The 60,948-nt window shown below is 45.4% G+C and overlaps 1 protein-coding gene across 1 annotated transcript; it reads left to right on the forward strand.

Annotated features, from left to right (window-relative positions):
• Positions 1-1,025: 1,025 nt before the first annotated feature.
• zswim5 (zinc finger, SWIM-type containing 5) lies at positions 1,026-60,632 on the forward strand. The gene is given in 19 exon segments (XM_070973395.1): positions 1,026-1,188; positions 1,190-1,321; positions 1,323-1,475; positions 1,477-1,582; positions 43,798-43,985; positions 44,240-44,408; positions 45,613-45,761; positions 46,646-46,796; positions 48,211-48,387; positions 48,508-48,684; positions 49,579-49,725; positions 49,896-50,033; positions 53,198-53,349; positions 54,309-54,411; positions 54,693-54,828; positions 54,943-55,100; positions 55,213-55,376; positions 56,003-56,084; positions 57,139-60,632. Coding segments are annotated over 19 exon segments (3,480 nt in total). The 5' UTR covers positions 1,026-1,053; the 3' UTR covers positions 58,002-60,632.
• Positions 60,633-60,948: the final 316 nt, after the last annotated feature.

Here is a 60,948-nt window from a genome sequence, read left to right on the forward strand (position 1 = left end):
TCCTTTATAGAGAAATTATAAAGATGCAGGGAAGTGTTCATGTTCATTAGAATTCAGGAGGTTGTAGGTTCTGGAAAAGAAAATCATTTATTCTTGTTTTACTAACTTTTTTTTTTTTTTTTTTTTTTTTTTACATTTATGTTATATTCATTCAAGCATTTTTGATCTGAGTGAATTGACTGAAAACCTCTGCTTCTCCTCTCTGCTGCAGCCTATTCTGATTAGGATCCCGCACGACAAAAAAGACAGACTCGTCATAGCCAACCATGTAACAGCTGTGCTAGATTACTAAATAACACTATTCACTTTCAAAAAATTGGTCACCAATCAGATGTTTAAAGGTGCAATAAAAATACTTGGAAGTATTACAAGTAACATAACCAACATTTAATATTCACCAGTCAAAGATGCGTCATGTTGCACTGTGTGGGAAAAGGTGTAGAAAATAGAAATTCGAGCAGTTTGGTGTGTGCAATAAAACAGTGATGTAACTATCTTCAACATGTTCACATGCAATTAAACAATTTCCCCTCGGGGATTAATAAAGGATTTCTAATTCTGATGCACAGTGTTGTCTCCCGAAAAGCTATTTCAGAATGTTTTTCATAGAAATGCGAATCTGGGCCATGATTGAAGTCTTACGTCAGTCACATCTTAACTGGGACCCTAATGCAACAAAGATGTTGCTAAATCTGTGACCGATGTTCTCGTTTGTGTTCTTGAACTGTCCCCTCCATTCGTAAATAGTGAACTTTACTTTGAAGGTTGTGATCGGAAGTCTTGTTTGAGATCCTGTCTGATTTGACACTGGCTGCTGATTGTGTGTGTGTGGAGAGAGAGAGAGAGAGAGAGAGAGAGAGAGAGAGAGAGAGAGAGAGAGAGAGAGAGAGAGAGAGAGAGAGAGAGAGAGAGTGTGTGTGTGTGTGTGTGTGTGTGTGTGTGTGTGTGTGTGTGTGTGTGTGTGTGTGTGTGTGTGTGTGTGTGTGTACTCGGCTTCCTGCTGCTGCTCGGTGTCCGCACACCGTCCGTCTCGTCAGTGTTGATCGGCTCGCCATGGCGGAAGGACGCAGAGAACAGCCCCATCCTCTTCTCTCCTTACCACCAGCCAGCAAGCGACCCTGCTTGCGCCCTGCTCCCCGAGGTCCTGGCCCAGGGCCCGGCCACGGCAGCGGCTTGACCAGCTCCCGGTTATCGTTCCCCGGAGTCCCTTCTGGACTGCGCCGCGAAGGCAGTAGCGGAAAAGTGGGCCTTCGAGAGAGTAGAGGAGCGCTTCGAGCGGATCCCCGAGCCCGTCCAGCGCCGCATCGTCTACTGGTCCTTCTCCCCGCAACGAAAAGGAGATATGCATGTACTCTTCGTTTCAGTGCCGAGTAGCGGGCGAGGAGGGACCGTCGGCAGCTACCGGTGGGGCTGGGGGTGCTGGGTCCGGAGCTACTACCGCCGGTGGTGGCGGAGGATCTACCGCCGGTACGACCGGCTACCGTGGGGGCAGCCGGAGTCGTGGGAACGGGAGACGGACTGCCTTTCCGCCGGGGTATCAGGCTGCTAGAGACCGGCTGTGTGGAAAACGTTTTACAAGTCGGTAAGTGGAATATTTCCCTGTAACGAGGCAAAGCTTTCCGGCTCAAACGCCGCGGACCGTTTCAAGTGTGAGCTGCTGCTGCTGCTGGAGCTTCACTGTGGATGATTGATGGAAGTTTTCCCTGCTATCGTGGAAAGTATGCAAAGCGTCTCTTTTCGTCGCATTTAGACCCACGCACTGCTGTGTGTGTGTTTTTACTTTGGTTGGCGGCCAGGAGACATTTGTTACCACATTTCGAGCTTTTATCGACCTCTGCGTGAAAAGGGAAGCGGAGATAAGGTCGCCTGCTAGCTTAGCCGAGCCGCCGCTGGTGAAAATTAAAGGCTTCTTCCTATTGTGGCTTTTCGTTACTCTGTCGCTGCGCGCTGGCGACTGCGGCTTTGCCCCGTTTTACCTTCACGTCGAAGCCTTGCCACGCTGCGTGCGGGGCTTTTCGGGCAAGACGAGCCGCGTTTTAGCACTCTCAGCACTTTTCTTCCTCTCCGGGGCTCCTTGTCGACGGCCGTTTCTGACTGGAGCCGTAGCCCCGGCAGAGAGGCAGGGGGAGGCGCGGCGGAGGAGGGTTGACAGACGCGGATACAAAAGGAGCCAGCGTCAGGCGTCCGGGCTTTATTTTTTGTTTGTGCGAATTCCCCGTCGCAAAAAGTCGTTTTTGTCTCAACTCGCCATCGGTTGAGGGTGGCTTAGGCGAGGAACAAAGGCGGTTATTGGGTCTCTTATTATGATTAATCCAACGTTAATCCGAAAAAATCCCCCCACAGTTTTCTGTTTATTTGCCGCTGTGGTCGCACCGGACAAAGAGCGGCAGTCGCCACCAACGTGGAAAATCCACGCTGCGACTGTTTGTGTTGTTTTTACGACTAAAGTTAAGCCTCAAGTAGCTGATTATAACGCCAAAGTGTCTTTATCGCTGCGTTAGGACGCAGCCGCTCACGACACAAAAGGCTTCCAGTTGAAATGATCGATAAGCGTCTCGCGTTTCCAGCGCTGCAGAGGCTGTTTCCAAACAAAGGGCCATTCGCAAAGCTCCATCTCCGCTCGGTCTCATTAGCCTCATACCTCAGCTCCACACAGCCGCGAAATGAGCTCACACATCAGGGGAACTGATGAGACGAAACCGATGGGATAGTCAAAAAGGCAGTTTTTTTATGGTTTCCGGCAGGCTTTTTCTTTTGACCATATGGTGTGAGAGCCACTGGAGCCTTGTCTGGGGTTTCATGTTGCTCCAAGGTATCTTTGGGGGGGGGGGGGGGGGGGGGGGGGGGGGGGGGGGGGGGGGGTCCAAACTGTGGCTGCTGTATCTAATTGCATCTTTAAATGCTCATCGATTCCACTCCGTAACTAAATGAAATTTGAGTCTTATGAATATGAAAGTGATATTCACTCCCAGCGAGATTTGTTGCCCTCTGGCTTGATAAGTTTTGCGAGTCTGAGAGAGAGTTTCTGTGTTAAAACATTACATTGCTCTGCCTTTAGGTTTGTTGATTGCCTCCGGGCTTGACATTTGTGCTGTGTGCAGGCCCTGTTTGGAAACCATCTTTTGAGCGAGGGGCATTTGAGTGGAGTTAAAAGTGACGACCTACTTCGAGCACTTCCTGTCATTACAAACACTTCTCCAACAAAGGTGAAGCCACGTGTTCGGGTGGAACAAGGGATCCTCCTCTTATTTTCTGATTAAAGATGCTCTGTGTCCCAATGGGTATAAACTTCAGGTGACATTTAAACGCTCAAAACAAGCATACACCCGTGAGCAAACACTTCCAGTCTTACCTGCCTCGCCGGCAAATCGTTCCAAATCTCCCCCAAGGTCAGTCATAGGCAGGCAGGCAGGCACATGGTTTTGTCTTTCTGTTAACAAAACAGACGGCGGGCTCAATAGCTGTGTGACATCAAGATAAGATTTGGCTCGTTCTTCACTTTGCAGACCATGGGAACCAGTTACTGTGGAAAGTTTACTGACCAACTTAACAGGAGAACAATTGTTTTTTTGTTTTTTTTTTATCATGGGCTGGATTTAGATAGGTTGGGCAGCTGAGCGCTCGTACACAATGCGCTCATTAAGGATCGTGTTACACACCTGTAAATGACAGTCTTAAGATTGCTTTCACCTGACATGGCATAATGCAGTCGCCGCTTCAAATAGTGGCAGTACTTGTTTTGAAAAAAGCGAGGTGGACGTGCCTCATGTCGCTTTGTAACAGGAACTTGCTGGGGGAGCGATGAGGAGTGAGACGCAGCTGCGTGCTGACACATGCATGTTGGCAGTCATGAGCTGCAGTCTGGAGAGCTGGTGTTAAATTTTTGATCTACATGATGTGCACGGTTGTTTGATTGGGTTTCAAACTACACTGTGACACCAAAACCTTATTGAGTTGAGTTTGCTTGTAGTTTTAGAGAGTCATCACCTTCATTGGTCTCAAGTTGAGGTGGGGTGATGTGACTTAAGGGGGGGGGCTCAACAGCTCTTTTTCACAGACCTCCTAAAGGTTTTAAAGACCACCAGTCCACCAATTTTGGCCGGGTCAGGCACTCCTGTCGTAAGTCAGATATGGCACTGACTGAATTGTGTTGACATGTGAGCCAACAAGAATTACAGCATGCTCGTACCAAGATCAAAGAATGCTGGTGATTGGCTGTCTAACACCACATGTTGCAGTGACATGCGGGATAAACAGGGGCTCACTATTCCTGCTTATCTGCACAGATAACTAAGTCAACATTGGCGCTGCTTGTTAGCGAGCCAGGGGCAGCCAGCCTGCATCTGCTCGCTGGTGAGTCCGTTCACCACATCGGCCACCGCGATGGAAGTCGTGGCGCGTCCTCTGCTCTCCACTGGAGGGGTGGATCACCTGGAGCAGGGGCAGAGAGAATGTTTCTGAGCAAGCACGGTGTTGCTTACAGGCCGACGAGGAGAGAAATCCACCTGAAAAAAAAGTATCCCTGCGGGCGTTTTTGAACGATACCGAGCCCTACGATGAGGAACACTGAAAACTCTGAAGCGATAAGCTCACAAGCTAGGCTATCATGAGATATGCTCTTTTATTCCTCACAGCTATCACAAGGTCAGCAGGAGCTCCTGTGTCTGTTAAGTCATGCTCGTCTTTAGGCTTGTTTATTTTCTCAGAATCTGTGTGCCCGGAGCCAGATTTGGAATTTGCATGTGTTTTTTTTTCAGGTAGTTACGAATGGGATCTGGTGCTGGAGGATGTGCGATGTGCTTCTCTACCGTGCAGGACAAATTCAGAGTATCCATCACGGAAAAGTTTAAGACCAGACTGGGAAAGGGAGTGGAGAGGAGAGGAGGACGGTTTTGTCTGCTGTTTCCATGTTGAAAGAAGCAAAATCTCAATTTATTTGAATTTTCTATCATATTTTATGAACAGGAACAATTAGAATACATGCAAAACTAAACCTTTGCACATATAACAACACCTCTGGCAAGCTGAGTAGTCATGAAATACTTGGGAAAAAAATCGTTTCAGTCCAAAAATGATAACGCTTACCATTAAAGACATCTGTGTATGCATCATCAATTATAATGAGCTCACTGGTGTGTCCCTTAGATGCCCTCCACCCCCGTACATTACGAGTAAAGGCCTTTGTCTGTCAGCCTCTTTTAACGGTAATACTGATGGATTGAAGAGACGTGAGCTCATCAACAACTCATCGGCCCATGTGTTCATAATAATCTATGTCTTGCTCCAAGTCATAATTAGAATAATCAAAGCTAAGCATGCTTGTATTTGTAACCCCCCCCCAACGCACACACACACACACACGCATGTGCACCCAGAAGCCCCCTTACCAGAGCCTTATAAAGTCCTCAGAGAGCGGGAGGAAGGGATATTAGAGGAGGGAGGGAAGGGGGGTTTCTTAAGCTTTGAGTCAAGCTTTGGGATTATTGGGTCATGCTTTGTTACCCAGCTGTAGAAAAACCCCTTGTTCACAGAAAGGGGGTGTGGGGGGTGGGAGGGATCTGTGTGTATATGTGTGTGCACGTACCCGTCTCTGCAACGTTACATAAAGCTGTAATGGGTCCCCGACGCCTTTTGAAGCACCGGTGACTCTGACAAAGCGAGGCAGCGAGGTTGAACAGGATTAAACTGTGTGGGACAGTCAGTCAGGGGGCTGGAAACACTGTGGGGCTTCTTAACTCCAACATTTAAGCTCTCGAGATGCCTAAAAGCTTCTAAAAGTGGTCCTTAAATTAGGTATCAAAGCATCAGAACTTTTGGTCCAGACTGAAATGTGTCTTGGTACTGAAATCTGTCAAAAGTTGGCGTATCAGAGGTCAGTTTCATAGCTTTGGATTTGAATCAGAAATGCTTCAGATTTACACGATCGTATTCAGGCAAACTTCTTGTGCGTCTGTTTGTGTAAGTTTTCAAGCTCTAAGCGTCACTTTTACTCTGGTATCAGCAGTTTCAAGCAATACCCAGCACTGCCTTTAAGTACCATAAAGTGGCGGTTCATGTTCAGTATGTAATTCCAAAGTAGACGAACACAATGTTGTATAGAAACGATGGAAATGATTTCCCTCGTGAATGACTGGGAAACAAGAAGGCAGTAGGAATATGCCAACCCAGTCATTTTGCTGAATGTCTACTAGACTGTGACTAATGATGATTTCATGGTCCATCATTTGTCCATCACATTTTTCATTAATTTCTTAGTCTATAAAATGTCGGGGGGGGTGGAAGTGCTATCTGAAGCTCTCAGACCCAAAGCTGACATATTCACATTGTTTGTCCAGCCAACAGCTGTAACCCCCCAAAAGTGCAGCGATAAATGATAAAACAGAGAAAAGCAGCACATCTTCAAGTTTAAGAGGCTGCAAACACTGAATGTCGGTTTGATATGTTTGATATTTGATATGTATAAACGCTGAATCACGCGGCAAAGATGTCGACGATAAATATTCTTTGTGATTAATCACATTAGCTGCATGTGCTCCATGCTCCCTGCCACGTATTGTATATTTGGACGAACACATAAGAGATTGTTAATGTCGGCAAGGCAGATCGCCTGTGGGGTCATTAAACACACACACACACACACACACACACACACACACACACACACACACACACACACACACACACACACACACACACACACACACACACACACGTTAAAGTGTGTAAAAAAAACAAAACAAAAAACAGTTATTTAGATCTGATTGTTTTTATTTCCTTATATTCTTAATGTGGAGTGCCTATGGAGCTCGTACTTGATATCATTGTATTTACTCCATGTCCGTTCATGTATGATTTTCCTTGTGCTGTGTGTGTGTGTGTGTGTGTGTGTGTGTGTGTGTAGAGGGAGGTGTGGGTGGTTGGTCTTGCCAGTATTTCCTCAGATGTAATTTCCTGGCAGAATGGCCGCGGGATTCCTTGTTGTGGAAAAGCTTGCGAACCTCTGGTGTAAATCCACTCTTTGGTTGCTCAAGAGCGTTGTGATAAAAGACAGAAGGAGGCGGTGAGTTCATCCTCGCTTGCCTCATCTCCCATCTTTCTTCCTGACTCGACTCTCAGGACCGAGTCCACTGACGCAGCTCGGTTTTCATCTTTGCGTCCGTGTGTCTCCATCTCTATCCTGTCTTTAAGTTTCTGTTTTCATTTCTGATTTATTTATCTGCTTCTCGCTGTGTGTAACTCCTCATCTGCTCTCTGTCTTTCATGCTCCTTTGTGCTCGTGCACGCTCTCCCTCTCTGTTTCTGTAACTTACATCAGTAAAAGATGACTCGCGCTTCAATCATATTCTGTCTGTCGGCTCCAGCTTAGTAAAAGGCTCTTAGTCGGCCAAGCTGGGATCTTAAAGTTTTTTTTCTGCACCTCTCTGTCTCCTCCACTGGTCATGTGTGGGGCTGCTGCTGGTTGAGGAAGTGTGAGTGTTTTTGGCAGGGGGGACTGGGAGAAGCTGGAAGGCGTCAGTCATGTCTCTCTGGGTGCACGCCTTTACAGCATGAGGATGTTGGCTCATGTTCTTCTGGCTAACCATTAGTAACTTCAGAGGTCACACCCCCGCGTCACTGAGCTGAGGGTGTGTGTGTTGGAGGGTGTCCTTCGGTCTAATCCATTGGCTGGAAACTTGATGTCTTCTTTGCATGTTCACTCATGTTACTGTTTACAGTTTTATATGTTGTGGTGTTGAAGTTCTGTATGAGACATTTTTATTCAGATTGGATGTTTAGATGGCTCTTCAGATTTCATTTGAAAGCATGAATAAGATAAGATAAGATATACCTTTATTAGTCCCACAGTGGGGAAATTTCAGGTATTACAGCAGCAAAAGTGGATCGCAAACATCGAGGGCATCAGTAAAAAGACATTAAATATCAAACCAAGCAATATAAACAAGGAATTGTCTTTCAAATGATATGAAGTTAGCAATCATTTTGATGATTGGTGGGACGCGGGCTGCACGGTGGCGCAGCAGGTAGTGTGCGTGCCTCACAGCAAGAAGGTCGCAGGTTCGATTCCCGGGTCGGGCCTTTCTGTGCGAAGTTTGCATGTTCTTCCCGTGCATGCGTGGGTTCTCTCCGGGCACAGACCAAAAACATGCTCATTAGGTTAATTGGTGACTTAATTGCCCCTAGGTGTGAGTGTGAATGGTTGTGTGTATGTTGCCAGGGTGTACCCCGCCTCCTGCCCGTTGACAGCCGAGATAGGCTCCGCCCCCCCGCAACCCCGAAAGGGATAAGCGGCATAGAAAATGGATGGATGTTGGTGGGCCCAAACCACCAATTTAAAGATGTCAGCTGGGGCCCTTGGAAATTGGAATGGCTAGTTTTCATATGTTCTTGCCATTTTCCAGGCTAAACAATCAATTGAATTGATAAATTAATCTAATAATTGGCACGTTTGTCGTAGTGAAAATGATTAAGAAAATCAGACGTTGCAGCGTTGATGCTATAGGCTACATATTGTCTGACCGAATATATCGTTTAGAATTTAAAGCTCCACTCAAATATTTTCACACTAACAATGGATCACATGTTTAATGTAAAAGCTGCTGCTCGTAGTGACAAACTCAAAGAATCACCGCTGAGCTCTGCAGAGCTGCTCAGCGTTGTGTAGTGTCCTTCAGCTCATTGCTTTGGTTGGCTTACTGTCCCTGTTCTAGTCTCACCCAGCAGCCTTTTTCGGCTAACACTCCCTCAGGAGTTGGTAGAAAGCAAGAAATGATCATGAATGTTGTACAGACATTTGTCTGTTGGCCAGACCAGTGAGATGTCAGCGTGTCAGTGTTTAATTAATGTTTATTTACATGAATTTCCTAATTTAACTTTGTGTGTTTTCCATCATCTGATCCCGTTCATGTACATCAGTGTAATTTAATGCTTGTGTCTTGTTTTCGTTGTAAAGCCCTTTGTAATTGTGTTTAGAAAAGTGCTTTGTAAAGCTGCTATTATACTTTAAATGCTCATCATCACTGTCATACAAATACATTTTTAACTTGTGAGTGCTTTGACCTTCACTGCTGTAGTAATTGTAGCTTGATGCTGGACGCTTGAACATTAATTTTCAAAAGCACATCTTGTTTTTTTTTCGTTTTCTCCTTAAGTGCTTGTTCTTGTATATCTATTTATCCAAGTATATTCACAGCAAAACCCATTCTGAGCCACAACTTTAGCCACTTAGCGCGCGCACACACACACGCACACAAACACAGGCTCAATCACACAGTCTGTCTTCAGCCCTTCCCCAGCACACAACACAGACAGACAATATTTAATCAGCGTAATTAATTCCATGCCCGCCACACTTGAAAAGAGAAAATCGGTAAAACAAATCGTCCCTGCACTCTTATTAGCTCTCGGAGAGGCTCGTGAAAGATGAGGCCATTAGGAGGATGCTCTGTTGTCGTATTCATCAAAGGGAGAGGCACCTGTACGCACGCGTGTGTGAGAGCGCACAAGGGCTGATTATATAAACTCAGTAATCAGAGGTTGTTGTTTGAGGGCTTCCTCCACCAGACAGCGGGGCGACCATCTGTACGTTACATTTCAGAGACAAAAAGCGCGATGGAAGGGGAAACGGGGAAATGCTAATGCACAGATTGTTCTTTTGTCTCGGCCTGGTCTGTGCGGCGTCTCCTCCATGACTGTCTGCTCGTTGTCAGCAACCGTTAACACGTAGATTCTCGCTATCACCCGCAGGCTGTAAGGATGGCTGCTCTGAAGTCAGTGAAAGCAGTAAAAGCTCTTCGTCAAAACTTTGATATCATCATTGCGCAGCACTTGTGTTGTGGTTTTCTTGTCCCGGCCTCCTCGCTCTCCTTGTCCTTAACAATATGGTGGCTTCATTGGCGCAGAGGGAGTGATCGACTTGAGGGTTCCACAGACCAACAAACCAGTCATCAGCGAAGAGCGGCATGCAGTCAGCGCCGCCACAGACCGTAATGTTTCAGATTTCAGCTGCCAGCTGCAGTTGCGTAAATGCGGAGGTTTGTGGGTATGAAATAATGTGAAGACATGCAGCAGGCCTAATAGCTTCACTTAGCTTCAGAGAAAGCCTGCTGCATGGATCACAACACAGTGCGTGAAACCATCTCTGTCCACATCGGAATCAGATGGAGGACATCTGACACTTTTTTGTGGTGGTGAGAAAGCACTACTTCCAGCCCTTTTAGGCGTGCAGCTGAGGGCAATACCACGAATGCCTCGGCTGAAAAGCTCCTCTGAAAGCGTGCACTTTGTCCCCATTTGACCGATTGTTGGGTTCAGTCTCTCTGTGACGTTTGGTCGGGCTGTAACTTTTTTCTCCAGCTTGTCTTCGAAAGCCTCCGCTGTGCTCCTCTGGAAAGCTTCGAGTTAAATAGCAACACTTCCTCGCAAAAGAAAGCGTCTCCTAGGAAAACAGACATTTGTTTCATTTGTAGAGGAGCAAATGGAAAAGCTTTCATTAACTGGGTATAGATATTATCAGCACCGTCAAATCAAGTCGGTTTTATTTATACAGCCCAATATCACAAATCGCAGTTTGCCTCAGGAGCTTTGCAGTCTGTGCTGCATACTGTGCCACTGAATGACAGGAAAAACTACCTGGATTCTTATTTCGAAGCCCAAAACCTCTAAAATGGAAGTATTACCCTCACACCAGCCCCTTCAGTATTTCCAGCGTTTTTTCTCTGTGTGTTATTTGCTTCGTGTGCTTCCTGTTTAAACCTGGCCTCAGGTGTTTCAGCCACATTTTTGTTGCGATTTCCAGCGATGCCATTTCCACTCCAGACTTGTTTTCAGTGGCAAGCAAAAATGGCATTCTTTGCCTTTGGTACTGTTTGCTCAGCTCTGTCCCTCAACAACAGCCCCCTTCTTACAGCTGTGTAACAGTACTGTGTGTGTGTGTATATCTGCTCTTGTGATGAGATAAAAACACACAGCAAACACGTTTTTACTACCTCTGTCCTGCTTTCATACCTCCCCATCCTGTGTGTTGCTCTGTGTGTTTTCCTCCACCTTCAGTGCTTTTACCTTGTGTAGTGGGTGTGCAATTATCAGCCGAGATCAATGGTGGCCTTGTCCTTTTAGCTTTTGAAGCTGACAGTCTGTCGTATTTTGTCACTGCGCTGTTCCACACCTGTCTTTTATTGGCTTTCTGTTTGTGTTTGTACCATGGTTGTTGTCCACATTTGGCCCCTGTCCACATCTCAGAGAGAGACTGGACTTGAAAGAGGAGGCAGAGGCTTGCAGATTGGACTATTATGTCCTCGTTTGGTTGCAATTGCCTAACAAATGTTGGGGAGAAAGGAGAGAAATGGGGGGAGGGGGGTATTTAAAATTCAAAACAGACTGAACTCTGTCTCATGGTGAGGTTGTTAACTCCATATGCACCAGATTTCTTTGATTTTTTTTTTCATCAAACATAAGCTCATAACTCATCCCACATGATTAAGTGAGGCATGTCCGTAAAAAGTAAAGCGGTGCCCGTGGTGTGGAGCGCGACAGGAGGGGAAATCCTGGATGATTTAAGTGGGGGAGGAAAGAAGTGACAGGTAGCATTGTTAAAAAAAACAAGGTCAGTCTCATGGGGCTATTCCTGTTTGTAGAGGCTGTGATCCTTCCTGTGTTTTGTCACGAGTCACGTGGAGAGTGACGTCCTCTTGGAGAAGCAGCAGTCTTGCCTCAGACTAGAACTTCAAACCTGTCCTCACTCCACTGACCCCAAGATCATTTTCCTTCCTCCTTTTTTTTTACTTTGTGAGGGGAAAGCAGCATTACTCTGTTCATCTCTGTGCTACTATTGATTACTTGATGGTTGGATAGAAGTCATTCAAGCAGAACCCCCTATTCGAGGTGTGTGTGTCTTCTGTCCCCCTTTTTTTATTCGCTGCGAGCGATTCTGAAGGAGCCCTAAACGCTTAAAGGGGTAGTGCAAGTTTTTGACGTATGGCGGGATGACCTGAGGAGCAGGTCTGCAGCTTTTCAGACAGAAACGAACAGCAGCACATGGGGCCAGCGAACAAAAACATTTCAGACCACAACACATTTGTCCATAAATCCATCCAAACCGTCATATCAGATGATGGATCCTAATCCTAATCTAACAGAGTTTGTTAAACATGGCTTTGTATTCAAATAATTGTCATCATGCCGATGGTAGATTAGAAGATTGATTCCACTTTCATGATGTATATTAAATATTATGAAGCCAGCAGCCAGTTAGCTTAGCCTAGCATGAAGCTGGAACTATGGCTCTGTACTAAGCTCTGAATTTTATGATCTGACATGTTGATAAGAGAAATTTGTCCAGAGCTAGCCTAGCTGCTTCCTTAATGCTAAGCTAACCAGCTGCTGACTGTAGCTTCATGTTACCCCACAGACATGAGAGTGGTATCAGCCTTCTCATCAAACTTGTGGCGAGACAGCAAAATGTCAAACTATGAGTGTGTGTGATCTTTACTTACTGAGCAGATGCAGAGACCGAACCATAACATTGAAAAGATCTGGGATTTTCACAACCAGTTGGATCCGATTTGACCTTTTACACTTGCGTGATCATCAACTGTGGGTTTCTGGGTTAGATCTGTGTGGCAGAGTGGAACCAGTTTTGGGGATACTGTGGCCTTGTTCACATTACAGACATACACAGCATAAACACAGAAAAAAGTATTAGGTATGGCGACATAATGGAAAGAAAATGCTTTAAAGAAGTATTGGGTTTATTATTATTCTTTTTTTTTAATTCCCTATCTGTCGTGTTTTGGATGCAGCTCTGCAGCTCTCTCCCCAGAATGCGGCCCTTTGTGTGAGCCGGTCCTGATCGTTTCATGATCTCAGTGCTGATGCGTTCCATCTTTCTTTTGAATGCGGTGAATTTGGTGCTTTATTGTGTTGCCCATCTCCACTTGAAATGGCCAGTCATAGATCACAGACATCAGGCACTGATAGTCATCACTCCTCTTTTGAATACACATACACACAGTTGTGTATTGCAGCGAGTGCCTGTATCCCATGTGCTTTTCCAATCTCAGCAGCACTCAAAGCCCCTCTCAACAACAGTGCTATTACTGCCAACAAGACAGACGAGGGCCCATAGGAGTCCATTGTGTGTGAGACATCCATTATAGTTGGATTAGAAACTATTTCCATACATTTGCTTGACTTTGATCTGAGGAAATTGGAGTCAACAACCATGATGCATGTGTTTTTTTTCTTCCTTTTGCACGTGTGCATCTTATTATTGTCATGGCTCGCAGATGTGCTCTCTCCTTCATATCTCTGTTAAGTCCCCTCAGATGAAATCACTTTCTGTCCAGTGTATTTAACAGTTAATATGTGATTCATCAGCACCTCTTCCAGAGATCTTTTCTGATTGTTAAGGTTTGTCTCCCCCGGTCATCTTGCGCATTTCATTGCCCCCCCCCCAATGTGTGGATAAGGTTTTAAAGGAAGGCACTTAATGCTAAAACTCTGAATAATTATATCACTTAGAGACCAAGTCCCCTATTATGGTGATTCACACTGTCAGTGTGCATTAGCAAATGGGCCAGGGCCTCCTGTGTGGCTGAATTATTCTCAGTGAGTTTGCTGTTTGAATCTGAAATGTGACCAGCACACCACTCTTTAACCCCCTAAAGGTCCTAAAAAATCTTAACTGCTTCCATATTCCTTTGTGCCAGTAGTCAGTCCCACTTAATCAGTCTGTCCCTACAGCTATTTTTATGTACAGCTGCTGCTGTTCTACAAACCTTTGAAATATGGGATAATCAAGTGAAACCCCCTTAAAGAACTGAGGAGTACTGCGTTCAGCTAAACCTGGTTATGTTCATGAAAATGAAAGCACAAATGATCAAAACGCACCAGCTCATATCCAGTCCATCATAATGAAGACCGGTATGTTGGACCAGTTGCTTTCTGCAGAGCCGTGGCACATGGATATTTAAAGGCACAATCCTTAAACCAAATGCGACCGTGCTCGCTGTAGTCATGTGCACACGTGTGGGTTTACTGCTGTTATTTTGGGTACGCTAATGTTCAGTTTTCCTCCAAATAAAGTGCCTCACATAATCTAGCCAAACTGTAAGATTCTTTGCAACCTGTGCAACAAGTTAATGATGAATTTCTTCCTTCGTCTGACTGTTTTTGCACCATTTTCTGTAAATGCAGAACATTACAGATATACAGAAAACATCAGTACCTTTATTACAATTCTGACTAGATGTGTATCCAGCCTTTCCCTTACTGTGACTCACCTATCTGATCTGTAAGAGGTCGAGCTGCTGCGTTGATGGCCTCTTCCTCTATGAAAAAGCAGGACACATACGTAATTTTATCAGGTTGGAGTGCAGGAGTTGCCTCAGCAGCACTTGTTAATTGAACGCTGCATTAAAGTGAATCGCCTTTTTCTCTCTCTCTCCACTCTTTCTATCTGGTCTCTTCTGTACAATATCCTGCAGAATTTTCCACAGTTTCCCTCCTTCTTTCTCTGCTTGTCTGCCCACCTCCCTCTCTGCTTTATCTCCCTGCCTGCTAATAACAGCACTCTGTGTGGGTTTCTTTAGTGCAAGGCCTGCTATGGCCCATTAGGCCGCAGCCTCACCGGCAAATGAATGGCAAGACTGACTGCAGAGAGAGGAGGAGGAGGACAGGAGGCGAGGATGAAAAAGGGCTGAGGCAGGGATGGGATGGGTGGGAAAAGACAGAGGTTGGGGAGAGGGACAGGGACAGAGGAGAGGGAGAAGAGGGTGTGAAGGAAGGAAGGAGGAAGATAAGAGCTGAAAGGCAAATGTAGAAGTACATAACCAACCTGTCACCTCTGGCTCTCCCTTCCCCCTTCACACACACACTCTGCAGTCACAAAAAAGCCAAAGGGGAGGGAGGGACCTCATTAGGCTCTCAGCAGTCCATCACACACAGGGAGAGAGAGAGAGGGAGAGAGACTACTGAGCTCTATGGTGGGGGAGGGGGATGCCCTGAGAAAAGAAGGGAGCAGAGGGAGGAATGAAATTGAATTGATAGAAGCAGTCAAGTGCAGCAACACACACACACAGAAAGGGACACAAGACATGAAGAGGACAGGACAAGCTCCCACCACCCACACGCACGCACACGCACGCACACGCATGCACACACACACACACACACACACACACACACACACACACACACACACACACACACACACACACTCTATGCAACATGATTAATGTGGTCAACAGCCGTGATGATCAGTCTGGTCGAGACCTCTCACCCTTTTACCACACACACACACACACACACACACACACACACACACACACACACACACACACACACACAAATGTTGCCCTCCTCCTCTTGTGTCTCCATGCCCTTCTCTCACCCGTCTGTTCACACACCCTCCTCACCCCTCTTCCCTCTTCGCACCCAAACAAAGATGGAGGAGACAATGTTCCAGCAGATAGAAGCCTGGTATCCATTGCATTCTGTTTCAAAGGCCCTATTATGCATGAAATCAGAAAAACTAAGTGGGCACAGCAGGTGTTGATTGCTCAGGGTTTTGTCTTTTTTTAAATTTTGTGACGGTCACATGAGGAGGAACATGTTTTGTCAGCTGTTGAACTGGTCGAGGGCATAATGAGCTGATTGGGAAAAGCAGCATTTGATCTGAGACGTCTCTCGAGCAGTGAAGCACTGCAGCACGTCCTGTGACCTGCCTGCAAACAGCTTTAAATAATGACTGGCTGGCTTCTGCCTTCTGTCATGAGCTCTGGAACATCGTCCTGGGCCTGAATACTTTATGAAGTTGCACTTAACAGTTCAGAGAGCAACGGGAACATGACGAGTACTTTTGTGTTTTTTTTTCTTTCATAAAAAAAGTATTACATTTTGATATTCTTTGTTCTTTATTTGGATCCCCATTAGCTTCCACAGAGTGGACGATAGTCTTCCTGGGCTCCATACTAAAACAAGACAATTTAAAATCACAGAGAATCAACAAGGCAAGCCAAACATAAAGGTCAGAAAATAAGTGACATGACTCTACATGTGAATTAATAACTAGCAGATACCTACAATAAAAGCTATACATTGTCACAAACACATGGCCCCAAAAAAGTAGTTCTAACCCTTCCAAAGCAGCAATAACAAGATAACATCTATGTAAAATTAGCAGAAGCTCCAAAGAATAGAAAAGTGGGCCAGCTGACCCACAAATGCATTCATGTATTATTGTTAAGAGCACAAGAGTTCTTCATAGAACTTCCTCTAATTGACGGAGCCCCTTGCCAAACATCAGTTCCTGGACTCTGCTTCAGCCTGAGCAGACACATTAGCAGAGAGACAAAATCAGAGCTGTGTACAGCTGTAAATAAATTTCCACAGATACGTAATGAACAAATGGACCCTGGGTAAAAACCCTCCTGCTAATGCAGCTGTTTGAAACATTACCTTTGTAAGATGGCCTCAAGACGCTTGAACCCAAACCACTTAAACTGTCAGTTCAGATGAGGCCAGTAAACTGTCCATCACTGGAAGCACATAATAGGTTACTAAATGTCCACTTTAGGGCTGTGAATTATTTCCTGTTCCTTTGCTGTCTGCTTCAGTGTGTGTGCGTGTGTGTGTGTGTGTGTCCAAGCGTGGGCATATATCAGGGAATACAGGGTTTCTAGTAGTTGTCATGCTGTAATGGGATTAGGTGCCTTACACCATAGGACCATTGTAGTGTGTGTGTGTGTGTGTGTGTGTGTGTGTGTGTGTGTGTGTGTGTGTGTGTGTGTGTGTGTGTGTGTGTGTGTGTGTGTGTGTGTGTGTGTGTGTGTGTGTGTGTGTGTGTGTGTGTGTGTGTGCGCGCGCAAAGGTAGTCCATTGGTGGAGCTTTGTCTCTGGGTGTCTCGCTCTGTCCTGTAAACGTAGGGTGTGTGTGTGTTGCATGTGTTCAGAAGTGCTTGACAGAGCATGAAACTTTTCTGAAATGCAGATTTCTTTGCAGAAATCATTTGTCAAGCATATTTTTTTTGTTGGATTTGGTGCGCTGGAAGGGAGTGTGTAAACTCTGCTGTATGAAAGTTGTGTTTTTCTCTTCATGCTTCCTGTTTTTTTTGGCTTGTTTGTTTTTGGCTTTACTTTGTCCTGACCTTGATGGAGACCGTGTTGAATGCAGAAAAAGATCCAACATCCCGTCTGAAATTCTCCTCCCCTTCGCCTTCCCCCTCTTTAACTCTCTGTGCCTGTCTCTAACGCACACACACGCACACACACACAGACACAAACCATGTATGTTCCATTCTTTTTTGATTTTAAAGTCTAATTTTCACCTAGTTAAATTTTGCCTCAAAAAAGGGAGTTTGTGGCACGCTAAGCACTTTTTCTGCCATGCCAGCAGAAACCGGATCTTTGTGTGTGCGTGCGTGTGTGTGTGTGTGTGTGTGTGTGTGTATACATACTGTGTGTGTATGCGTGTGTAAATCGGCGTTCAAAGTGTTGTGAGTTATCAGTGGGATGAAACAGCATTGCTGTAACAATAGGATTAAAGCTGCGCTTATGAAAGAAGCAATTAAATGCTATCTTATCTCATCTGCTTCCAACACCAAAAAGCACTTTCATATTTTCAAGTTTCTCCTCTTCCTCTTCTCTGGAGGCATCTGCAGGTTCCCAGCAGACTGCTGATTGGTGGACGGCCGAACCGTCCTTTCGTCTGATTGGTTGGTTGAATTTGTCAAAGGTGAACGTGCCACGCAACTTTTTACCCACTTTATTCCTTATTCTGCAGCGCTGCTGAAGATGATTGTGACATTTTCTTAGAAGCGTGTGTGTGTTTTGCAGCGCTTGTGCTTCCTGGTGTTTGTGAAGCTGTCCAATGAGAACAGACTTAAGCACATAGGGACCTGATGTCAGAAAGGGATCCTAAAAGTGACGTGGAGACCTAAAAAAACATCAACTTGATTACTGTTTAACTGTCTTAATGTTACTTGTTTGGTTGGTTGATTGAAAACAGTTTTAAAATAAGTTTTGCTCAGCTGTGTGGTGCTCCTGCTGCTGTCTCAGTGTGTTCTGATGGTGAGGTAGCAAAGGGGCTGAGTTCAGGGCTGCTCAAAGCCACATTACGCAACAATAGACAGACAGTACTCTTCACCATATTCGCTCTTACCTCTCCTCCCCTCTGCCTTTCCCACTTTTGCAATGGAAAAAAGTTGCTAACAGGCATATTCACGGCTATTACCTTTAATCATCTTTCAGCTCTTCATCTAGAGTGGCCGGGTGGAGGGAGGATGAGAGAAAAGCAAAGAGACGTAGCGGTGGGAGGGGGGGTGGCTGTGTGATTGAAGAAGGTTTGTCAGGATAATTCTCTCTGATTGGAGTCTGTGTCTCCTCTCTCTCTTGTCGTGAGCATCAGAGCCTCTACTTAACCTTGACTTGGTCAATTTGTCCTCTCTGTTATCCTCCTCTCCTTCCCTCCTCTCCTGCTTCTGTGCATCGGTTCCTGAGTCCGACATTCGATGGTCTGGTTTGGCGAGGAAGGTGGCATCACCCCCGCTGTGGGCATTTTGGCCACTCTCTGCTCCTTACGGTTTGGATTTAAGATTCAATTTAGGAGCTCAGGTAAGGCAGTGAATCATTTTTAATCAGCGAAATTCATCATAGGGATAATAAAGTGTGTGCAGCAGAGTGTGCTCCATCACACTGAATGTGATGACTGGGCTTACTGGAGAAGCTGCGTGCATCCAGCAGCTGATTGCAGTGTTTTCAGCACAAGCCTCTTTGCAGTTGGAGCGTCTCCCAGGGCCGTGCAGATTGTGTTTCACTGACCTGACCCGGCTGCTCTGCAGCTGATGGGCTTTTGGTGAAAGGGGTGGCTAAATTCAATTTGAATCCAGCTGTTTTAGTCTTTGAATATGGAATTGTTTGAGCTTTTTTTTGGCGTACAAATGTGAGGCTAACTGGGTGTCTCCATTGTTGAGCCTCATTTAGAAGTTATCATGAACCTTTGATTGATAATATTTTGGTGCTCACCAACTCAGGAGGGAAATATTAGGCTCTTCACGAGCAAGTTGCTAACTTTACAGTGGGTTTACAAGAATACTCTGCTGCCGCTGCTGGAAACACACTTTATGACAGCACTGAGACTGAACCAAGACAGTAAAAGTTGTGGGCCAGAAAATGGTGAGTTAAAGATTGCTTGAGAAAAACTCTCTGTGCAGCCGTGGAGCTCGACAGTCGGGCTCTCTCTAATTCTCTCTGGGTTCAGCAATGCCAGCAGCCTCTTTCACATTACTCATAGTCATTTGGTCCATTGTTAATATAAAGATATCATTTAGTGCAGCTTTAATGCAGCGTGGACACTGAAACGAAAGTGCACGTGACAAATTTGGCTATAATGCGAAATTAGACTCAAATTTTCAATCGTTTTGCACAGATGTGTACAGTTTGGTCCACCATTCATAAGTGGGATCCATTACCGTGTGCAGTGGCTGTTCTGAGTGCAGTGAGCAGACGTTCCCTGGCTTTTAGGGTCACGAGACAGAGAGCAGCGGAGGCCCTACAGTTACAGATGCCTGCTCGCATTCACGACTGTTCGCCGCCTCCCCCGTGGCTGCCACACAGTCCAGATATCAGCTCGCACACGCAGCGCACAACATGCACTCAAACACACACCGCTCTGTGGATTTAATACATCCCCGATACTGTTCCCATACACACCACACTGGCAGTATTTAACTCCACACATGCACGCACACACACACTGCATACACTTACTGACCCCGGCCTGCATCCCCAGGGGGGTTGCCATGCTATTTAACCACTGCTTTTGTTGCAGGGGTCTATAGCCGAGCCAGGCACACCTTTTAACTTACAAAGACCATTTCAGTTGGAAGCCAGTGGTTACCGAGGCCTGGGGCCACTGTGTGTGTGTTTCATGGTGGGAAAACTAAAAGACTATGATCGGACCCTCCTCAATTATCCAGTTCCTGCTCTTTTCTTTTTCTTTTCCCCCTCCTTCTCTCCACCTTTCTATTCAACCTAAACTCATTCCAGACAAACGGCCTTTAGCTTTGCCTCTTGCAGCGTCCGGCTCGTCTCCCTCAGAGCTGAGCTTTTACTGTCGCCTGAAGAATTGTGTGAATCAACAAATAAAAATAAAAGCAGCCCACTGTGGTGTTTTGAAATGGGGTCGCTATGCGTGCCAGTTAGGAGAACCTTTGCTAGCTTGACTCGCTGGATTGAATCTCCGAGGTGAAACCGGGCCCTGGTTTCAGTGTGTTGCCAGGTGACAGATTCAGCCGGCTCAGTGGACTGCATGTAACGGTAGATGAGTGGTAAGTAGAAGGCTGAAGAATGCTTTTGATATCAAATACCACAAAGCCAAGAAAGAGTCATTTTTCCAAAAGCCAGGAAAGGCCAGGCTCGCCAGGACCAGTTCCAAATGCTGCCGGCACTCACTGAAAACCTGTTAATTTATTATTATGGAAAGCTCTATTTCCCATGGCAACAGGACACAGAGATTGAATCTCGTACATAATGTAAAATCTTTTGAAATCCGGAGGTGCAGCCCTCCTGGCCACTCGGGTTGAAGACCAGAGGCTGACATCATCACATGTGAGGATCTGAAACTGGTTGAATTTATTTAGAGTCCGATTGCTTAGATATTTGATTGTTCAAGCCTTTTCTGAACTCTTTTATTAAAAAAAAAAACAAAAGTGCTCTATTAAAGAAATTATAAATTCAATGACTTTACATGCACTTCAGTAATTTGACAGTAATCAGATTAAGGCAACACTCAGGCTGTTATGTAAAGGTCCTGGTCGGATTAGTTTAGCACATGATCAGTATTAATGTAACCTGATTAATGCTTTTTACTTGCCAATTACTAATCACTAATTTATATTATTATAATAGCAATTTTGAGGCATCAAGCAGAATGGCCTTTTTTTTGTTCTTATCAGCATAGTTTGTGGCAGGAGGCAGTTCTGCCTGCCCAACAGCTATCAGCACACAGACTAAATTAGCAACCAGCTAAAGTGGAACATGTAGTGGCTAAAGAGCCAAATGTTTCCTTCAGGAGTTGCTGGAAACAGAGCTAAAAGCAGAGCAAATATTGGACTTTTGCATGTTTTCTACTTATGGAGTGTATCAGTATTTAAAGTGTTTGCGCAAAAGCTGAAAATCTGGTTGATGCATAGACTAAAAAACACATTATGGCGAGTAATCTAGTTGTATCTTTCATGCAAATGTAGCAAAAGTGCATCTACATAAAAGTCACCCAGAATGTTAAACACCATGTAATGGTCATGAATATTTTCTTTCTTCCTTTTGGCTTCTTTCCGTCTTTGTAGTCCCGTCTGTGTCATGGCTGTCTGCTAAGTTAGGGGGGAGTTCCCCCATTCGTCTGTCTCTTCTCCCTCAGGTCCTCGCACTGAAAGGAACTCTTCTTTTGTCATAAATACTTTGTGTGTGTGTGTGTGTGTGTGTGTGTGTGTGTGTGTGTGTGTGTGTGTGTGTGCGTGCGTGCGTGTGCACATGGACGGGTTGCCGTGACATTTCTATTGAGCTCAAAGCAAAGACAGGGAGTGTTTAGGGCACTAGAAGATCTCAGTGTCTGAATGTGTCACTCTTTCACACTCCACACACTCCATGATCCTGCCTCACCCCCGAGCTTGAAAACTTAGAGCCTCTCTTTGTGTTACATCTTGCTGGTCCGTCATTGTACGGGATTTCATTCCTAGCTAATGATCACTGCATTGACTTCCTATCATAGAAACACAGTCAATGGGCTTTTTTCTATAAAAAAATGACAAGATATTTGAGATGCAAACAGGGCTAGGTTTGCACCCACACACACACACACACACACACACACACACACACACACACACACACACACTCAAACAACCCTGACTATGTATTCTCGGCACTGATCAGACGTTTGTTCCCTGTGGGTTTAAAGTGAGACCTGGCTGGTTTGGTGTCAGAGGAAAGGTATTTTCATTCAGGCGGGGGCAGGGGAAGGTGTGGAGTGTTTGCATGAACACACACTCAAGTCTGGTCAGCCGGTTTGTGTGTTAGCGCGCACGTATGCATCTCTTTTTGATCATCAGCACAAGAAAGGAAAAAAATCCATTAACGAGTATTTCTTTTAATATCTGCAGCCTCGTTAAGGGCTTGCTTTCACCAGCCTCATTTTCATTTCCACTCTCTTCTGATTCTTCTTAGTCAACAGCTGATTGGCCCGAAAGTCTGTTGCGTGCACGTTTGCATTCAGTTATGCTGCCTTATGTGTGGGGGTCTCCTACAACCTTCAAATGAATGTGCCAACAGAAAGCCCGTGGTGTCGGTGTGTGTTGCTATTTAGTTGAAGCTCTTACCCGGGCAGACCCATAATGGTGTTTCTAGTTTGTTTCTGTCAAATAAAGTGTTTACATGGTCTTATTTCCTTTTGAAATGAGGAGAGAAAACTACATATGTACATCCAGAGAATTCTCCCAGTGTTTACTGCTAATGTGAGCGAGAGCTGGCCGTGCCTGTGAGCTCGCTGGCCGCCATGCAGGGCCGTCGCCGAGCACTCTGCACTGTCTTTCCAAGCTCTATTCATTAATTCATTTCTTATTGGGACAGAGATAACAGGATTAGTGCTCCAAGCATCCAGGAGTCAGCAGGGAGGGAGGGGGACCCTTTAACCCTCTTCCCTCCTGCAGACAATGGCTGTGTGCGCGCGCGTGTGTGACTGTGTGACTGTGATTGTGTGGGTGTGTGTTTGTGTCCTTGCCAGATGGGACCAGTGCTTCTTCCAACTAAGAAAATCAGCAACTCACACACACACACACACACACACACACACACACACACACACACACACAGAAACACACACGCCACATTCTCGAACTCTCGTCCTCCTTCTGGTTTGTGTCCAATCATCCACTTCTCTCTTTTGTCGACTGGCTTCCAGCAGGGCTGTGTTGACAAAGCCAAATATCAGAGTGTTTTTGACCAAACGCTGTCCTTCATATTGTCGATACTACGATGATATGAATGCATTGCAAGTGCAAATTTTAAGGCGTCTTTGTAATAACCACATTTTACTGCCGTTATCCCATGATCATTCTTATGGGAAGCAAACGTGTCCTAGCGTCTCAGTCATCTTACGATCCTACATGTGGCTCTTTCTTAAAACGCTGTGTCAGAGCAGGTCTCCCCTTTTGATCTTCACTTTGCTCTCCATCGCTCCTCTTTTACAGCAGCGTCTCCTCCCCTTCTTACTCATCCTCCTCCTCTCTCCCACCCACCCTCCCTCTGTTGAGACAGAGGCTATTGCCTCCTCTCACTGTTACTGTGGAGAAACCGGCAGCATGCGTCCCAGGAATGCAAGCAGACACACATTCCCACGCACGCACACACACACTCGCTCTCAACCACCCGGTGCCCTGCCAGCTTTGCGGGTCATTGTATTTGGCACGTGGCCACTATCTCTCCTACTTTGCGCATACATACACACACACACACACAAAACACACACTCGCCCCTTGCCTGACTCCTGGTTTGGCAGACAGCTCCTGCTGAGTAAGGAGGCCCTCGCTCTCTTTCTTTCTTCCTCACTCACTCTCTCTTTTTGTACCTCTAGTTTCTCTCAGACCAGCCTTCTCTCCGTCTGTGTTCCCTTTCTGTCCACACAGTCGTCTCATTTCACCTCTTCCCACATATTTACACGTCCTCAACCTGCAGAGGAGTAAGCAAACCAAAGGCACTCCCATTTTCACCCATTTTCCTGACGCCAGCACCCGTCCTATCAAATCCTTCCAAAGGGTTTACTGTCAGCCGTATTGCAGCATCGCTAAGCCACACCGCATGCTTTTGAATTGACACGTCGTAACTGGATGCGAAGATTTACCTTTGGCCATTAGTCATGTCTTTATTCTCCTGCTGGCTGTAATGTCTCAACAGCAAAGAATTAGAGGTGGGGCATCGGGGATTCATGCAGCTACATTTAGCCTTAAGGTATAGACAATGTTTCACAATGGCGGGTAGTGTATGGCCAGGCTTGTCCAATCCCCCTCATAGTGACTCATTCATTACAGATGTTGGCTGCTGCAAAAACAAGAGAACAACTACATGAACTGGGGTGAAACCTTGAATATACACTGACTGCTTATGCTCAGATTTAGCAACACTTTGGTTACTTACTTACTTACTTCGGTTACTGTGTCACAACTTTGACCATTGTTCGAACTCATGCACGCCAAGCACACTGGCTGTTCATTAAGGGATATGTACATTGAATGACGTCTGAGTCACTGGGACAAGCGTTAAGCTGTTTGCTTACTGTAAACCGTACAATGACTACTGTTCTGTAAGCTATATAGATAATAACAGTATTTAGAGCCTAGTAAAAAAAAAAAAAAAAAAAAAAAAGCGTGGCAGGCGGTGTGTTCTTTACAACCACGATTGAGCTTACACTCGCAGAGAGGTTGGTCCTGGTATGAGAAATATGGTCGAACTCCCTCCAGCTCATTCTTTAGCACATTTGGAGTGTAGGAGGACGAATATTTTAGGGCTCTCCTTCAAGGAACCCTGATGTCTGTCTTTTTTTGCTTTGTATTCCATGATTAGAGGTGATTTTTCCATTGGGACGATGCTAACAATGCCAACTGGTAGCATATAGATGTTATTCTAAATTGCCTAAAGGTGCTTTGGACCTAGACAATCTTCTGTCCTCCCTTATCAAGCCTTGACCTGGACATCTAAAGGTCTGATGTACCTGCAAATCTAATTCTTGTTTATTGAACACTCAGTCAAACCCAGTTGTATGACGCTGAACACCTGATAGTGGTTTTAGTCTTATTTCTAACAGCTCTTACTGTTTCCTTCACAGATACTAGTGGTGACCAGCGGAGATTTAGTCTAGAGATCAGTGGTGTTTGCACTGGTCTGCACGCTCTTCCACCCAAAGCCATAAACATCTGCAATTGCACAAATTACAGCTGGTACCACTGCTGAGGCCGAGCCTGCAGTCGCACTGATTGCCCGTGGCGCCTTGCAGGTGATTGGCATGTGATCTGTGCGGCCATCAGTTTTAATCAGCAGCTGATCACACAACAATCTTCTTTTGTTTAGGAACAATGTCTTTGATAATGCGTTATCTGCTTCTCAGTGGGTGGCAGTTCCAGGAAATATGCAAGACAAACATTGTGCATGTACAGTATGCTGATTAAGCTGTGGCAACCGTGTCTCATTGATTCTTTTCTGGGAGTGCCGTACTGTCATGATGTATGTACCCACATTTCAAAATAAAGATACTGTTATGGACTTGTAACAGTATGGCCTCATGGCCACAGTGGAGTTGCTGATTCCATACTGAAGCCATAACACTGATACACAGCCTGGAGTGAGGAAGCGTAAGAAATGATAATAGCAAGTGAAATTGACGTGTCCTTATAGTTACATACGCATTAGTAAATCCATTTCACAGCAATCACGAGACGAGGATTTGTCAGAAGATGGATTGCGATAATAGAAAGTGTTTGCATTATTGAGTGGTGTTCATCCTTCATTAAGCTGGAACTTGCCTGGCCCTGACTCACAAGTTCAAATTAGTTTTCTGAGCCCATAAACACTTAACTACCCAGCACTACACTTGAGGTAAAAGCCTGTCCCAAATATTGGTCCAGCTCATTCCACAGGCGCCAGCTGAGCCTCGTTCAAGTTCCTCTGTGTTTCTTTTCCCACTCTTGTTTCCAAGATGAAAAGAGGATCCTGTTGTGTTTGTGTGCCGTAGCCTGGCGCTGCCTCTTTTCACTGGGATCTGATGAACAGAACTTGTTTTAAGTGTCTCGCCTCTCCAGAGCTACACTTTCCTTTAAACGTACCTGAGAAGAGAGGGCGAAATGTGCTTGTGTGTATGTGTGTATACATCTGTGTGTCTTTACGTCTGCATGTGTATGTCTGTGTGTTTCATTGTCATACCAAGGACAAGCGGGCTTGTCCCGTGCCAAGTGGTGCCAAGCCAGCTGGCTGTCGCTCATGCTTTTGTTTTGCGCTATGCTCTGTATTCAGCCCACGACACACATTGTTGTGAAGAGCCTTTCGCTCGCTCTCCCTCCCTCGTCCCCTTTTGTGTGTGTCTGTGTGTGTTTGTCTTTATGGCACTGACCTTGATGTGGGGAGAAAACTAGTAACATGAGTGGGCCAATAGAGAGAATTAGAAATTAAATGCTGCTACATGTAAGTATCTACTTAGTATTCACTTTAGTGTGACTTTGGACGTACAGTAACCCTGGTTTTCGTCTGTTGTTACACCAAAGAGGTGAAGGGCCGCAGCTTGGCGTCATACTGAGAACCTGCTCATGACTACTGCTGCCTCACATCTCATGGGGGACTGGAAATATTGTCAAAATGGTCATTTAATACAATTCATACAATTCATCTGTCAAGTTGAAGTTAGTTTATCTCTAAATAAGTTAATGCTACGTTCAGTAGCAACTAATTTTGGTTGGGAAGATCCTGCCTTTTTTTGACTGACTTCCTGACTCATCGGGCTAAATCACAGAAGCTTGGTGAGGTTTGGATTACTTGCAGGGTTGGTCAGTAAACTACTGTTGCTGGTGAGTTAATGCTAACTCAGCCAGCCGTCACTCACAATAGCTGTCTGAGCTTCTTTCTATTTTGTCCGTGCTTGGCCATTTGCTTCCCTTTTTTCTCTCTCAGCTCGCTAACTGAGAGCAAGCGTGGCCACGTGGCTGCTCACAGAACGAGTTCCCAGTTTATTCAGAAGAGGAATTCGTACCATTGACTGCTCTCTCTTAACCGTCTGCTAATCATTCCCCTTTTGTGGAGCAGTTAATATTACAGCAGAGAAGATTATATAAAAGTGGATGATGACGCAGAGCTAATAAGCAATGAGAGCCTCCATCGTTCCTCAAACGTCAGCACGGTCAAGACAGGTTGCTGTTGTTTAGGAGTGCGCATTTGCATATCAAAGTTCACCAAGGCTGAGGGTTTAGATATGTTATTCTCCCACTCATCATGGTGAGTCCACTGGAATTCATTGATTCATTCACCCTTTAAATGGTGGTGGGACCAGGCCCTCAAACTCTGCTGACCTTGAACGAGTCAGGAATCAACCATTGTTGTGTATGACAGAGGGAGTTTATGATCACTTGTCCTTTGTTAAACTGTGTGTGTGTGATAGACAGGTAGATCCTCTTTGTTATGTAACTGTCATATTTTGGAAGCCTTTTCACTGAAAGCTTTGGCAGCTCCACTTCAACATTCGTGCCAGAGAAACACACCGACTTGACTGACTTGAAGTCACTGGCAGATAGTGTCTCAAAAGAAGTTGATTGGCTGGTTCTCCCCTGTGGTGACCCATGAGAGGATGTGTTTTAAGAGTCTATTCATGAATATTCACGAACAGAATCCAACCCCTCAGCCCCCTTCACCCCTCCCCACCTCCTGCTGCCTCATGTGTCCAAAGCTGTTTTAAAATCTACATAATTTGGGTTGAAGTGCCTTTCAAATGGCCTTCCCTGTTCTGACACTTTCCGGAAACAAGGGAGAGACACACTTATTAATCAGGCTCCCATTGTGTGTGTGTGTGTGTGTGTGTGTGTGTGTGTGTGTGTGTGTGTGTGTGTGTGTGTGTGTGTGTGTGTGTGTGTGTGTGTGTGTGTGTGTGTGTGTGTGTGTGTGTGTGTGTGTGTGAGATGGAGACAGACCAGCAGAGATAGGTGGCTGCAGAGGAAAACCCACAGCAGTGAGGAGACACAGAAGAAGAGAAGAAGTTGTGCAGAGTGTGAGAGAGTGAAACAGACAAAATGACATGAGGAGTCATGCTGCATTCACATTGTGGTTTACAAAAGCTAAACTGGTTGGCATGGCGAGATGTTGATCAGCCACAGCGGCAACCATTGTGGTTTTGCAAAACAAGATGTTCAACTATTTGATTTACATGTATGCAGTCACAGGCATTCTCGACCGTGTCTCACTGCTGTTAGAGACAGTTTGAGTGTTTTATCTTCACTGGGAAAGACAGCGAGGCCAACAGGATGCTTAGTGCCACAGATTTCATCCCATCACGTCTTCTGTCACGTCCTTTCTGACAGTCAACCTTGCCAGAGTTTAGCATCATCTTCCAGTTGAAAACCATTAACGCTGCCGTTAAAATTGCCACATACTCAGCACTGGCACAATGTGAATGTGCACCATCTGGCATTAAATGAGTCTTCGCTGTGCACGTTGGGATAGGCTTGCTCTCTCCATGCCAAAATGAAGAATCTTGAGCATATGACTCCCTGTCATGATGTTTCCTTTGTCGTGCCGTTCTCCTGGTCCCCCTCTCCTTGACTGTCAAATTTGTGCTATGGCTGATCACGTCTTGGAGCCTCACCATGCCAAAATTGCATTCACGCCTGGTTTTGATCCTTTTGTTGCAGCCCCAATCAATAGACACGTGTTAATGCCAGAAACAAACAAAAAAGAAAAAGGTCTGGATGGACGTCGTCCAACATTTCCACTGGAAGCCTCCACAGGATCTGAATACACCCTCATCAGACTCCATTCACCGACAGCAGTGACTTAAATGAGGTGTATTGAAGCCAGATAGACATAATGTCCAATTAAATCAAACTTTATTATTGTGTTTTTTCTGTAATCAAGCTTGTATTAACAACATGGAGACTAATGGGCCAGTACGCAAAATTCATATCAACATCAAAAAGCACGTCTAGGTTTCAAGCTTGGGGCTTCACATTTCACTTCAGCCACTTCTTGTTGGGCCATGAAGTTTCTCTTTCTGGGGTTTTCCTCCAGTAGTTAGAATACCTGAATAAGCTTTGCTCAGTAGCAATCAGAATGATATCAAAATAAAACCCTGTGCTCGGTATGTGCTCGAAACAAGCTAGTTCATGTGACGTCCCGTTCCATTGTGTCTGAAAAGTGCTAATAGCTGTTTCAAATGGCCACACCAAAGGCACAGAGGCAATTTTGCTGAAAGAAATCACTGAAGTGTAAAAGAATGTAGGTCTAGGTTGCTTTTCTTTACGTGACGTTTCACAATAGCAGTTTTCAGTGCCAGGGGGGAAAAAACAGGAAGCAGAGAATGATTGACAAGTCTGGGCACTTCATTTTTGTCAAAAAGAGGCTGGTTTGGGGTCAGATCAGCAAATATAGAGATTTTAAGGATTTTAGTTGTATTATGTCTTTGCTGCAAACTGCAAAGAGGTTCATGCTACTTTGAAACAAAGAGAAACTTGTTTGACTATGCTTGGTTCTATAATATCAACATATAAACCTGCATTCATTGATTTTGCATCATATAAAACCAAAACAATGAGCCGAAAGACATTAAAATGCTCTGTAGAGGGCCAGTTGACTGAAAATTCACCATGATGGACCACTGTCATATGACACATTGTTATTTTTTCCATTGCTACGATAAAAATATACATTTCTGCAGCTTTAATTGTCCTGTTACAAAGGTATATATATAAAAAAGGCATTTCAGAGAAGCATGAGTGGGATAATCATTTGGAGGAGCTTTGCGTACAGATGAAAACCCCAGCACACCAGCAGCGCACATGTACTGAATATCCAGTACAGTCACACACATACCCACACACACCCATACTGTAGCCTCAGGGTTGTTGTTACTAGCCCTTCATTGTCCATACAGAGAGGATTGGAAGGCTTACTGTTGGTTCAATCTCAAGCCGTCCATGCACTGTGTGAATCCAGGCTATTGTGATGGGATGTGACGTGCGTGCATGCGTGTGTGCATGCGTGCGTGTGGTGCTGAGCCAGGCCAACGAGTGCAGCCCAATCCCCCCCCTATCTGTCTATATTACCAACTGAGTAAATAAATAAATGACTGAGCTCCTCATCATGAATAAAAATGCATCCAGTAAAAAATGGTTTATTTTAAAGTGCTTTAAAGATGAGAGGGAGAAGAGGAAAAAGAGCAACTGAATGACTGAAAAGACTAAGTGAGAGAATGGTTGGCCTGGTATTGTGTGTCCCCTAGTGTTTGTCATAAAGGTCTCTCTCCCTCTCTCACCCCAGCCGTGTGTGTGTGTGTGTGTGTGTGTGTGTGTGTGTGTGTGTGTGTGTGTGTGTGTGTGTGTGTGTGTGTGTGTGTGTGTGTGTGTGTGTGTGTGTGTGTGTGTGTGTGAGAGAGAGAGAGAGAGAGAGAGAGAGAGAGAGAGAGAGAGAGAGAGAGAGAGAGAGAGAGAGAGAGAGAGAGAGAGAGAGAGAGAGAGAGAGAGAGAGTCTGACTGAATGGATGTCTAGCGATTGGAAACCTTTTCTTTTGTAATCTCAAGTCTGTGCCAGAGAGCATTGTGGAGCATTGTTTACCAGCCTCCCCCCTCCTTTGTTCTGCTTGTGTGTGTGAGCGTGCGCGCGCATGTGCACGCATCATGTGTGTCCTTGTGTGACAGTTGACATTATCAGATGATTGCTCCCACAACTTGTCAGAGACTTGCGTGTGCGTGTTTGCGTGTGCACGCACATGTGCGTCTGTGTGTGGTTGTGTACATGACAGCTGACATTATTGGATCATCACAATTGTGTGTGTGTGTGTGTGTGTGTGTGTGTGTGTGTGTGACAGTTGACATTATTGGATGGCTGTGTGTGTATGTGTGTGTGCACTTGATTATTTTCCATTCAGAGTGGCCTGTGGTTTGACAGGATGCTCTTAATGTGTTTAAATTACAAAGCTGGACTAAACTCTGTCTGTATCCTCACACTGCACCTCAGTGGGTTTTAGTTTGACGGTTAGCTTTGGAAACCTCAGCGGTACTTTTTGATGGCGTGGTTTTTGTTGACTGTCATTGCTCGTTTCTCCCCATTTTCAAAGTGGCAAAACAAGCTGGCTCTCATCATATTTCTACTTAAAAAACACAATATATATATGTGACACTGGCCGAGGATGATTACAGATGAAAACAGCCATAAAGCTGCTTTAAAAAGGACACTTGATGTCAAGGGTTAATCAGTTGTTGAAGAGATCCAAGAGTGAAGTAGAGGATGTTTGTGGACTCCACAGTTCAGACTGAAACCAGCACTGTGTTTTTACAAATGTAAGGGGTTGCGATGGTGAGCTCGTGTTGCTACAGGTAACAGAACAAGAAATGAGAAAATAAAATCCCATCCAGAAGTGCAATTTGAGTTGTGCGTCCGTGAGTTTGAAGGCTTATCAGAAGCTGAAAGGAATCTGCAGCTCTTGAAAGTTTGTCATGTTTTATCCCCCGTAAAACAGAAACATGTCCAAAGAAATTTCTCAGAATCGCGGCCTTGAATGTGTTTGACTGGTCAGCTCAGTGCATTGCCTCAAGACGTCTCATTGAGTCGTGCAACCCTGAAATGCCGGTTTGAACGCGGCCTAACAGTAAATCAAGCTGGTGGTGCAGCCTGACTGCAGTGACAGATGCTCTCATGAGAAATAAATAAATGAACCCCCACTGGAAAATAAAGCTCACTTTGTTAAGCTTGATCCCGGCTTTAGATCGCAGATTCAATGGAGTAGACATGTGGTGTAATGCTGTAGTGGCTTTGTGAACGGAGCTTGTGTCACACTCTGCCTGTTTGGTTACTTTGGTTATGTTGCTTGTTGCAGATATGGCGAGTTCACTTAATGATACCAAGTCTCTGCTCTTCAAGCACACCACACCTCCTCCATCCATCCTCCCCCTCCAGTAGCTGCTCTCCTCCCTCTCCCATGGCTTCCTCCACAAGGCCTCCTGGCTGCGGCCTGCCTGCCAGCCGCCTCTCATCCATTGTGGGCTAACAATGGCAGGCGAGGCCCCAGCCTCGAGGCCTACCGCCTGGGTCTTAAAGGGGGTATTGTGGGTGGGCGGGGCTTGGAGGGGAGGGCTGTGCTTGGTGCTTACCCCTGAAAGGCTGACTCTATGGGGACAGCCAGAAGGGTGGCGGGAGGGGGCAAGAAAAAGCAGGTCACGCCCAGATTAAAATTCAATGTATGCCCCATGTACGACTGTCTGCCTACGTCAGCAAGCTGGCCTTGGTGTGTGTGTGTGTGTGCAGGGAGGCAGGCGAGGGGTGCTTGGACTGGGGGTTTTTAGGGTGCCTTGCTAGCTCGCCAGTTGACATGGTGAGCGAGAGGAAGGGGAGGAAGCTAAAGCTAGAAATTGGAGCGACAGGAATAAAAACACAATAGGGGAGTGAGGAGAAGTGTGTGTGTGTGTGTGTGTGTGTGTGTGTGTGTGTGTGTGTGTGTGTGTGTGTGTGTGTGTGTGTATAGGAAAAAGGAGGAGGTAGTAATCAGAGTGTCTGGCCCTCTTCATTGCTCTGCTTCAGCTGTTTTGAGCTCAACACACCTCCAGGGTGTGTGTGTGTGTGTGTGTGTGTGTGTGTGTGTGTGTGTGTGTGTGTGTGTGTGTGTGTGTGTGTGTGTGTGTGTGTGTGTGTGTGTGTGTGTTGCAGGGGGGCCTTCTTAATGGGGCAGCAGTAGCGTCATAATGCATGCTAGACAAAGCTGATTTGGTGATGCATGCTTCCTTTGTGTTGGTGTTGCATTTAGGGGGGGTCTCTGTAATACACACACATGCACATACACACAATCCAATCCCCCTCTGTTTTGGGCCCCATCCCCATATGGTGGCTTGGCTTGATGAGAGCTTGATGAAGTCAACCAAAAGTCCCCCACCCGTGTGTGTGTGTGTGTGTGTGTGTGTGTGTGTGTGTGTGCGCGTGTGTGTGTTTCTGTGCAAATCTGTGATTGCTTTTCAGCTAATGGATAAATGAGAGTTTCACCCTTGCAGAGCTATTGTGCGTGTGTGTGAGAGAGCGAAGGGGCATGTGTGGATCGTCAGCTTGTATATTGGCTTGCAAGCTGTTTTCATTATATTTCATTATTCATGTTTCATGCATGATTGTGCAAGGAGAGCAGTGATCAGCTCTGTAGGGGTGGAGGCTAATCAGGGGGTGGAAAGGTTTCTAAACTCAGACATGCAGACGGTCCAACAAAACCACAAATGTCACGACCTTTCCAGTAGATGAAATATTTCCCAGAAAGAATAGAAGAAAATTTCAATGGAAGTGGAACCAAGGCATCACATAAAACCTACAGGCAGTGTTTATTTTCAGATTTGCAGGAACCTACAGTGCCAGCAGGGATTGAACCGAGGCCACGTCTGAAATTTCTGCTGCTTTTGTTTAATATGAACCCCGGAGAGACTAGCTGTTACTATGGTAAAGGGGCAGCCAGATTAACCAGTAAACCAGCAGCGTTTATTTTCGCTCCCCTGCGTGTGCCGAGAATCCAAACTGCGATTCACCTTTCACAAATTTTAACATCTAAAATTAACTGTCTGTCTGAGTTGTAAGTCAGAAAGTGTTTCCGCTGCTTTCTTTGGCAGAATGAAGCTGAGGCACACACTGACATCATGAAATATTGTTGACATGCTGTACTGAGGCCACTTTGAACCACTGCAGAACTTCAGAAAGCTCCTTAATTATTCACATTGCGTATTTTTTGCTAATTTTGTGCGCTTGTGCAGCCTGTCTGCCTTCAGAGGCTCTACCAGAGTGTGTCATCTGCCTGACAAGCCTAGGTCAGTATTCACTTACTGGAAAATGTCCCTGAAGTTACTTTTGTTCCCCCTTCAGACGTCGCCGTGGCTGTTTCATCAGATGTTTGCTTTTAGCTGCGCAGTAAACAAAAACTCTGATTAATAAAGCTCAATTTCATTTCAAATGTTCTGCTTTGTGCTCGATTGTGTTTGTGCACAAACTACAAATGCTCGGCTTTGTGCCTCCTTCGTCTGTGTGAGTACACAAATGGCGTCAGAGCGAGCTTTTTCTCTCCTTTATGTTTTTGCTGCTACCTCGCCGTTCCTTGTGTTGTGTCCGCCAACTCAGAATGGAGCCATTTTGTCTCCTTCAGTTCCTGAAATGAAATATAAGCCTCTTAAATGCATACTTATCTTGCCCTGCAGACTGCGCTTGAAGAGCAAACGCGCACATGCCTGCACGCACACGCACACACACACACACACACGCTAACTAAAGAGGCATTGTGATGCCAGCCCTTGTTGTTCCTAAGACGGCGGCTGCATGCATGTGGCAGATGGTTGTTCCTTTGCTTTGCATGCCGCCATATTAAACAAAAACCATGGCTAAGGCCACGGCTGGTTTAGGAAAAGGGCAAAGTGCGAGAGAGACAGAGAAAGAAGAGACAAAAGAGCAGCAGAGGGAGAGACGGAGACAACAGGCCTGGCATACGTAAACACAAGCAGGAAATCCATGTGTGTAAATGTGCATATGTGTGTGCATAACCGCATTAACATTGCATGCATTGCTCGCACAGATGCATACGGACAGACACACACAAATTAACACACAAACATAACCAGAACACACACATATATTCCAGATGAATGGTTTGCCGCAGGGTTGGATCTGTACATGGAGCAGATATCGTGTGTGTGTGTGTGTGTGTGTGTGTGTGTGTGTGGTTTCATGTGTATGGATGGTTATGCTAACTGAGGAAAAAAAATGTTGTTGCATGTGTAAATATGTGTTCATGTCTTTGGTGAGACGATGTATTGGTAATTGGAGGTTAAATCCAGTGGATTGACCTTTTCCAGCTGTCTGCTCCTTTCACATGCCTATGTGTTGGTGTGTGTGCCTTGCTAGTGTATGTGTGTCTGTGTCATATTATGGTTTTGTCTTCTTCAGCGGGGAGGAAAGGTAGTGAGACGCTGACATTTGGGGTAATTTCAGGTTTGTCTCCTGCACTTGTCCCAGTTTTAGTCCCAGTCATGCTTCCAGCTCAGACAGCTCAACACTCCACTGAATCTCCATGAAAGCTTTGCAAAAATATATAATTAAAAAAATACATTCAATGGTAAACAAGAAATCACATCCAGTCTCAGGCTGCCAACAAATGTTCGAGATGATGAGCATACAAAGTCCTGCAGCTTTTAGCTTAATTGTAAGGTTTTAGACAAAAATTATGCCTTTGCTAACATCAAATGTATGTTAACTGCAATGGCAACCGATTCCCATGACATGTCTCTGTCAGCTGGAGACACAGAGACGGAGAGAAATGCAACCAAAGTGAAAAAGAAGAGTTATCAGACGCCTTCACTGGCACGTCCATGTAAAGATCGTTGAACAGGTCAGACATATCATCAAACTGATCATTGCCTGCTGATTGAAGCTAGTTGTGTGTGACGGTGTGAGCAGAGCTGCCTGTGATGTAATTCCTGCATGTGTTAGCATACGTCTGTCAGGTGAACAGGTGGGACATATTAACGAGAACATGTACGTTTTCAAAGAGCCCAGAAGCTAACTGGTTGTCTCATGCTAAGGAAAGCTAGCCTGTGTGACATTTCACACTCTAGATGTGTGTGTGTGTGTGTGTGTGTGTGTGTGTTTGTGAGACAGGCATACATAAGCTGTGTTACTCTTTGTGCTAACATCAGATGTCCCACAGGGCATGTGCAGAAAGTTAAACCTTTCTCAACTAACTACTCTCACGTCACTTGTCGCTGAGTGTCTCCGTGTGAAGCCGCTCTCGCATCTCGTTGCTTCCTGTCTCTTTTGAATACACCATTAATTTGTCTTAGTCTTAGAGGAGGGATGTCAAACCTGGTCCAAGCCGTCTAGCAGACAATTAACATAGGCTTTATCACCTGCAGGGGTTTGACACGGGTCTCTTTCTGAGTATTTGCAGCTTGATAAATTGCTTCTGCGTGTCTCTTTGTCAGTGTGGCCAGACAAGGCTGCAGCACAATAATGCCTCTACACTGCAAACAACAGGCCAGAGCACAAAACACGGCCTTCTTATCTCTAATTTAGCCTTGGGTGAGCAGGGTTTACACACAGTGGAGAAAGGACACCGTCTGTGTATGACACACACATACCAAGGCCCTTTAACTCTGCTTCACTTCAACCCAGCTTCAGCTTTGTGTTCCATATAATGCGCTTCTCATTTTTGTGAGCGAGCGTTTCTGCTCTCTGCGCTCTCAGATTTTCGGTCCTGTATTCGGCCGCAAAGCTGAAAAGCAGCATTTATGGCTTTTCTCGTCACCAAATAACCTTCATTCTAGTGTCGCGCGTGCTCACAATGGCATGAATCAACCAAGTGACTCTCTATTAAGAGCAGAATGTATGCATGTCTTGAATTGGACCACTTTGGCTTTCAGGTTGTGTAGCTTGCTTTCAGATTAGACAGATGAAGTTCTTGATTGAATTTCAGACGGCGTCAGGCAACCGGTGCCGTCCCTTCCTCCATCCGTCCCTCGGTGCTATTCAGAAGCTACAGCTTTTATCTCGTGCACGATGCCTGTATGTGTGTGTGTGCACGTCAAAAACAGGACGTACCAGCCCTTATATGTTCCTCCTCATTCTAATAATTTTGATCGTCTTTGTCCATCTCTTAATCTCTCTTTAGCGAGAATTTTGCTGAACGCAATCTTCCTTTCAGAGTAATCTTCCCTCCCTCTGAATTTCTTCTCTCCGCTTCCTCCATTTTTTTTCTCTTGTTGCCCTTTTCTCAGTCGGGTTGGGAACATGGGGCCAACACGTCAGCCCTTTACTGATTTCCACCCGTGTCAGCTCTGTCAGATCTGCAGTTTTCCCCTTTCTCCTTGTTTTTCACAGTGACACATCAGCTGAAAGGGACTTGATTAAAACCTTTCTCTCCCATCTTTTTCTCTTTCTTCCCCTTTCTCCCCCCTCTCCCCGTCCTCTCCTCCCCCGTCGCAGGAGAATGGGGCAAATCAGGGAATCAATTCAGTGTAATCATGACAAATGAGTCCCGGCGGTTAGCAAGGATTTTTTGTGCGCGTGTGTTCGGAACAGGGCTGCTGGGAAATCACAAATGAATCAATCAGCTGTTATCGCATCAGCAAACACTGCAGGAGGGAGGGATTGAAGGATGGATGGATGAATGATGGATGGATGGATAGATGGATAGGCAGAGGGGAGGAGAAGATTCAGTGTACTCGGTGTGTGTGTGTGTGTGTGTGTGTGTGTGTGTGTGTGTGTGTGTGTGTGTGTGTGTGTGTGTGTGCACGTCTGCTGTGCAGAGATAGATGGCTGATTGAATACAGGGCCATGTGGGTGTCTGTGTGTGTGAATGAGAGCAGGCAGGGGGGTGCTGTGTAAACCTTGGAGCTGTCAGAGCAGATGGGAGATGGGAAGGCCTGCAGGCTGCGAGGGAAGTGTCGGCTGCTGGAGGAGGATGGATCTGCACGAGGCTACTTTTGGAAAGGGGCAGCGAGATAAGAGCAGAAAAAAGGTGGTGGTATGATTTTTTTTTTCCTGACTGGATGTATTTCTGCTGAAGATGCAGATTCTTGATCAAAGTAAATAGTAATGAGTCATTGACGTAGACAGACGAGCATAAAGAGTGAGGAGACTGAGTGTCTGGCTCACTGGGGGGGATGAACATCATACACACTCGTTATACTCCCCCCCCCCCCCCCCCCCCCCCCCCCCCCCCACACACACACACACACACACACACACACACAGGCGCACACACACTGTAATGTTTGTGTTGTACAGGTCAAGGAGGTGAGTGTTTGTATGTATGGAGCTGTAAGCAGCAAATGGACCTCAGCCATCAAATCGCCAAATCATCTTTTTCAATTTGCAATTCATTTATGTTGCTTTACCAAACGGAGGACGTGGTGATGCTGTGTGGGCATCAGAATGAAGGAGTGGCTTTTGGCAAAGTGTGTGTTGTGTAGGTGCAGCTCTGTGCCGAAGGTAGATGAGTGGAATCAAAGATAGTCTCTTCCTCAACTTTAAAATCCACCTTAAGCGGCAGGTTTTGTCTGCCTGTCTGTGAGGCCTGTGGTGAGGCTTTGGTTGAATAAGACTATGGTTTACGTGTGTGTGTATGTGTGTGTGTGTACACGCACACTTTGGCTCACTGCCTGGCTCCATCTCCCCAGCTGATTAGGGGTTAATGGCCTATGAGCGTGGGGAGCTATCTGCGTCCTGATTGGCTGACTGGCCTCTGTGTGGGCGGAGTTGCCATCGAGTGACAGATGGTGTACAAGGAGGGAGGGAGGGCACTGTGTATGTGTGTGTGTGTGTATACATACATATATACATATACATATACATATAATTTATTTATTTATAATTATATGGAGCGAGGGGGTCTGAATGGCGGCTTCTCTGTTGTCATTTCTCATGTTTTTATTGTTTTGTCAGACTTTGTGGTTTTTTCACGCACGTCATTAACTACTGTGCTGCGGGATTTTACCTGCTTACACACACGCATCCATAAATAGCCATTGTACACTGTCAAGTCCTAACCACATGCATTATTATATATTTTGATTGAAATGAAAATAATCCAGATTAAAAACAAATCCACGTGCACAATCTGAATTCTGGTATTTGACAGGAGAGGTGGGGAAAGCATTGTGGTTTGTTTTTTTTCGCCTCTCTCACTGAACAGCATCAGAATGAGGATTATAGCTGGAGTTTGAATGCACACAGCTCTCTGTGCACCTCTAAATGATGTGTAGTGCACACAGTGAACGTGTTGTTGTTAATAACCACAAACACACACACGCACACACTTTCTTCTGCATGAAAGATGTCAGCGGCAGACGGTCTGTGCGTGTGTGTCTGCAGATCTTCAGGGCAGGCGTGCACACCTCATCAGAACAGAGGAAAAGACATGATACACACATAAATGCATACACAAGGCCATGTGATTTTCCCTGAGGATTAGGCCAGATCATCACATGTGGCAGCACTCCCAGTTTACACACATCACACCCCTAATTCACCTTTGTTACTAATTCATCGGTTTTGACAAACACGTCCAATAGCCTGCTATATAGCAGCACAAAGAGCGTGTGTGTGTGTGTGTGTGTGTGTGTGTGTGTGTGTGGCAAACAGGGAGAGATTGGTGATATCTACTGTGAATATCACCGACTAGTTTGTGTTGTTTCGTCACTGTGGCATTAAGAACAAAAGCAGACAGGCTCTGAAAAGGTTGTTTTGTTCACCGTGTTTACGTACGTGTGTGTGTGTGTGTGTGTGTGTGTGTGTGTGTGTGTGTGTGTGTGTGCGTGCGTGTGCGTGTGCGTGCGTGCGTGCAGACTGTCTGATGCAGTGTCTTTTTATCAAGTGTCATTGCATCCCCATCTGCTGAAGACACACTGTCTCCTTCAGCCCTTATACACACACACACACACACACACACACACACACACACACACACACACACACACACACACACACACACACACACAGAGGCACTCTGTATGCAAGTGTGTACAAAGAAGGTACAGTTCTACTCTGAGCCTTTGAGTGTTGAATCAACAAACTTTGGGACTACATATCAGTTTGATGAAAGGAAGAAAGAACTTACTCAATGGTTGGAGTACCTCAAGGTTCCGTCCTGGCTCTCCTTCAATTGGTGCTGAATGTTGCTATGACATCTCTTCTTGTATAACACACTGGCGGTGTATGGGGAAAATGGTTTTGAGAAACCGCATCATTCACAGATGGAACATGAAAAATAGTTAGTTTATGCTTAGAAATATTTCTTTCACAGGTGTCTCATTTCAGGAAAATGCACATTTGGTCACTGCTCTCATGTCTGTATGCAACCAGCTAGCTTAGCTTAGCAGCTGGACACTGGGGAAAGCTTGCTTGGCTCTGTCAAACAAATGGCCAATCACATATTATACATAACATCCTGCAATGCCTCGTGTCATGAGCGGGCCATCCAGTCTCACATGAGCGCCACCTGATCTGTTAGGAATGGCCATATTTTATAGGAGAAGACCGCTAACTTACAGATAATAAAACCCAGCTATTTTGTTGGTTTTATGTGTGACACTGGGAAAAGATAGAGGGGAGGGGTGCCAGCCAGACGGACTGTGAACTGTGTCTGAGCCATTTTCAACTTGATTGAAAGTGAAAAGAGCAGCGGTGTCACCATCACATTCATCCCTGTGGCCTGAGCAACAATAGGCATTGGCGTAACAGACACGGACAGAGAGAGGAGGGGGGGAGCAGGTCCAAAGCCAGGACAGAAAGAAAGCAGCACTCCCAGCTGTGGGAAAGTCTTTCTACCTAATATCATCTGCCATCACAAGTTCTGTGCTCGTCTGAAATGCTAAACTGGATTTCTGCAGACGAGTGGAGAGATGACTGATGACTGACAGGACATTATTTAGACAGCTCGGAGGGAAGATGGCTCTCAAATGCTCCCCCGATGCTTTTAAGAAATGCACTCCCCCTGATTTTTGCCTGATCTTTTGCTCACCGCTGTGATGATTTCAGCACCGGAAGATCAAATTTTGACTCCCTTACACTAAGCTGCGGTTAGCACAAATTGGCTCTACAGGTATATCCATTAAAGAGATGGAGGGAAGGAACGGAAAGGCTTTTTTTATGACATTTATGATATTACCATGAGCTGTGAGAGATTGGTTTGACAGGCGGACTCAGTGGGAGGCAGAGATTTCAACAATTTGGAGGACTCTTTATGTCTATCATGGGCAGATGCATCAGCCTCTCTCTCCCTCCCTCTGCAGTCTGTTATCTCTCGGTGTCTCTCTCATCCTCCCTGTCACAGTCAGATGGCCTGTTTGGCTTGGTGGAAACTTTGTGTCGGTCACTCGTGTCCTTTCGGAGATCGAAAGCTGGTCAGTAGTTATGGTGGTGCGTAGATATGTCTTGCAGCTCGGTATGTTATGGAGTTGACGTGTTGGTTGGTGTGAAGCCAGCCAGGTCAGATTGTTAATATGTGGGTCAGTGGATCACTTGGCGGTGTACCTGTTGCTTTGATGGATGCTGGGTCACTTGGCATGTGGGTGTATTTGTTGGTGGGTAGTTCTCATGGTTTGGCCACAGCGGGGCCTGCCTTGGCATGTGTGTATATATATATATATATATATATATATATATATATATATATATATATGTGTGTGTGTGTGCGCGTGCGTGCGTGTGTGTCTTGCTGCAGGCTCCAGTCAGAAAATGAAATCCTTTCCAGTAAGTGCATGACACCAAGACATTGCACAACAGTTTGTACTCTCAAGATTCCCTGGAAAAGTTATCATAGGGTGAATGCTCTTAAGACAAGTGTGTTTGGACAAAAGCATTTGCCAAGAACAGTGTTGTGTGATGATACTCCAGACGCAATCATTACCTCTCTGTCTTGACCATTTCAAGGTACGCAGTAGAGTTAGCACAACCCTGCACGGGTCACACTGCAGCTGGAATGTGCTCCGATCTGATGATTTTGAGTGGAACTTGGATGACCCTTTTTTTAGGAGCCCCGCTGTGGCAATGCTTGAAGGGGGGGCTTATTTATCTCCAAGCGAGCTGTGTTTGCTTATCAAAAATGTGTAAGTTCACATTCTCGGCAGAATACTTTGCGACATTTATAATAATTCAGTTAGTCTGTTCAGATACAGGCAGGGGTGCCGCGAAGGGGGCCTACTCCAGACCAGTCCACATTAAATACACTATCTTTATCACTTTCATTATCAAAATTCAGTGTGTTCACTATCGGTCATGGTACCTTACATAAAAAGAATCCCAATGAGCTTCACACAGTGGGGAAAAGAGAGCACTGGTGGTTAATTGGTACACAGTGCTCACAGATATCCTGAGTTCAAGTATCTGAATGATTGACTGGAAAGATGAAGAGGGATTAGTGCATTTCCTACTGCAGTCTGCAAGCTGGGTGGTAGGTTGAGATGTCAGTCTCAAAAGTAGGCAGCTCTTACACGGGTGGGAATGCTGAGCCAATAATTTCTTACCTCTGAATGTGCGTCGGTCAGTCATCAGCTGGCGTGCATCAGTCCTTTTCAACCCTTCATGTGGTCATCAGTTTCTCCCTTATTCTCCTGTAGCTGTTCATCTTTCTTTGTCATAGTGAAAGCAGTTTGCAGTTGATTGGGTCTCAGCATGAGTGTGTATTAATGTGTGTGCTCGAGTGTGTGCGCATGCTCACATTTGGTTTGGAAAAGCCTATTGTGGGATTTTGCCAGGGAGATGGCTTAACACACGCTTATTAGGCTTCTCTACCATGCTGGCCCATACCCCAGAATTTAAGTGTTCATGTCTGTGAGTGAGTGTAAATGAGTGTGTGTGTGTGTGTGTGTGTGTGTGTGTGTGTGTGTGTGTGTGTGTGTGTGTGTGTGTGTGTGTGTGTGTGTGTGTGCGCGCGCGCGCGCACATGCATGCATGCATGCATGTGTGTGTGTTTGCTAGTTTGTCAGAGCTTTAGAGCCCATGCCCAAAATAGTCATATCATTGTTTTCCAGTTAGCTTGTTCATCCTCCCTTTATGCCTCTCTCTCTCTCCTGTCTCGCTAGCTGTGAAAGCAGCAGTGGGGTTGCTATGGTTTGGTGAGATACAGTAATCCAATGTGTACACGCACACACACACAGCCACACACACCTCACCTCATAAATAATTGACCTGTCACAGTGAGACGACAGGACAGACCAGATACACTCTCCCCTCCCCTGTTCTCTGTTCTCCTCTCACATTTCTCCTCCTATCTCGTCCCCTTTATCCTCTGTTTCCTCACTCCCCGTTCTTTTACTCAGCTTTTTTGTTCCACCTTTACCTTTTCCTCTTTTCAGTTTTTCTCTCCTCACATTTTCTTCAGTACACGGGCTTCACGGGATCCCCACAGCACATGGCATTGGAATGAGAGGGCTTCATTTTGTTCTGTATTGATTTGATGAATGTAATTTTAATGAATTTCGTAAAAGCTTAACTGAATCGGATTTGGGGTGCAATAGACCAGAAGCTCTGTCTGCACAATTGACTGGGAAAAACAAAAGTATAAATAACAGCATAAGCATGAAAGATCCAAACAGGACTGAACTATTTTATTAACGTGACAGTCAAAGGTAAGATTAGAATCAAAGATAACTCCCGAGGGCTAATGGAGGCTGCCAGGTTATCAAACTTGTCACATTTTGATGAGTTTAAGACAAACAGGATTCTTTCTGAATCATTTTTCATTAGACTTGAGGAAGCTATTAGACATCCAACATTCGATGTCAGTCAGAGAGTTCTTTAAGGACATCAGTCTGCTGCTGGTTCCTGAGTTGACAGATCCATGAAGTTGCGTATCGTCAGCATAGCGGTGGGGCCCTGAGGTGCTCGACAGTTGACTACTGTTTCCTCCTGTTCATCAAATTTATATTTAGATCCAAAGCTTGATGTCGCCCGCTGTTCGATATCATGTGTGATAGTGTGCGTGGGCCCTGAAGATTAACGATGCAAAGCAGAGTTAAAGTTCATCTCTGCAGGCGCCTACCTTTACTACCCTAGGGGCTGAATGTGTGTGTGTGTGGGCAGGAGATGATCACACCCTAGCAACCCCTTTTCACTGCACACACACAAATGCAGGGAGAGAGGTAGAGAGAGTATCAGATGGCACAGTGCCCTGTTAGAGACGTCTCATTAAGATGTGTGTGTTTTGTACTGAAGGTTCAGCCTATAAATTTGTAGAGGCTCAGATTACCACAGATGCTCCTTCTCACCTTCTCTTATGCTTCTTTCCTCCTTGGCAGCCCGCACACAAGATCCAGGTAGAGGTTACAACAAAGGAAATGGGAAATGTGATGATGTTGAGCAACTTAAAATACACAACGTGAATGTTATTTTTTTCTCTTGTCACCATTAGTGCCCATGAAAGGTCTCAAACCAGGAAAAAGCTGTGCAGCTTGTCATAGTTAAACCTTCATTTAACACCACGCTTTGTCTTTTTTTTCTTCAGCGTGAATGATGAAGCTCACTCTTCCTCCCTTCTTCCTTGTGTCTTTGCAGGGTTTCACCTCAGTGGCACAGTAACTGAACCCGCCACACCATCAGAGCCAGAGGTCACCCACAAGGTGGCCATCAGCTTCGACCGATGCAAGATCACCTCCGTGACCTGTGGCTGCGGAAACAGAGACATTTTCTATTGCGCCCACGTGGTGGCGCTCTCTCTTTACCGGATTCGCAAACCTGAACAGGTAATAATACAATGTGTATCTACTGTATGTCCAGGAAAGGTCTCATGGATGTCAAACACACATAATGAATTAATATGACTTAGATACGACTTCCTAAAGCAGGAGGTACATCATAAAATTCTTTCTATTTGTGTGCATAATAAGCACCTCTTCAAGGAAGCTTCCTCCAGGCAACTAAAAAAGTCAACTCACAGCAGTAAAAAGTATATAGTTAAGATGCTATACACCAACATCTGTGTGTGTGTCGGATGCAGGTGAAGCTGCGGCTGCCCATCTCAGAGACACTGTTCCAGATGAACAGAGATCAGCTGCAGAAGCTGGTCCAGTATCTGATCACAGCCCACCACACTGAGGTGCTGCCCACTGCTCAGAAACTGGCTGATGAGATCCTCTCCTCCAACTCTGAGATCAACCAGGTCCACGGTGAGTTCACCTTTAATTTCAAAACGCATGTCACCTATCCGCCGAATTCATTTTTCATGTCCTAAATGCATGGCAGTCAACAGGAGCGCTATTGTTGAAAAGTCAGTCTGGTGGAGGTGCTGTCCATCCCTCTGCAGAGATATCTTCACAGCAACAGGCCAGACTTAAAAGCTCCCAGACTTAAAACATGCTGCATGCTAGCCTACAGGCTGTCATACGTCAGAACCCTGATTACTTCGACGAAGCGGCAAAGCAAGCTTCAAATGCCTTGTTTGATTTCTTAGTTCTCACTCTCCAGTGACTGCCTCCATCCAGTGGCAGGAGTATTTTTAAGAAAGGCAAAAAAAAAAGAGTTGAATGGTGAAATGGACGCGGGACAAGGTAGGGAGAGATGTGTGGAAAGGAAAGGGACACTGGGAGGAAGAGACAGGAGAAATGGCACTTGGGGAAATGGGAGAGAGGAGACGGAAAGGAGAGGAAAGATGAAAGGACCGGAGAAAGTACTGAGATGAAAAAGAAGAGGGGAGCCACAGCAGACCTGCATCGGAGGAATGACAAACTAGACACATCCTTTCACCAAACAAAACTCTTCATCTGTTTCTCTATTTCGTCCTCCGTGCTAAATGTTGACATTCCCTAGCTCTCCTGTCCAGGAAGCCCCGCGCTGTGTTTCCTGTCTGTGTTTGACAAGGGGGATCATGGGGGTTGAAGTTCAGTCAATCCAGGAGCGAGGCTTTCTTTGATGGAGGAATGTTGCTGTTTGCCGTTGCGCACTCCCAGCCAGTTGGAAACACATCTCTGGGCTTTCCTCAGCTCGCTTCCTGCTGGATCAAAGCAGCTTCCTCCGTCTGAGCGTATCTACATTTCCCCACAGTATTGCTCAGACACACACACCCAGAAGAAGCAGAAGAAAGATAAAGTTGGCCTAACGTTCCCGCAGTGCGCCATTAGCCTAAATCAAGCAGCTTTTGTGCACTATAAGTTAAATGCAAAACAAATAGACATGAAAGAGATGAGCGTCAGAGTGGCAATGCAGCATTTCTGCTGCCTGTCTATAAGGTGTGAGGAAAGCTGGAATGCTCTTAATGCTACATTGAAACCGTGCTTCTAGTTTCCGTTTCCTCCCTGCGTAGGTTTCTATCACCATAACCTCCTGTGTGCCTGTCATGTCATGTGACGTGTGTGTGTGTGTGTGTATTCCCAGGTGCTCCGGACCCGACTGCAGGCGCCAGCATTGACGATGACAACTGCTGGCATCTGGACGAGGATCAAGTGAGGGAGCAGGTCAAACAGTTTCTGTCACAGGGAGGGTACTACGGCTCCGGGAAGCAGCTCAACTCCATGTTCGCTAAGGTATCCATCACCACTTCCTGTTTCTGCTCCATTATAGAGCTGGGATTAGTCAGAATTCCTTCCTGCTTCTTTCCTGCTGTACTTATACATATTGAACCCACTACTTTATTACACTGTCATAGAATAAAAGGATTTGAAACAGTCAACTTCTTGTCTCCAGGGTGGTTTCCCACTGGGGAAATGGCACAAAGAAACAGGGAGCCCGCAGGTCCTGAGTCATCGTCAGATTTCTTGAACTGTATTATTCAAACTCAAGGCTTTAACAGGTCTTGAATATGGTTAGATATGGCTTTGCAAATCCTCAAAGTAAGAGCAGAGGATTTATAAACGCACTTTTCCTTGTGCTCTTTATCTGAGTGAAACAAGCCCACTTAAAACAGACCTATATTCTGAGAAGCCTGAGCTCTCAAATTCAGTGCCAGACTGTGTTTTTATGTCATTTTTAGTGACATTCAGAAGGTTTCAGAGCATCTTAAATGTAACTTTACCAACCTTAACTAACCAGATGACGTGTTGTCAGTTCGTTCTGATTTCAAAGAAGATTTATGCGTCATGTGGATTTTAGCTACATGCTTCAGTCATCCAGAGGTGTTAAAGGAATAGTTTGACATATTGGGAAATACATTCTTTTCACCTTTTTGTCCTGACAGCTGAGAAGATTGATCTAACTCTCACATATTTTTATGCAATATCAAGCCAGGAGGTGGTTAGTTTAGCTTAGCTTAGCATAAAGACTGGAAACCGGTGGAAACAGCAGCATGTTTAAACTTAACCTCTAGAGGTTAACAGCCATCAAAAGTGGGGCTTTTTTTCCAGATGGAAGAAGGTCAAAGTGTGGATTACACACAGTGACTGAGCCTGTACTCACTTCCGGGTTTTTCCAGGTGAGGGAGATGCTACGAATGCGAGACTCCAACGGCGCCCGAATGTTGACGCTCATCACGGAACAGTTTATGGCAGACCCGCGGCTGTCACTATGGAGACAGCAGGGCACGGGCATGACGGACAAATGTCGGCAGCTCTGGGATGAGTTAGGTAAGAACAGTTTGAAAACCGTCAGACAAAACAGAAACAAAAAAGAAGACCAATCAGCTTGTTAGTCGGTCCATCAGTCACTGCAGGTCAGACATTCAGGCCCACAGAAGTGTCCAGTCTGTCATTAACCCAGGCAAATCATCAGTCACCTTGTCGGGTAAATGTTCATCCAGTCAGTAAGCTATTAGGTCATCCAGTCAGTAGCTTCTCCTCCTGCCTGGGCCTCTCCTCTCTCCTCGTCTCACTCCCAATACAGAGTGAATGATAAAGGCTGCCGATCAATACGGCTGCTCAGCTTCTCTGCAATCAATCTCACCATTTAGGAGGTCAATGAGAACACTTCCTGGGTGAGCAGGGGAGATTATGACACAGACACGGACAGAAATAACAGCCAGACGGTCAGTGTTTGCTGCCCGATCGGGTTTTTTCTCAGAGGTGCAGACGCCTGACAGCTGACCCAGCTTGAGCTCTCTGCAGGTCGAGCAGGTGAGTTTGTCGCAGTGAGGTTTGTGGAGAAGGCCACCACGCTGCCTGTTGTTATTACAGGTATCATTCTGATTCATACAATATAATAACAAACTCTTTGTGGAAGCTGATGCACAATATTTTCATATGTTGAATTTGGTCTTTGTGGAGGCAGCGTTGCAGTTCATAGTCATGACTGTGGAGGCTGTGAGTGAAACATTTAGAGGTGTTACCAGGATGTAACGGCAGCACATTCTTCAACTTTTCAGGCATTAAACCCATGACTCAATGCACATCTTCAAAGATTTTGTCTGCTGTATTATTTTTGGCAGGGTTTTGGATTCAGCCTTAAGATAATGGTTGAAAAATGAATTGTTCAGTCCATGAAATATCAAAAAATAGTGAATGCACATAAAAAATCTACAGGTCCCAAGGTGTGTCTTGAATGTACTTTTGTTCAAGCAACAGTCCAAAACCAAAATATATTCAATTGACTCTCATGTATGAGTGAGAAAAGTATCAAATCATCTCAATAAATCCAAGTTTCCACCAATCCCCTTCAGTTTTGCTGCAATATGATCATTGCATGGATTAAGTGTTTTGTGTGCAAACTGTACAACTTCATTAATAGTTGTTATTTCAAATTCAAAAGGTCTTCAAAGCTTGTAATGAAAGAGAGAATAAACCTTTATTCCCTTTTTTTTTTAAGCATTGTGAGGTTTCCCTTGTGGGAGCAAGGACTTGTGGAATTGCAGTTTTTTCGTTTACAGAGTGATTCATGAAAGTCCTGAGTTTCTGGGTCTGGGGAAAAAACGAAAGCACTGAATAGTTTCTTTTTAGAGAATTAAACCAGCTCTCATCATGGCTGACTGGTCAACTTCTCTTAAACAGCACTTCCCAACCTCTGCTTCCTTTGCATCCTGACCTCTGACCTCCATCCTTTCCACAGGTGCACTGTGGGTGTGTGTGGTGTTAAACCCCCACTGCAAGAGTGAGGAGAAGAGCAGCTGGCTGAAGCAGCTGAAGAAGTGGGGCGACATGGATGTCTGCCCGCTGGAGGACGGCAACTACGGCAGCGAGCTTCCAAACATCACCAACGCTCTGCCACAGAGCAACCTGGCACAGGGTCAGCACGCACACACACAGACATACTGTGTAATCAAGATATGAACACACACCAGATTTAATCCAACAGGTGAGAGGGGACAGCAGGACACTATCACTGACCGTGTGTTGTCTTTCTCAGACTCTCTGTCCAGACCGAGGAGGACGGTGTTCAGCCGGGCAGTGGAGGCCTGCGACCTCCACTGGCAGGACAGCCACCTCCAGAGGATCATCAGCAGTGACCACTACATGTCTCCATCCTACCAGAGAGAGGGGGAGAGCCTGCTGTTCAACCCACAGGGCCTGCCGCTCTGGCTAGGTGAGCGTGCGCACACACACACACACACACACACACACACACACACACACACACACACACACACAAAGCTCTCTGAAGCTGTAATGTGATTATTTTACTCTGAAGAAAATCAACTTTGTTATTTTGTTCAGTTATGTGTGAGAACACTTAAATGTCACTGAAACTGAAACAGTAGTCGATTACTCATTTCCAGGAAGCAGCGGTTGTGTCACCTGTTGTAGAAAAGCTCACATCTATTATGTCAAATAACATTTTTGTTTAAGATACACCGAGCAACACACACACTTTCTGTATTACAACAGTGTATCAAGTGTGTCATTTTCAGGAGAACAGCGGTGTTTCTGTGGCACTTCCATAATTCCACTGAAAGCCAAGCTAACACAGACACAGACACAGACACACACACACACAGACACACACACACACACACACACACACACACACACACACACACACACACACACACACACACACACACACACACCACCAGTAATTCTGCTGATATTGAGGCCAGTATCTGCAGTAAGCAGCTTCCAGCTAAGATCTGTCAGATTCTGCAACTTAAGCCAGCTATCAGACTCACACTGGTGTTCTGCTGAGACTGCACTGTGTGTGTGTGTGGTGTGTGTTGTGTGTGTGTGTGTGTGTGCGCGTGTGTGCGTGTGTGTGTGTGTGTGTGTGTGTGTGTGTGTGTGTGTGTGTGTGTGTGTGTGTGTGTGTGTGTGTGTCTTTGCCACTCCTAACTATATCCTATGTCCCACAGTTTGGAAGAAAAATGCATGTCTGTGACTGTGTATAGCAGCGTGTGTGTCTGTGTCTCTGTATGTGTATGTGTGTGTGTGTGGTTGTGTGAAGCCGTCCTGACTTCACCGTCTCTCTCTGCCGACCACACAGACCACGTCCCGACGGCATGCGCCCGTGTCGATGCCCTGCGTTCCCACGGTTACTCCAGGGAAGCGCTGCGACTGGCTGTTGCTATCATCAACACACTCCGCCTCCAACAGCAGAGACAGATGGACATCTACAAACACCAAAAGAAAGGTAACCACACACACACAGACACAGACACACACACACACACACACACACACACACACACACACACACATGCACACACACACACACACACACACACACACAGACACTCGTTCATAGAGAGCTGTTTGTTTGCTCTGGAACAATCATATTAACACTGGTCTTTCCTGTCTCAGAGCTTCTCCAGAGGGGCGTAACTTCCACCACCAACCTGGAAGGCTGGGTGGGCCATCCCTTAGACCCAATTGGCTGTCTTTTCACCACGCTTACGGAAACCTGCCGCGTGGACGATGACAGCACCATGGACACCGGAGGTACGAAAACAAACATGTGGCTCTGTTTCTCCTTTTTACAGGAGGTTCTAATGAGAAATCATCACAACTCTGTGCCAGAATCTGACAAAAACAGGAAAACTTTTTTTTTTGAGGCTCCAGAAGTTGTTTCAAGCTGTTCAGAATATTTACTTTATCAAGGGGCAAAAAGGCTGACCAAACTTCAGTACAGTTCCCATGAGGTCTCTTGTGTTGTTGCATCATTTAGCACTGAAGTGTCTTTTACTTGCAGACTTTCTGCAGTGAATCTGGTGAAATCGTTTCTGGTGCACCGGCAAACCACCTAGTTTCATAACATGTCTCTGGTCTCATGTGTGTTGTGTGTGCTGAATCACCCACAGGTTCACTTTGTCCTGCGCAAGCTCAAGAGCTGAGTCAATAAAATGTGATTTAACTGATTTTTTTTTTTTTTTTTCGATTTAAATGATAGGCATTTTGATACTGCTCTTTACCATGGTGACATGGTGAGCAAAGCTGAGAATGAGCCTCACCTCTCCTACATTTTGAGCAGCCATTAGTAAAGATTGCCGGTCAGCTGCAGCAAGCAAACAGTATTCATTTATGACAGAGGCAGGAAAAAAGAGATGGAGATCGCAAGATTAAAAAGACTTTTAAATGCTCACACAAAGATATTATTCAATTAGTGCTTTATTGGCTAACTAATACATTGTGCTGAAATCATTAGTCATGCAGTATGATAAACAGCCAACAAATCGGGTAATCAATTATTTGTTTCAGTCGTTTGTCAGTCAGTAAGGCTAAGAGCCTTTAGTCATGCTTGCAGTTCTGAGGCTTAGGCACATCAGCACTTTGAGCTAAATGCTAATGTTGTGCTAACATGCTCACAGTGACAAGGCTAACATTCTTGTGTTTAGCAGGTCTAATGTTTACCATGTTCACCATCTCAGTCAGCATGTTTTCATGCAAACATTTGATGATTAGCGCTACATGCATATGGCTGAGGCTGATGGGAATGTCGGTAGGTTTGCAGGTATTTGCCAAAATAATTGTTGTTTGAGTTTTGGCCTGTCGCTCAAACCAAACGCAATTTGGAATATATCACTTCAGACCTGTGATGGGTCGTGATGGGCATTTCTCACATTTGCAGACAATTTGTATACAAAATGTTTAATCAGTTATTTGAAAAAGTAGTAAAAAAAATGTGGTTGCAGCCAATGCATCTATTAAGATCAAAATCATTCTCCCTCTATGTGTCCACTGTTCAGTCTGCTGCACTGCCCACTGATGCTCTAAGCTAACCTACTGTCCACTGAAACTACAATGTAAGCCAAAGCATGTACTCCATCAAAACACATACTCATCCACAAATCTCCTCCCTGTCTTCTCACAGTACATTACTCAAAGAGCCAATTACAGGGTATAATTCCTGGCACACTTCACCAGCTGATGCAGTGTGTCCTGAGCAGAGGTGATCGGGCACATCAGCAGTGACTCATCAGACAACAGACTTCATGTTCCTCTATCAGGACCGAGTGCTATTGTGCTGCAGACAGCCATAAACTAGCAGTGCATGAATGGATCGGGCTGGAACACCCTGCTCATTTAGACCACACTCCTTTTGTGTGTATGTGTGTGTGTGAGTGTCTGTGTGTGTGTGGTATGTATAGAATCCATTACCATTTGCATTTCTCACCCTGCCCAGGGCTTTTTTCACCAGTGGCCATTGCAGCAGAGCAGAATAGAGGTTGGGTTTTCCCATTGTCACCAGGCTACAGGGAACTATTGTCAATTCAAACAATGCTGACCACTGGCACACTCATTTGTGTGTGTGTGTGTGTGTGTGTGTGTGTGTGTGTGTGTGTGTGTGTGTGTGTGTGTGCGTGTGTGTGTGTGTGTGTGTGTGTGTGTGTGTGTGTGTGTGTGTGTGTGTGTGTGTGTGTGTGTTAGCAATAGAGTGAATGATTGTCTTATGTTGTTTTGGGAATTTGAGGAGAATGGTATGACTATTTTGCATTGGTGTGTGTGTGTGTGTGTGTGTGTGTGTGTGTGTGTGTGTGTGTGTGTGTGTGTGTGTGTGTGTGTGTGTGTGTGTGTGTGTGTGTGTGTGTGTGTGTGTGTGTGTGTGTGTGTGTGTGTGTGTGTATAGCCTGGTCACCATGCTTTATTTCCCTCTGGAAGACAGCTGGGAACATCTGTTCAAAGGGGGGCTGACTCAGACTATGCGTGAGCCAATCAATATGCAGTTTTCTCTCAGTTCTTTTCAAATCAACCAATCACTCAGCAGCCCATGGATAAAGACTAAAATGAGTTAGTGCTGGGGTTAAGTCTGTAAAATCAGTTTCCACTTTTCCCTAGATTTTCTTCACACACACACACACATCCACCCACCCACCCACTTGCACACGTGCACACGTACGCACACACACATATATCCGTGGAATAAACAGGATTGAGGGGATCTATTGCTCAGAGGGGATTTAAGCAGAATGATGGGGTGGGGAGCAGGAGGGAACAAATGGGCACCAATCAGCAGCTGAGACTCTCACGGCATCTGTTCCCAATTATAGCTGTCGAGCATTTGGTGTAGGGTTAGCGGCCATCTTAGATTAGTGATCACCATCTACCATGAATGCAGTATTTGTATGACGTTACACACTGGCATGCTTTTAATACATTGCACACATACCTTTATGTACATTCGAACTATTTCTGTGTCCGTACTGGCCTTAACCCCCCGCCGACTCCACTACACTGTAAGAAGTAAAGGGGAAATGATTAAATACCAGAATGTAAAGAAGCTAAATGAGGCTTCAGCCAAACCAAATGACTTCCAAAGACTTCCACAGTTTGTTATTACAAAATTCTCTCTTAGTGTATCTACAGACAGTGTTGTCTTGCTAAGCAGTGGCGGAAGGATACGCCCCGGCAGTTGCTTGTACTTTGACTCCTAGGATGAAGATCCCTACTTCATTTGATCAAGCGTGAACGTAATTCTCACTTTGGCTTCAGACTGAGCAGTTTTGCTCCCAATTAGATGACTGTTTATATAATTGGGGCTGGTCAAAATTGTTTTGGGTGGGTTTGTGATAATGTAGGCTGCTATGCTATGTGCTATTCTGTGTGGCTTCCTCCAACAAGGAGTTAGGCCCAATGACTCAGCCCCTCTTCTTCTTCTTTCTTTTTAGAAGGCGACCCCAGGCCTCCAGTCTACCACCATGTCCCGGTGTGGGGCAGCCCGGATGGAGGGGAGTCCTATCTGACTTTGGCCTTAGAGGTGGCCCTGATGGGTATGGGCCAGCAGAGGATAATGCCCGAGGGCTTATATGCTCAGGATAAGGTATGGTAGTCCTGAAATACACACTGTCATATGATGCATGTAACACTAAAAGCATTTACATTAAATTATAATCCATGAAGTTTCCAGATGCTAAACTAGTCCTATAGGCAGTACAGTAATGCTCGGCTGCTTGCAGTGGATAACTAACTGCATTTATGGTTTTGTTGCATATTAAAAGAAGTGGTGTGAATTTGTCTGGTGTAGACAATGTCGCCATGATAGAAAATCACTGTAATTAAGCGTCTGTGTGAAGTAATTGGCATGCAAAAAAGAGAGAAAAGGTCAGAGCATTTTGTTTCCTGAAAAACAAGCAGAAAATCACCGCACTTAGGTTCACTTTGAATTAGAATAAATCCAAGGAAGATTCCTTTGTGTGAATGGTAATCTGCTTTAGAGTGCTTAACATGGCTGCCATAGACCTCTCTGAATGTCATGGAAATCATCTCAAATATTAAAGTCTTAGGCAAGTTTGTGGAGCACTTTTGAACAACAGGGCGACTCAGTGTGCTTTACATAAGACATAAAGGCTTTAAGAAAAGCTACAGTAGGCACACAGGTCGACATAGAAAGACACACATGAATATGATTTTAAAGGAAGTGCACTTTTAAGCAAGAGTTCTATTTAAAACCAATCAGATTTCCAAAAAGACCTCTCATTGGTGAAATAAACTCACTCTCTGTCTTGTATACTGTAACGGTACATACACACGGATGCAAAGGTGCGAGGTATTAAGGCACCCTGCTGGTCCTTTAATACCTCAAGATCTCTTCTTAGAAAGCTATTTAAACTTCAAAGTGCCAACTTACTTTCTCTTATTGAGGAGTAAGAAATCATGGATCTCAGCTTATTACACGAACATGATCTCATTGATATAAAATCAATCCAAGTGCACTGGAACCCTCAATCCATCCTCTCATTTTCCTTCACACTAAACGTTCTCACTGTGAATGTGTTCTAGGTGTGTCGTAACGAGGAGCAGATTGTTGCAAAACTTCAGGAACTGGAGCTCGATGATCTCCTGGTTCAGACTCTTCGGAAACAGGCCATTCAGCTACTAGAAGGTAGGACAGTGACATCTTCTGAGGACGCATTTTCACTCTGTCTTAAAGCATCCAGGAAGAGTCCTAGTCTCCTGGATGTTGAAACATGTTGTTTCTCTGAGAGAAAAGAAGAGAAGTCTGAAGAGAAGTCTGTGGAGCCACATATTTTTTTTTCCATCGCATACCAATCACATTTTCTGATTGTGATAATTTATCAGAGTCACTATGCTTGCGTGATGGTCCTCCACATCGTGGAGGAGAAAAATAAACGTCACATTATTATATTCTTTCTCCTGGTCCAGCTGGTCCATTCAGCGGTCTAGGTGAGGTCATCCACAGGGAGAGTGTTCCCATGCACACCTTTGCCAAGTACCTCTTCTCTGCCTTGCTGCCACATGACGCAGACCTGGCGTACAAGGTGGCTCTCCGCGCCATGAGGTCAGTCCCGTTTCAGTGCTATGTTTAAACAATAATGCGTACTGTATGTCATTTTCAAAAGGTTTTTCACACCCTCACTGCAAGAGCAAAACTAATGACGTGTGTTTCTGTCAGGCTGCCGGTGCTGGAGTCCTCAGCAGGCTCCGGGGACGTGGGCCACCCTCACCACGGCATCTCCATAGTTCCAAGTAGATACCCGCGCTGGTTCACACTGGGACACCTGGAGTCACAGCAGTGTGAGCTGGCCTCCACCATGCTCACTGCCGCTAAAGGTACCGCTAGCACATCAGTGTACTCATGGCTGTAATCAGAGTAGAGAGGTGTCCCTTCCCTTTTTGTGTTAACAGTGCGTGCTTGTTAATAAAGTTTGATTTTGCCATGCAGGTGACATGCTGAGGTTGCGGACGGTGCTGGAGGCCATCCAGAAAAACATCCACTCCTCTTCCTTAATCTTCAAACTGGCACAGGACGCCTTTAAGATAGCCACACCCGCAGACAACCCGCCTGATATAACTCTGCTCAACGTGGCATTGGAGCTAGGCCTACAGGTACTGCGTGCGTGTGTGTGTGTGTGTGAGTGAGTGAGTGAGAGAGAGAGAGAACAAGTGAAGTATGAGGGCGAGTCAGTCATCTCCATAAAGCATTTCACCACAAAAAGAAAAAAATCTGAACACTGGTCACCAGTCAAAACATGCAACAGTTTCCTTGAGCTTGTAATTTCTGCAGGCCTCCTCAGCCTCACTACAAATTAACAGAGAAAACATCACACAGCGTCTAACTGTTGCTGATGAGAAGAAACCACATAATTAAACCTTTCGGGTTCCACAGTAAACACAGAAAAAGCCTTCAGATGATCAAGGCTGCAGTGTCGCTGTGGCTTCAACCAACTCTTTCTCCTGCTATTTGGAGTCTCGGCTGCATTCCTGTCAAAACTGCCAAATAAGTGTTCAAAATGGAAGAGTCTCAATTAGTCATCTGTGTAATTATGAACATATTTTGGATACATCTGTCGTCCCTGCGGACGTGCGGTGTTATACTAGCTGCTAAGTGATGAAAAGCAAACATTTCGTGTTCACATATGTTAGAATGGTCTATCAAAAGATGACTGTGAATGTACTAAGGTGCTCTTATTCCCACTGAATCAGAAAACATGTTGCTGCTGTGTGTTTTGCAGGTGATGAGGATGACTCTGTCCACGCTGAACTGGAGAAGGAGAGAGATGGTTCGCTGGCTGGTAACCTGTGCCACTGAAGTCGGTACGTGATGCTTTTATACACGCGCCAGTAAAACAGAATTCAAGGTCTAATTATGCCCTCCGTAGTGACTTAAGATCTTCCCTTTGGTCCGCTGTGATGCATCTTAATTCTGCTTGAAGGCTGACTTTGACTTTGAGATAAAGATGGGTGACGAATTAAATGAAAACCGAAAGGCATCACTGGACCAGCACGAGCCTCCGGAGCAGCTCCAGTGCTCCTTGTTGCAGATTCGTCAAGCCCCTGAACTCTGCTGGAGGGATAAACACCATTTTCCCAGAAGATATTCCCTCATTTGATGTTTTGATGATAGTGCTGGAGAGACCTATCGAACGCGTTGCTCCTAAATCAAAGCTCATCCTGCCACTCTGTGACCCCTCTTATGGAAGCATCTGCATTCATTAACACATACCTGGTGATGTCTGGGGGCACAGTTTAGATTAATTAATCTGCAGCTGTCCAAACCTAATCAAGAATTTCAGAGAAGAAAGAAGTGAAATTTATTTGTGTGGAGGCTTTGAACAACAGAGCCACAAATTGCCTCAGAACCAATGTGACAGTAGAGCTGGTACTGATACTGGGAAAAAAGCAAGCAAGCAGCAGCATTCTGAAGCTAGATGGCGCAGAGATGAGCTGTTGTATGAATGGCTACAGCAGTGTTAGCCCAATAAAGTGCATGCATGGATAATCTAAAGTAGAGACTCACTTGTGTGTTCCTAAACTGGATGAAACTGGAACTAGTGAGTAAGTTGTTCTGCTTACAGCTCACAGTCTAATCAAATGTGACATTCTGGGAAAGGAACAGATACTGTCTGATAATGATAATAATCGAGACGTTGAGTTTTTTCTGAGTTAAGCCGTAGAATATTATTGAGGTCACTCTGAAGGATTTAGAGTGCTGTTGAAGTCTGTCAAACTAAAGGTTCACATTTCAGAAAACACACTGTTTGGTTCGAACTGTCGGCTTCGTTCTTTTAACTGTGGAATCAACTCAATCATCAAAGAGCTCTCAGAAATGTAGAATCCCAATGATCTCGTCTCTCCCTCTCCTCCTCAGGTCTGCGGGCGTTGGTGAGCATCTTACAGAGCTGGTACACTCTCTTCACACCCACCGAGGCCACCAGCATCGTGGCGGCCACCGTCATGTCCCACAACACCATCCTGCGCCTCAGCCTCGATTACCCCCAGCGTGAGGAGCTGGCCAGCTGTGCCAGGACCCTTGCCCTGCAGTGCGCCATGAAGGACCCCCAGAACTGCGCTCTGTCCGCCCTGACGCTCTGCGAGAAGGACCACATCGCCTTCGAGACGGCCTACCAGATCGTGATCGATGCGGCGTCCACGGGTATGACATACTCCCAGCTGTTTACCATCGCAAGGTACATGGAGCACAGAGGATATCCGTTGCGGTCCTTCAAATTGGCCTCCCTCGCCATGACCCACCTTAACCTGGCTTACAACCAGGACACACACCCAGCTATTAATGACGTGCTCTGGGCCTGCGCGCTCAGCCACTCTCTGGGTAAAAATGAGCTCGCAGCCATCATCCCCCTGGTGGTGAAGAGCGTGCACTGTGCCACGGTGTTGTCTGACATCCTGCGGCGGTGCACCATGACGGCGCCGGGTCTCGCCGGCATTCCTGGGAGAAGGAACTCTGGGAAGCTGATGTCAACAGACAAGGCGCCGCTGCGGCAGCTCCTGGACGCCACAATCTCGGCGTACATCAACACCACGCACTCTCGACTGACGCACATCAGTCCGCGGCACTACGGAGAGTTCATAGAGTTCCTGAGCAAAGCGCGGGAGACTTTTCTGCTGGCTCAGGACGGCCACATTCAGTTCGCCCAGTTCATAGACAACCTGAAACAGATCTACAAGGGCAAGAAGAAACTGATGATGTTGGTCAGGGAGCGCTTCGGCTGATCTCACCCCTCCCTCACAGGGACCCTCGTCTTGGGAAGTAGTTCAACTTATTTGTTTCTATTTAAGGTTTTTTGGATTCCTTGTATTTTTACGTCTTATGTTGAGCCATTTGTTGACTAAGTCTTAAGTTTTTGTCCGGTTTTGTTGTTTTGTTTCTTGAATGTGAACCGGGAAGTGTTCGCAGTGCATTGCGCTACTTCATTGAGACTGCAAAAGGGGGAAACGGCTTGAAACAGCAGCAAAAACAAAGCATTTTTCTCCACCGTCTAATTTTCAATCTAGTATGAAAAAGTCAAATGATTGTGATAGAAAACAAAAGCAAAAAGGAACTTTTGTTTTTCAGTGGCACATGGCGATTTAAAAACCAAAAGCTTTCGTTGGATGGGGTACTTACTTTGAGCCAGAAGACACTTTCAGCTGCGGTTAACAAGAAGAGGAGGAAGTGGTTTTCAGAGTGGAAGGAACACGTCATTCCAAAAGGAGGAAAAAACCCACTGAGGTCGAAAACACACGTAGTGTTACTGTCATACCTCGACTGTATTATTTGTCAGCTTTAACTTCTCTATCAGAAATGGCCTCAGGGCATATTAGAGGGTGGAATACAGAGCTGCATGTGTGGTCTCTCTGTAGAGGAAGCCAGTACCAACAGGTTTAAAACTTGACTAAAGCCACTCTAGACTAGCTCCTACCCTCCACACCTGCTGGTCAGCGCGTTTCCTTCAGAATATCCTCAGAGGAAGAACCATGTTGCTTCACAGAGTGCATGTTTTCAAAATCCACAAGCCTGAGAGCGACGTAATTCAGGCTGTCCTAGCAAAGGTAGAGTAGTTGAGGCTCCACGTGCACATATACTATATACAGTCTATCTCGTATGTCCTATAAGCTTATTAACAGTGACAATACACAACTGTGATGAATGGAGTGGTCGTCTCCAGAGATCCCACTGCACTGCTGTACAGCTATTTGTGGCCAAAACCATTTAAATCTATAAGACTCCAGTGGTCACCGTTCACTCGCTAGATCAAGATTTAGTCAATAAGCAATAGAAGTCAAGTCTGTGCTTCATTTCTGTCACCTAGCAGCATTAATTTCACCTCCTTGTATTCTGTTGGGAAGCTTTGGAACATAATCGGACCTTGTTGATTTCAGTGACTGTTAGTTGTTGACTCTGCCTGTAGCTGAAGTCCCTTTTCCATCTCGAGGACCTTCGCCAGAACTCAGGAACTTTATGCTTGTGTCGTTGTTTCCCAGAGAATTACCCAGTTTTAATAGCATGAATCTGATTGGAAGGTTGTTTGACTTAGTCAAAGTTACTACCCCTGAAGCCCCGACAGACAAGACAGTACTTTTTAACATTACTGCGAGGCCTTTGGGTGAGCTGTGCACTGCTTACCATGATGCTCGTATGTGTAGGATGTCTCGTATAACAGCCAGAATTAATAAGAGGTAATATGTGCTTAACAATCAAACAGTCTTGGGCTGATAACAAGGTTGAGGCTCCACATTCTGAATCTTAGCGGATGAAGAGATTTAGTTACGTCCAAGCCACCAAAATGTATTTCTTTAATTCATAGTCGAACAAGGCTCATAACACGGATTATGTGAAACCTAATAAATAATCCTCCAGCTCTGCTGATCCCATCTGCTCTACAAAACTTTAGTGTTGTTTAGCTCATTGTAAAAATTAGCTAACGAGTCTCGCTGCACTCCTCGTCCTGTCCAGCATTAGCAGAAAGTTCACCCACTGAATTCTGGCTGCTTCGCAACAAGCAGCAGACGGGCGAAGTCAGCAGCCAGCTGGTGAACATGGTGGAGAGTTTAGCTGCTGAAGAGTCAGTGAAGAAATTCAAGTAACATGACATGCCTAAAAAAAAAAAAAAACAAGGAAAAGGCTAATGTTTGAAATGTCAATTGCAGTAATCTCACTAATCGCCATCATGGCTAAAGCAAAAACAAACCTGCTTAACTGAGCTGTGGTTCAATTCCTCCAGTTCCTCCGTGGTCTTGTGATGGAAAAGGGTCTGTAGCTACTGAAGCCACCTGCCTGTGATTGCTGCTGCTCGTGATCGTTCTGGCCTGTGAAGACGAGCGGCCTTGTCTTTTCTCAAACCATTGCAGACGCGCAGTGCAAACAAGCAAAATCCAGTATGTTTTACGACTTGATGACTTAATTGTACATATTTGAGACCACATGCCTTGGCGCAGGAAGTCGTTCTATGTTTACGGGGGGGTGCTCACGCTCCCTCGTCTTACCCAGTGGCAAAGTGTTGTTGTTAATGGCAGTATACAGTACAGCAAGAGCTTGAATCTTTACTGGTCGGACGAAATGTCATCGTACAAGCACTTCACACAAATACCTCTTCAGTACGTTCCTGCCTGCTTCAGCATTTATTTATTGATTGTTTGGTAACTTTGTATGACTGAGTAGGAATCGCAGACACACACACACACAACGCAGCGAGTGAGTCAGCCTGTCGATGGCAGGACAATAAACGAAAGGGGGGGTTTTTTTGAATGGAGGAGCATTTTCTTGTCTGCTTTTACATTCCATAAGAGCTACCTTCACCCACCACCCGGGTAGTCAGTCGCAAACTCTGGGCCTTTTTGATCCGAAGAAACGCAGATAGAAGAATGGAGAAGAAGAAAAAGAAAAAAAAAAGGAAAACTGAGCAAAAGAAAGACGAGAGAGGCTAAACTCAGTTCTCAGGGACATCACTTAAAGAAACAAAACAAAAAGTAGTAGCATTAAGCATTTAAGATATTGTAAATATTAAAGTGTCAATTCAGAAAATTGTAAAGTTATAATTATTTATGATAAGTATGTTATGTGTTTTTTCCTTTCGGTTTTTGGAGGAGGTGTACTTGAACTGTTTTGGACGGGGAATTTGACAGCGTTTTTTTGTAAGAGATAAGACTTCAAGGCATTCTCAGGTGCTCCTGTGTACAT

This window comes from Chaetodon trifascialis, chromosome 11, assembly GCF_039877785.1.
Source record: "Chaetodon trifascialis isolate fChaTrf1 chromosome 11, fChaTrf1.hap1, whole genome shotgun sequence".
Taxonomy (NCBI): Eukaryota; Metazoa; Chordata; class Actinopteri; order Chaetodontiformes; family Chaetodontidae; genus Chaetodon; species Chaetodon trifascialis.